The 67199-nt window shown below is 42.1% G+C and overlaps 1 long non-coding RNA gene and 1 pseudogene across 1 annotated transcript; both read left to right on the top strand.

Moving 5' to 3' along the window:
• The first annotated feature begins 7391 nt into the window (after positions 1-7391).
• Positions 7392-22957, top strand: LOC121817531 (pregnancy-associated glycoprotein 1-like; annotated as a pseudogene).
• Positions 22958-32401: 9444 nt separating this feature from the next.
• On the top strand, positions 32402-52019 carry LOC105604093 (uncharacterized). Its single transcript, XR_006057530.2, has 5 exons — positions 32402-32681; positions 33417-33580; positions 40742-41004; positions 42276-42617; positions 49806-52019. It is a non-coding gene; the product is annotated as an uncharacterized LOC105604093 (long non-coding RNA).
• Positions 52020-67199: the final 15180 nt, after the last annotated feature.

Below are 67199 nucleotides of genomic sequence, written 5' to 3'. Positions count from 1 at the left end.
AGTCCAAGCTACCTGCCCTAGGGTTTTATATCCTGAAGGCATTTCCTAGTAAAGAAAGAAGCTGGGAGCCATTAGAGTTCAAGGGTATTCTCTGAATGATGTAACTCAGTTCACATGTACAGCCCTAGATCAGCCATCCTGGCAGGGCCATGTGGTCCTATGATGGGCTTTACGTGGTCATTGGCCCTGACCCAGCAGCACACATGATTGTCAATTTCCTTCAAAACTACATGACGAAGCTGGGGAGAGGCAGCCCCAAGGATAGCGACTGGGGGATGGTCTAGGCCATGGAAGAGTTTGTGATGTCCCACCAACTCTACCACCTCCTCGTTCAGAGGAATTATAAGGGGTAATAAAACAGACTCTCTTCATCCCATCTCAGATGATTTTATCTCTGGACTTCTCTTCCAGGGGATTTTGGGTGAGGTACTTCATGCAGAGCTGGTTCCCTCTTGTTCCCACTCCTCAGTCACAAGCTCTCTGCCAGATATGCCTGCTCTGTCCTTTCTAGGCCTACTTGGTAAGTGGTGACCCCAGTAGATCCCTGAGCCATCTCCCATCTCCAGGGCCCAGAATATCCCTTCCTTGGCTTCCAATGCTGCTGTGAAGAATGAAACGCATGTATTGGGGGACCCAGGGTACACAGAGCCTTCTGCCTTTCTGAGCTTCCTCCATGGGCGGAGCTACAAACTATTTGCTTGGAGCTGCCATGGTCAGGCAATTTTGCAATGGAAGCATCCATTCTTTACACCTGGAGACCCTCAGTAGATGCCTCAGCTAAGACAGCAGTGGTCAGAGGTTGATTTCCTTTCAGATTGACTGGTTTGATCTCCTTGTTGTATAAGGGACTCTCAAGAATCTTCTCAAGCACCAAAGTTCAAAAGCTCAGTTCTTTGGCATTCACCTTTCGTATGGTCCAGATCACACATCTGTACATGATTACTGGAAAACCATAGCTGTGATGCTGCAGACCTCTGTAGCAAAGTGAGTCTCTGCTTTTTAATACACTGTACAGGTTTTTCATAGCCTTTCTTCCTTCCAAGGAGCAAGTGTCTTTTAATTCTGTGGCTGCAGTCAAGGTCCATAATGATTCTGGAGCCCAAGAAAATAAAATCTGCCACTGTTTCCACTTCTCCCTCATCTATAAGTCATGAAGTAGTGGGACTGGATGCCATGAATGTTGAGTATCTTTTGGTAAATATTTTTTTGAATGTTGAGTTTTAAGTAAGCTTTATTCATCTCCTCTCCTTATCAATTGGTCTTTAGTTGTTTGCTTTCTGCTATTAGGGTGGTGTCATCTTCATATCTGTGGATGTTGATATTTCTCCCAGCAGTTTTGATTCCATCTTGGGATTTATGCAGTCCACCATATCGAATGATCTTTCCTACATACAAGTTCAATGATCAGAGTGACAATGTATACCTTGTCATGTTCCTTTCCCAATTTTAAATCTTTTATTTGTTCTATGTCTGATTCTAACTGCCACTTTTTGACCTCCATACAGACTTTCAGGAGACAGGTAAGGTGATCGGCTACTCCCATTCTCTTAAGAATTTTCCACAGTTTGTTGTGGTCCACACAGTGAAAGGCTTTAGGATAGTCAGTGAAGCAGATGCAGATGTTTGCCTGGAATCCACTTGGTTTCTCTATGATCCACTGGATGTTGGTAATTTTATCTCTGGTTCCTTAAACCAGTTTGTACATCTGGAAGTTCTCACTTCATGTATTGTGAAGTTTAGCTTGAAGGATTTTGAGCATTACCTTGTTAGCAAGTGAGATGAGCACAACTGCATGATAGGTTGAACATTCTTGGGAATCGCCTTTCTTTTGGATTGGAATGAAAACTGACCTTTTCCAGAATGGTGGCCACTGCTGCATTTTCCAAATTTGCTGCCACATTGAATGCAACACTGTTACAACCTCATTCTTTAGGATGTTTTAAACAGCTCAGCTGGAATTCCATCACCTCCACTAGCTTTGCTTGTAGTGATACTTCCTAAGATCCAGTTGACGTTGTGCTCTAGTATATCTGGCTTTACATAAGTGACCCCAAAATCATCTATATCCAGGTCATTATGATTGTTTTTGTATAGTTTTTCTATGCATTCTTGCTACCTCTTCTTAATCTCATCTGCTTCTGTTAGGTCTTTGACTTTTCTGTCCTTTACTGTGCCCATCTTGCATGAAGTATTCCTATGGTATCTCCAATTTTCCGGAAGAGATATATAATCTTTACAATTTGTTATTTTCCTCTAATTCTTACACTTTTCACTTATGAAGACTTTCTTATTTCTCCTTGCTATTCTCTGGAAGTCTGCATTTCATTGGGTATATCTTTCCCTTTCTTGTTTGCTGTTCGCTTCTCTTCTTTTCTCAGCTGTTTTCAAGGCCTCTTCAGGCAACCGCTTTGCATTCTCACATTTGTTTTTCTTGGGGATGGTTTTCGCCACCACTTCTCATACAACGTTACACTCCATCCATAGTTCTTCAGGCTACCAGACCTAATCCCTTGAATCTATTTTTCATCTCCACTGTATAATCATAAGGGATTTGATTTAGGTCATAGCTTAATGGTCTAGTGGTTTTCCTTACTTTCTTCAATTGAAGCCTGAATATTGCTTGCTTCTGCGTAAGCAATAGTGCCAGATGACCACCACTCCCTGTTGGTATGGAACAAAAAACACAATTTGAGGACTATACAGTGGAAGTCAGAAATAGATTTAAGGGAGAAATCTGATAGACAGAGTGCCTGATGAACTACGGATGGAAGTTCATGACATTGTGTGCATGTACCACAGCTTTCTTATCCAAATTTTATTTATTTATTTTTTATTATGGGGAAATTAACAATAACACAAGAATTGTGGGAGACTTTAATATCCCACTCACAATTATGGATAGATCAACTAAACAAAAATAACAAGGGAACACAAACTTTAAATGATACAATAGCCCAATTAGACCTAATTGATATGTATAGGACATTTCACCCACAAAACAATGAGTTTCACCATCTTTGCAAGTGCACATAGAACCTTCTCTGGAATAGATCACATCCTGGGCCATAAATCTAGCCTTGGCAAATTCAAAATAACTGAAATAATTCCAAACATCTTTTCTGGTCACAATGCAGTAAGATTAGATGTCAATTACAGGAGAAAAACTATTAAAAATTCCAACATATGGAGGCTGAACAGCACGCTGCTGAATAACCAACAATCCACAGAAGAAATAAAAAAGGAAATTAAAATATGCCTAGAAACAAATAAAAGTGAAAACCTGAAAACTATGGAACACTGTAAAAGCAGTGTTAAGGGGAAAGTTCATATAAATACAGCCTTACCTCAAGAAACAGAAAAAAGTCAAATAAATAACCTAACTCTACACCTAAAGCCACTGGAAAAGGAAGAAATGAAGCCCTCCAGAGTTAGTAGAAAGAAAGAAAACTTAAAAAGTAGGGCATTAATAAAGGCAAAAGAAACAAAGGAGACCATAAGAAAAATCAACAAAGCCAAAACCTGGTTCTTTGAGAGGATAAATAAAATTGACAAACCATTAGTTTGTCATAACGAAACAAAGAGAGAAGAATCAAATCAACAAAATTAGAAATGAAAATGGAGAGATCACAACAGACAACACAGAAATACAAAGGATCATAAAAGACTACTCTCAGCAACTATATGCCAATAAAACGGACAACTTGGAAGAAATGGACAAATTCTTCAAAACATAACTTTCCAAAACGGAACCAGGAAGAAATAGAAAATTTTAACAGACCCATTACAAGCACAGAAATTGAAACTGTAATCAGATCTTCCAGCAAACAAAAGCCCAGGACCAGATGGCTTCACAGCTGAATTCTACCAAAAATTTAGGGAAGAGCTAACACCTATCCTACTCAAACTCTTTCAGAAAATTGCAGATGAAGACAAACTACCAAACTCATTCAATGAGGCCACCATCACCCTAATACCAAAATCAAACAAAGATGCCATATATAGGCCAATATCACTGATGATCATAGATGCAAAAATCCTTAACAAAATTCTAGCAAACAGAATCCAACAACATATTAAAAAGATCATACATCATGACCAAGTGGGCTTTAACCCAGGGATGCAAGGATTCTTCACTATCTGCAAATCAATCAACATAATAATACACCACATTAACAAATTGAAAGATAAGAACCATATGATAATCTCAATAGATGCAGAGAAAGCCTTTGACAAAATTCAACATCCATTTATGATAAAGCCTTCTAATAAGCAGGAATAGAAGGAACATACTTCAACATAACAAAAGCTATATATGACAAACCCACAGCGCACATTATCCTCAATGGTGAAACAATGAAAGCATTTCCCCTAAAGTCAGGAATAAGACAAGGGTGCCCCCTGTCATCGTTACTGTTAAACATAATTTTTGAAGTATTGGCCACAGCAATCAGAGCAGAAAAAAGAAAGAAAACAATCCAGACTGGAAAAGAAGGAAAACTCTCACTGTTTGCAGATGACATGATCCTCTACAAAGAAAACCCTAAAGACTCCACCAGAAAATTACTAGAGCTAATCAACGCATATAGTAAAGTTGCAGGATATAAAATCAACGCGCACAAATCCCTTTCATTCCTGTACACTAATAATGAGAAAATAGAAAAGAAATTAAGAAAACAATTCCATTCACCATTGCAATGAAAAGAATAAAATACATAGGAATATATCTACCTAAAGAAACAAAAGACTTATATATAAAAAACTAGAAATCGCTGGTGAAAGAAATCAAAGAGGACACTAATAGATGGAGAAATATGCCATGTTCATGGATAAGAAGAATCAGTATAGTTGAATTGAGTATATTACTCAAAGGAATCTATAGATTGAATACAATCCCTATCAGGCTACCAATGGTATTTTTCACAGAACTAGAACAAATAATTTCTGAATGTGTATGGAAATACAAAAAACCCTCAAAAAGTCAAAGTAATCTTGAGAAAGAAGCGTGGAACTGGAGGAATCATCCTGCCTGACTTCAGGCTCTACTACAAAGCTACAGTCATCAAGACAGTATGGTACTGGCACAAAGACAGAAATATAGATCAGTGAAACAAAATAGAAAACCCAGAGATAAATCCATGGATCTATGGACACCTTATCTTTGACAAAGGAGGCAAGAATATACAATGGAGAAAAGACAACTCTTTAACAAGTGTTGCTGGGAAAACAGGTCAACCACTTGTAAAAGATTGAGACTAAAACGCACTGTAACACCATACACAAAAATATACTCAAAATGGATTAAATATCTAAACATAAGACCAGAAACTATAAAACTCCTAGAGGAAAATATAGGCAAAACACTCTGTGACATAAATCACAGCAGGATCCTCTGTGACTCAACTTCCAGAGTATTAGAAATAAAAGCAAAAATCAACAAATTGCACCTAATTAAACTTAAAAGCTTTGGCACAATTAAGGAAACTATAAGCTAGGTGAAAAGACAGCCTTCAGAATGGGAGAAAATAATTGCAAATGAAGCAACAGACAAAGAATTAATCTCAAAAATATACAAGCAACTCCTTCAGCTCAATTCCAGAAAAATTAAATGACCCAAACAAAAAATGGGCCAAAGAACTAAATAGATACTTCTCCAAAGAAGACATACAGATGGCTAACAAATACATGAAAAGTTGGTCAAGATCACTCATTATCCGGGAAATGCAAATCAAAAACACAATGAAGTACCATTTCATGCCAGTCAGAATGGCTGCTATCCAAAAGTCTGCAAACAATAAATGCTGGAGAGGATGTGGAGAAAAGCTCTTACACTGTTGGTGGGAACGCAAACTAGTACAGCCACTCTGGAGAACAGCGTGGAGGTTCCTTAAAAACTGGAAATAGAACTGCCAGATGACCCAACAATCCCACTGCTGGGCATAGGAAACCAGAATTGAAAGAGACACATGTATCCTGATGTTCATCACAGTCCTTTTTACAATATCCAGGACATGGAAGCAATCTATATGTCCATCATCAAACACATGGATGAAAAACCTATTGTGCATATACACAATGGAGTATTACTCAGCCATTCAAAAGAATACATTTGAATCAGTTCTAATGAGGTGGGCGAAACTGCAGCCTATTATACAGCGTGAAGTAAGCCAGAAAGTAAAACACCAATACAGTATACTAGCACATATATATGGAATTTAGAAAGATGGTAACGATAACCCTATATGCAAGACAGCAAAAGAGACACAGATGTATAGAACAGTCTTTTGGACTCTGTGGAAGAGAGCGAGGGTGGGAGGATTTTGGAGAATGGCATTGAAACATGTATATTATCATAAGCGAAATGGATCACCAGTCCATGTTTGATCAATGAGGCGGGGTGCTTGGGGACAATGCCCTGGGATGACTGAGAGGGATGTGATGGGGAGGTGGGTGGGAAGAGGGGTTAAGGATGGGGAACAGGTGTATACCTGTGGCAGATTCATGTCAATGTATGGCAAAACCACTAGCATATTGTAAAGTAACTAGCCTCCAATTGAAGTAAATAAATTTATATTAAAAATATTTTCATCGAGAAATCAGTGAAGTCTAAGGGGAAGCACACACATGAAAAAGGATGAATCAATCTGGGTCTGATATCATGCAAGTCTTGGAGAGGAAAGCTACAGCCTGTTTTCATAGGGAACTTGGGACATAAGTTGTGTCTCAAACGTGCCCCAACCCAAGACTAGGGAGCTGGGATTTTACTCTTCCACTAGCACCTCCCTCTCATCCTTCAACTACACCGAACTGGTGTCTCAGAGCCTTTGTATTAGATCCTCCAAAGACAAATCAAAGGTGATACTAGAAGCAAAAATACACCAAAGCTCAGGAAAATGCAGCCTCAGATAATGTCTCGATTTCTGCACCCACGCTGCCATCTCCAGCATCATATCTGGAATCCTGCGAGTCTAAAGAACTCTGAGTCTCTCGACATATGCATTTTTCAAACTTCAGAGTTTAATTTATATAGGAGTATACTTAATTTACAGTGTTGTATTAATATTGGTTATATGGAAAATTGATTCCCTTATACATACACATGTATCCGTTCTTACTTAAGTTTTTTTTTTTTTCCCCATACAGGTTATTACAGACTATTAAGCAGAATTCCTTTGCTGTACAATAGGTCTTTGTTGATTATTTATTAAACAAACTAGTATACAGATATTAATCTCAAACTCTCAATTTATCCCTCTCCCACCTTTCCCCTTTCGTAACTATAATTATTTTTTTGATGGAGGGAAGTGTCTATAGGCAATTTTTGGATCAGGGTCTGTGCATGTGAGAGTGGAGTGGCCAGGGAAAGCAAGCCTGAGAGAAACTCATTTGAGATAATGGTAAAAGTTGAGAAGGACCTAGCCAAGCAAAACCTGGGAGAGAAATATTGTAGATGTGGGAAGTATACACTGCTAAGGACCAAGGTAACCAAGCTTAATACATGGCTACCCTTCCACTACCAACCTTCCTTCCATGTTGGAACTTGGCCTACAGGTCAACCACCATGACCTCATCTTATGCTTCAGTTGTGAGTTAGCAGCAATGAGCCATGTCAGCCTACACAAGAAGGGAGAACCTGGGGCTATCATGAGGCTGAATATGCTCTGGACTCAGGGAAGTGTCCACAAACTGGTTATCCCCAGGAGCATCAGGTGCAAGGTGTACCACCAATGCCTCTGACTATCTCCATATACTTGTTCTCAGGAGTAGGAACACCAAGTAAATGACAGAGCAAAGAAACAAGTAATGACTCTTGTTTCATCTTGCCCTGGGTGATTCCCATGGCTCTTTGAACACACTGCTCTTTGCCCCCAAACCCTTTCCTCTATTCCGTCTTCAAAGGTGGCTTGTGAATAACATCAGCTCCTGACTCTGAAGCCTGGTGGCTGGAACTCAACTCACAATCAGCTGGGACCCAAAGATGTCCAGCCTTGTCCTGTGTTTCTGTCCTTTTTCTCCAACCATTTTCATAAAGTTCTGAAAAAACATAAGTGTGATTGTAACCCTTTCAAGGCCTTTGAATCTCCATAATCTATTTTGAGCATCAAAGAGGGAACAGATATGTTTCATGCAGGCTAGACTCAGATCCATGCCTTTTTTGCCAGGGGTTCCCTGAGGAAACATAAGACACATACCTAAGTTACCAGAAGGCTGAGAAAGGAATGCTTCTCGCTTAAATGCAGGTACATGTTATCCAGTCATTCAGGGTCTGTGTTGTGTGAATGAGGAGCGGGAGCTCTAGAGATTCTGAGTTGGGAGTGAGTCAGTCACCACCTGCAGGACTGCCTACTGGGGTCACTACAGCTGGGGCTCTCCCACTGTGCCTGGAACCCAGAAAAAACAGCCCTGAATATTGCTTTCCTGCTGCTACATGGAGGCAGGTCTGTTGATGAAATCAGAACCAGACTTGAGGGGCAAAGGGAAAGGAACTTCCACTCTGGTCCTTGAAGACATCTGAGAGCTACACAGCAGTGGATGCAATTGAGCTTTCTCTCATCTTTTTCTTCCTGGAAGGCTCCTAGCCTGGGAACCAGAGTTCCTGGGTCCCAAGTCTCCACTAACTTACCTGCAGCCTTAAGGTGAATCATACACCCCAAGGTTCAGTTTCCCATCTCTTAGAGGAGGGAGACTGGACTAGCTCCAGAAAACTTTTTCCAGACTGAAGCTCAGTGCTAATCAGTGGACACGTGGCTCAGAGGTGGGTGTTGATGAGGATTCTGAGGCTGCCTCTGGTGGGCAGAGGTCTGTAACTGTCTGGTGATGTTTATGTGTCCTGGGCTCAGGACTGGGAGTGGTAGACCACTTGGCACAGAGATGCTGTGACACCGAGGGCCTTAGAGGACTTGCCCCCTGGAACCTACCATCATTTGGGCTCTATGGGATGAGATCAGGTAGTTATAAGTCAGAAGTTACCAATGGAGAAGCTTGTAGAATCCTCAGCAGAACTCAAATTAGACTAAGGAATCATCTCTCCTAAAAACACTGGGAACAAGATATGCCAGGACTCTTAGACAAATTGTGTAGTATTTAAAATACTATTTAAAGTAGGTCATCTTTTGGATGACCTGCCATTTGCTCTCTGGCTTGGGATAATACCCACAGTTAGAGTGAAATCAAATCCTTCCCAGGGGGAGGCTGTCCCTCTCCCTGTGACTCATTAGCAGTGAGTATAGCTCTATCCCCTCCACATCTGGAGCAGAAATTAAAGCAGGAAGGAGGCGACCTCCAAGTTTAACAGGAAGACTCAGGTAGGTCTGGGACTCAGGTAGGCACTATTCTTTCCCCAGTGCTTCTTCCTTCCCTCCTGGGTCCTGTGCAAGCTGCCAACCTCCTGGTTATTGGGTTGTGAATTCCTCCTCTCTTCTCTTGCAGATATACATGCAGTCTCACTTGTGGCTTCCTCTCTACCCAGGCCCTATCCCTCACCTGCAGATGGCACTAAAGAAGGGAAAACCAAGAAGGGGTCTGCCCAGATCTTTCTTTCTAAAAATGTCTGCATTCCTTCTCCTTCCAGGCCCTGTCTTGAATCATCAAGATCTCCAACTAGATGACTCAATAGCTTAGCATGGGAGTGGAGGTACAGATAGGGTTGGATGTAAGGTTGTCAGGTATGAGGGGGATGGTTTTCAGATGACAAGAGAAGAGTTGGGGTAAGGAGCGTGTGGCCCTCCAACCAGTCACTCATCGGGGACCTCCCTGAATCTGCTATCTCGGGCCCCTCAGGGTATCACTAAAACAAAAACTTCATTCTATAATCTTCTCACTACAAAATGATTTCAAACATAACAAATATAAGAAAGAAGAGGGTCATGAACCCTATATTTCATCACTTGGCATCAATAACTACAAAACTAACCTCTTAGTCCCACAGGTTGTCATAGACCAGAGATTATGTAACACCAAGGTAGTGGACAATTGAGTTCCCGTTGAAGACATTCTTGACTTGCATCAGGTCTTTCTCTTCTTGCTATGTTCTCATTTGTGGTGGGGAAGGGAAGGAGGAAGAGAGAGAATAAGAGAGAAAAAGAGGGAGAGGCTCCCTCCCATCATGAGGGATCATCATCAAAACCCCATGTCATCTGGCATACCTCCCAAAGGTCCTACTTCCTAATACCATCACATTGGGAGTCAAGGGTGGACACAATTCAATCCACAGAAGCCATGCAGATCTGTTTTTAAATAGAGACAGACCCTCATTTCATTCTATCTTTTATCCCTTGTTCATTTTTTCCTGAAGGGTTTTAGGGATGAGATGAACATTTCACAAAATATACATAATGAGTATTTGGGGTAAAATGATAGGATGTGAAAAAAATGCTCTTTTGTTCCCAATAAAATTAACATGTAACATCCAGTCCATGTACAAATTTCCCTGATTTTCAAAAAGTAGTTTTCATAGTTTATTAAAAGAATGTGTCATATGTTGCACTTGGTTATTCTACTTTAAGACTAAATAAATTTATCCAGAAACTGGCGCAAGCAGGGTGGTTTGTCTTACAAAATGTCCGACTGTTGGGTTTAGAGTAGGAGTCCACAAAACCGGCACAGTGGGTCAGAACCAATACCAGTCCTTGGTCTATTAGGAACCAGACCTCCACAGCAGGAGGTGAGCTGCAGGCCAGTGAGTGAGGCTTCATCTATATTATAGCTGCTCCCCATCACTCTCTCATCATCTCCAGAAGGGATAGTCTAGCTTGTTTTCCTGGAACTGTTTGTAGTTACATAAAATATGCATAATATAAACAAAAATAGCATAAACATTGATGATTATTTTCCTTTCTCAATGCTCAGAATGGTGGAGATAGATAGAAATCTATCACAGTGACAAATTAGATGTTGCCTACTAACATTTGGACACATTCAGCCAGCTTAAAATAAAATCTTAAAAAACTAAGATCATGGGTTCCAGCCCCATCCTTCATGGCAAATAGAAGGAGAAAAGGTGGAAGCAGTGACAGATTTCTTCATCTCAGCCTCTAAGACCACTGTGGATGGTGCCTGCAGCCATGACATCAGAGGATGTTTGCCTCTTTGCAGGAAAGCTGTGAGAAACATAAACAGTGTGTTGAGAAGCAGAAACATCATTCTGCCCAACAAACTGGTAGATGTTTGGACTTTTCATTTGGATTCATAAAATTTCTGTCCAGACCTCATTGGGCTTTGAAGTGTCTTAGCTTTCTGGTCCTTCACGATTCCCGAGATTATTTTGTGCATTTCTTTACCCAGTCCTGAAATCAGCCATCTCTTTAAGAATCCATGCATCGTCTGATGGGAAATGTATTTAGAAGCTCCATGTTAGATCTCAGAATAGTCACTGTTATCAAATTGTCATAGCTGTAGGCTTTACATTGGTGAGAGTAGGAAGTACACATTTTCTTTAAAAAATAAAATAAAAATGAATATAATTAGTTGGTACAAACTTATGCTTTCAGTTCAAGATTTAAGACAGCAGGGTTTGAGTTAAAGTTCTTTATGTTATGTGTGAACTTCTTTTTGTAGCCACTGAAAGGCTTACTTCAGAACATTAGTTTTAATTATTGTCTTGCTTTTACCTGTTAACATGCATATGATTCTGTCACAGTAACAGAAGTTATGAGGGACAATAAGTTGTTGAATATGATTGCCGATTTCTTTCCTGTTTTTCTTTTGATTTTCTTTGTTTTTTTTTTTCAATTTTTTTAATGAATGGGCTGTATTTTTGTTTTTCCCTAGAAGATATTCCACTCTGAATATAGTCATAATTCTGAATTTTAATGTGTTGTTATGGGCAGCTAGCCACTAACTTAATGAAATTAGATTTACCAGTCTCTTTTTTCCAGAGAAGGCAATGGCACCCCACTCCAGTACTCTTGCCTGGAAAATCCCATGGGTGGAGGAGCCTGGTAAGCTGCAGTCCATGGGGTCGCACAGAGTCAGACATGACTGAGTGACTTCACTTTGACTTTTCACTTTCACGCATTGGAGAAGGAAATGGCAACCCACTCCAGAGTTCTTGCCTGGAAAATCCCAGGGATGGGGGAGCCTGGTAGGCTGCCATCTATGGGGCTGCACAGAGTCGGACAAGACTGAAGCGACTTAGCAGCAGCAGCAGCAGCATTCTCTTTGTTCTCAATTTGTTCACTTCACTTCAGTCCTTTCAGTCATGTCCATCTGTTTGCAACGCCATGGACTGCACGATGCCAGTTTTCCCTATCCATCACCAACTTCCAAACCTTACTCAAGCTCATGTGCATCGACTTGGTGATGCCATCTGACCATCTCATCCTGTCTTTCCCTTCTCTTCCTGCCTTGAATCTTTCCTAATATCAGGGTCTTTTCCAATGAGTCAGTTCTTCCCATCAGGTGGGCAAATAATTGGAGCTTCAGCTTCAGCATCAATCCTTCCAGTGAATATTCAGGACTGATTTTTTTTTAGGATGGACTGGTTTGATCTCCTTGCAGTCCAAGGGACTCTCAAGAGTCTTCTCCAACACCATAGTTCAAACGGCATATGTGTATGTCATTTTTCAGTGATGTCATATTTCCCCCGTTGGGATTTAACCACCAGAACTGAATTTAAACAACATACAAAAATGAGAATTAAGTCACAGTGCCCCATCTAAACACATCTGGAAACAAGAGAGGCTCCTGATGTATTCAAGGGACAGGCATGGATAGACCTCATGCAGGAATAGGCCCTGGGAGTCCTGGATGAGTCATTAAACATGATTGTCTTTCCTTTTGCTGCCACAGTTCTTTTTTTTTTTTTTTTTCTTCTTCTTTGAATGGAAAGACATCTCAAAATTATTTTTTTGTATGTTTGGTTTGGCAGACAAAAATTTTCATAGCATAGACCCTATGGGGAAATTATACCAGAAATATATCCATTTCTCTTCAGCAGTTAAATTTTGAGGGTTTGTATGTTCTTGATGATCTTTCTTTATACATAGAAAGGAAACACACATGTTTAGTACACATTCAATCTCTTTTTAAATCAACCAACATGAATTAAATTCCTCTCTTTCCCCACTGCACTCCCAACTCTAGGCAAGAAATAAAAACCTGCTGAGACTGAAGGCAGATGGCAGCACATCGCTGTGGAGATTTCGTTCTCACTGTTTTTTGGGGAAAAAAATTAGTTGCTAACATTAAAATCGGTAGATTGTACAGAAATATCCAAACTTCTGATTCTCTTGAAAACATGGCCAACTGGCCTGCTTCCCAGCATGGGTGAAGTGGAGGAAAGGCCCAGTGGTAAGGCCTGTGTGGCCCAGGGTTCAACATGGCCACCTAGTCCTAGTATCATATCTCCTGCCCCCAGGGTCCATGACTTTGTGAGAACTAGACTGCTAGCTCTCTTAAGATAAAGACTACTTTTGTCTTGATCAACTTTGACTTTGAAGCCTTTAACCCAGAACCTAGCACACAGTTCTTCCTTGAACGTTTGTTGGATGATATAAAATAGCTTGCGGATGCATATGACATTTCTACCAATACTGAAAGCATACAATTGAAGTACTGCTCTGCCCTAAATCTTTGATGCAGCCTGGCATTATAGGTGCCCCTGATGTCTGCCATCAGACCCACTACCTAAAGCCATTTGTATGTCCCTGGGCTGTCCCTGAAGTATTCATTTTGCCTTTTGACAACTTATCTTCCTAGCAATCTCTTCTCCAATGAAGACAGCAATGCATATCTCACGACGTGTCTATGAAACCACGAATGTTGAGCATGGCCCTTAATATCCATTATTATGATGTTCTTAGAGGGTTTTTTCCTCCACATTGGCAAGGTTCTCCATCTTCTTAGAATCCATGCAGATCAATTTGATTTTCCAGCCAAGCTTCAAGGAACAGATTACAGTTCAGTTCTCTGTATTCTGTGAAGCTTTAAAGTCCACTCTCCAAGGACACTGATGAAGGTAAAGACTTTATCGAGAACTTTGTGTTTTTTTCAGACCTATTGTTGGCCTAAAGGGCTAAACTAGGGCATGTCAGGGCATATATAACTAGGGGCTCCCAGTCACCACTATATGCTAAGAACCTGAAATTCACTGAGTCCTTGGAGCCAGGATAGAAACATGAAGTGCCTTGTGCACTTTAGGCTGGTAGCCTTCTCAAATTGCAGAGTCATTCAAGTATGGAGACTGCAAGCCACATCATCTTACTTTCTGTGATTTTTCTTTTCACCTTATTATTCTTCTACTCATCAGGTTTAGAACAGAATGGAATATTTCCCTGACAATCTTAGAGTTCCACCCTTACATATTGATAAGTACCTTGCTATACGAACTGTGGGACCCAAGATTCTTGATGTAGATTTGCATAGTTGCACAACTCTTGGGGTCCAGTCATGTCATGGCCTATTGAAATTGGAATTCCTTGCAATTGTTCAGTGCACAGTCAATGTTGATGTAGGTGTGGTCCTGTTGAATAGCCCTTTCCTACCTTTTATTTAACGTGTCTTCTTTGTTCCCTCTCTACTTCAGTGTGTATATGTCTATGTCTGTATCTCTGTATCACTATCATTTACTTCTCCATCCCTTTGAAAGTCTCTATGAGTGTATTTCTCTTTGTGGTGTTTTCTTTTAACTTTTCTTTTAATTTTCTACATTTTCTGAACTTGTTCCCTGTCTCCTGGATTCCTCTTTCAACTCTCTCTTCTCTTTCCACTTGGTGAAAGATTGGGAGAGCTACTTATACACTCTTTTATATCTGACAGGCAGTGTGATCACAGCCAATTCTCAAGCCTCTTATATTTTGAATTTCTCCCTTATAAAAGAGGAGAGGAATCCCCTCTTACCTCCTTCCCTGAGTTTCTATGAGAAGGATACAGTGGGGTGGCAACAACAATGCTAATGGCTGTCATTATTGAGACTTCCTATTTATCAGGCACCCTCTCCATCACTTCACTTATCCCTAAGATATTTTATTCAGAGGGTTTGAATTGTTACATTCCACCATTTTACCGAAGGGGAGACTGACACCCTACATGGTCATATGGCTTACCCATCATTATACAACAGAATCTTTATTTAAACCTATGTCTTTGCCATGGAATATGCATAAAATTCTTATAATAAGGTGACTCATAAAAATGATTAGAAAATACACAGTGCCATTACAATGACAGTTATCCCTTAACACTGACAGGTAATTGGAGCATCTCTTTGTTTTCTTTGCAAAATATTCGGTGAAAGAATACCTCTAAAGAAAGTGAAGACCACAAGAAATACCTTCAGTGAAGAAAACATGCTGAACAATTTCCTGAAGGAACGTGCTTACAGACTGTCTCAGATTTCTTCTCATGGTTCAAACAAAATTATTCACCCCCTGGGGAACATCATGGATGTGAGTGTTTGGGGAGGATGGTGCTCCACAGAGCCCCCTGGTGCTCTAGCTTAGCACTGGAGCTTATCTGGAGATGCCGTGTGGCATGTTGGGGCAGGAGCTCCTGCAGGAGGCAGAAACACTGGGCAAAAGGGGCCCCATGCAGAGGAGAAGGCACTATCGTCCTCAACTCTTGTCTTGGTGACTGGACTCAGAAATTACCAGGTGGCAGGTAAATATTCATTTCTCTGTCAAACATGTGTCATTAGTTTGACGGTGATTGTTCCTTCTGAACTAAGTGAGCCAGTCAATTACTGATGAAGAATGAGCCATCTCTGATCAAAAGGTAGAACCAACTGCAGAGCAATTGTGAATCCCCAGGCAGAGGAATTCAGTTTCCACAGATGCAAGAATGACAGCAATAAAAAGTTATTGAACCTGTATTCCATGCATGGCCATAGCAATCACTGTGGTTACTGTTTTTGGATTAGACAAAGGGCTTATTTTGTCTTCAAGAATGCCTGTGCCAGCCTGAGAGATAGGCAAAGGGTAAATACATGTCAAATGAAAGTGTCACCTGTATGGTGTTGATTGGATGTGATCTGAGTTTAGAGGGAATGGCTGGGGTTGATCAAGAAGGAGCACCTGGAGAGGGGGCTGCTACAGCTGGGTTTGAAGAGATTACAGAGCTTGCCAAATGAAGGCACCAGGACTTCCCTGGGTGTCCAGCATTCCTGGAGGCCCAGTGGTTATGCCTCTGGGCTTCCCATGCAGGAGGTACCAATTCAATGCTTGGTCATAGAGTCAATATCCTACATACAGTATAGCATAGGAAAAATATATCAAATGCAGATATGTCTGTGACCAAAGCCTGTGAGTTGCACGGTGGTTAGAAAGTGATCTCAAGAGATATGTGACACCCAGAGGGAGGCATCAGTGTGGGAATAGAGGGTAGCCAGTTCTGCACTAACCCACTCCCTCCTTCTCCCTGTAGTTAGTCTACATGAGTAACATCACCAATGGAACACCCCCTCAATAATTCCAGGTTGCCTTTGACACAGCCACTTCTGACTTGTAGGTGTCCTCCACCTTTGGCATCAGTCCAGCCTGTTGTGAGTACAGACACCCCATACCTGGACCATCCTTCTCTTGCCCTGCCACTCTGTTTTCCACCCTTAACACCTGATGACACTCATCTTTTGTGTCTACAGCTACGCATGTTAGGTTCAGACATCTTCAGTTTTCCACCTTCTGGCCTACCAAAAAGACCTTCAGCATCAACTATGGATCTGGGAGAATGAAAGGAGTTGTTGCTTATGACACAGTTTGGGTAACAGTGTAACGAATGCTGAGTCAGATCTGGCTATGGAGTGACCACTGCTTGCAAAACAGATGCAGGATCATCTGGCAGAACCCTTCCTAGCCCAACTCCCATAGATATTGACCATCATATCCATAGGATATGTTTCTGGGGAGGCAGTGCCTGTGGTGACACAGGAGTAAACAAATTAGCTAACCCAGAGAGTGGCTTGAGGTGTGGACTTGCAGCTCCTCTGCCCATGAGCAGTTCAAGGTTCATTTTGCTCGGAGCAAGAAGAAGGGATAAAAGCACCCAGTTTTATATTCCCAGACTGTTCCAGGCACTTTCAGGTGGTAACTGGTTTAATCCTGCAACAACCGCACACAGCAGTTACTCTGATTAGCTCATGAGACATAAGAGGAAACTGAGGTGCACACAGCAAGGGCCTTGCTGAGGGCACACTTGTGGTAAAAGGAGGAGTTAGGTTGGCTTTTCAGGGCTGAAGTTGCTGTGGGGTGTTTGGGGACAGGATAAAACTGATCTGGGGACCTTGGGGGCAGTCAAGGGCTTCAGGTATCTAGAGTGGGAAACTGGTGGCCTGAGAAGTCAAGGGGCCTGATAAATGAGTTCTCACTCTAGAGGACCCTTGAGAGTCTAATAAACCTATTGCCTGCTTCCCCCAAAATACCTGAGTAGTTCCCCTTTCTCTCTTTCTCTCTCATACACACTCACAGAAATATACACGTATCACCAAAAGTGAAATCCTCAGGCAGTAATTTCATAGACACCAGAAGCAAGATTGTGTTTTCAGCTTCTGTCTTCCTGGACAGATGCAGAATCCACAGTACATTACAGAGAATGCAGTCCATTCCTGTCATTAGGTCACAGTGATGCCAAAGAGAAGGCCATCTTGCTCTTGATGGTTATGTCCATAATGTGGCACCAATGGGACCTGGCCTGACTTTTGGTTGCCCCACCTCTACAGAAGCCATGAGGCCAATTTGACGCACTCAGGTGGTGTTTTTCAGAGGGGCAGATGTTTTAAAATTCACAGCCTCTCTCAAGGGGAACCCAGATTCCCCTCCCAGATTGGTCTAACTGTCTGTGGGCCACCAAAGACAGAGCCCAGCCTCAATTCTTCTCTAAGGATCTAATGGCAATGTATCCCAGGACAGTCCTAGCTCCTCTTCACATATCTGTAAGTGTGATCACTCTTCTCTCCCACAGATTGGGGACCTTGTAAGTACTGACCAGCCATTTGGTCTAAGCGTGGCAGAATACGGGTTTGAAGGGAAAACTTATGATGGTGTCTTGGGCTTGAACTATCCCAACAAATCCTTCTTGGAGCCATCCCCATCTTTGACAAGCTGAAGAATCAAGGTGCCATTCCTGAGCCTGTTTTTCCCTTCTACTTGAGCAAGTAAGTCTGAGATGGAAAATCACTTTCTCCAAATAAGCTGTAAGTTGCTTTCAGTTGCATGAAAATTATAGAACACTTGATAAAGAAGTATCCTGAGAGATAATCTAACCCAGAATAACTATGGCCCTCGGGCCCTACCTGGCATCACTACAGGCTTTTATAAATAAAATTTTATTGGAAGCCGACCCTACTCCTGGGCTCAAGACCAGTAACATGGTCTGGGAGGGTGAGTGAGGAGGAAGGCTAATGGAAGGCAACAGGAAACAAGTTGAAGGAAAAGGCATTAGGATTTGCTTATGAATTTGATCAGTAAGGAAGGGGAAGGATGGTGGATTCTTTCCTTCCTTATTAGCATTTCACTGGGAGCCCAGGACCATCTAACCAATTTGTGGAGCCAGTGAGAAATGAAAGTGTGTGACACAAAAGTGTGGGACCCCTTGTTCAAGAAATAGTAGGCATTTCCAGACAGGGAGAGCAGGGGTGGGGTCCCTTCTGAGTGTGGGACCCTTTGGACAGTAGAGGTCACAGGCCAGTGAAGCCAACTCTGGGTGACCTGAACCCATGCCCTTAGAACTCCCAGGCCTTGATTTTCCTGAAAAATGACAAAGTAGACAAGGAGAAAGCCAAAACACTTCAGCACCCTGTCCTCTGAGGGTGTCTGAGCACTCAGGTCACAGGAGATCCAGGGCATTTTCAGAAGACGTAGTGGGTGGAGCCCAGACAAGTGATTTAACTTCTAACCTCTTCTCTGCCACTCATTAGCCAGTAACAGACCTCAGTCTGGATCTCAGTCTCTCCTAGACTCGATTTCTGCATCTGTACATGGGGACCTTATTAGGGCCTTGATGGGTGGACAAGCACAGCTCTCAGACAGTGCTGTTGTTACTGTCCTCCAAGGATCCCACCCTCTCTTCTCTCTACAGAGACAAGCAGGAGGGCAGTGTGGTGATGTTTTGTGGGGTGGACCACCGCTACTACAAGGGAAAGCTCAACTGGGTACCATTGATCGAAGCAGGTGACTGGAGTATACACATAGACCGGTAAGCCTATCCCTCTGAGGGTCAGCCCAAGTGATGCTCCCGCTAATGTACATGGACACAGGCAGACACACACAAGTGCATTCTCAGACACACAGTCACACAGGCATATACACAACCAAAATGACACAGACAGACACACAGACACATGGAAACACACAAGCAGACACATATAAACCTTCACAGAGACATATGAAAACATGCATAGCTAGTCAGAGACACACAAGCACACACAGAGACACATACAAACACACATACAAACAAACACACAAGCACATAAATATGCAAACAACCCATGGGTTCATAGTACCCAGGGCTTCTGAGAAAGGCTCTGAAGAGGGTCCTAAAAGGGTCCAGAGAGGTCTGTGCAGCTGGGAGAGGGCTACAAGCACTGCCCTTTGAGGTGGGGAGCATGGTTAGAGGACTGTACAATGTGGTGAACAGAGAATCAGGGAGAATTTCTCCAGCCTGAAAAGAGTTATGATAAGATGACCGATTGTCCAAGGCTACCTAGGACACAGGAAGTTCTCAGTACAGATAAATGTCATTTTAAAAACAGGGACAGTGAGAAAATGGGGAAAACTGGTCTTAGGGAGCAACTACCCAACAGTGGAGAGAGGTTGGCTGCAGTCTTAAGACGTGAAAGCAACTAATAAAAAAGACATTCCACGTTCTTGGGCACACAGTGGGACAGGGGGTATAAGAGAGAATCAGGAAGGTGGGATCCAGGAGTGACCTGAGGACAAGAGGCATAATTGACAGGATTCTGTGTGATACCCTCAGACAAAAGCTGACCCATCCTTTGAAGTTTCTGTGGGCTAGTCATGTATTTCCTGGTCAGGGTCTCAGGGTCTGAGCTGGTTGTAGGAGCAGTGCTGGCAGACACCCTCTCCCAGAGGAGCCCCTCTCTCCCCCTTCTATGAGAATCTGCTGCCCCTGTGAATCTCCATCTTCACTCTGTGTGCGACCTGTTATTTGTTCCCCACCAGATACAGCTCTCTGAATGTTTCTTATTGTTTTCTCAGTCTTCATTCACTCATTGAACAGATAAGCATTGAGCATTCACTGTGTGCCAGGCACTTTAGGGAGGCAAGGAGAATAAAACTCGCCCTCACATCTAAGAAGGCAGATGTACATGAAGTGACTCATCCACATAGTGAATTGTGACTTTGGTACACGCTAGACATGAGGAGGAGAAAGCAATGGCAACCCACTTCAGTACTCTTGCCTGGAAAATCCCAGGGATGGCAATGCCTGATGGGCTGCCCTCTCTGAGTTCTCCTAGAGTCAGACATGACTGAAGTGAGTTAGCAGCAGCAACAGCAGCAGACATGAGTAAGGATCTACAGAGAGAGACCAAGACAGGGGTCTGATAAACACGGGGGAAAGACTTCCCCAAAACAATACAATTAAGGTGGAATCTGGAAGATGAGAAGAAATTTGCTAGTCAAAGTGGAGTGGCGTCTTCTAGGAAGGAAGACCAGCTTGTGTCAAGGTACAAAATATCCTGGTGTATTCAAGTACTGCATTCGAGGATGTCAAGAAAGGTGCTGTGTAGAGAGCAAAGGAAAAGAGGGCAAGAGACCAAGCGCTGTTTAGAAGACAGTCAGGAAGGGGGCAATTCTGGGGAGAATCTGAGTGACCTTGATGCCCTCTTTCTTCCATTGTCTCTCAGCATCTCTGTGAAAAGAAAGGTTATTGCTTCTGACAGCTGTGAGGCCCTTGTGGACACTGGGACATCATATATCGAAGGCCCAGGAAGACTGGTCAATAACATACAGAAGGCCATCGGTGCCAGGCTATGGGGTTCCAAGGTGAAGGGTCATGCCCCAGGGTCATTCCCAGTCTCCAACCACAACAAGGAACCCCAGAGCTAACCTCTCACCCTCTCTCTCTAACAGCACTACGTTTATTGTTCTGTGGTCAATACCCTTCCCTCTGTTATCTTCACCATCAATGGCATCAAATACCCAGTGCCAGTTTGACCCTACATTCTCAAGGTGAGGGGACAGTATTGAGGGTTGGTTCTCAAACTGGAGCTTGTAGGAACCCTTGGGCTGCTGCTGGGAGGAGGGCGCCCTCTGGAGGCCATGTCACACCATTGCAGATGCTGCTGAGCCCTGTAGCTGGGCCAATGCCTCCCACAAAACCAATCACTTGAAAGTAAAGGGCTCTGTGGGACACTGATCTTCCTGATATAAATGTGGAGATACCACACCATATGGCATGGTGGGAGTCAGGCAGAGGGGAATACTAAGGTCCTCAGTCCTCAAAGAGCTTCAATTCAATCTGAACCCAGAGGTGCATGAACATGACATTCAGCACTAGCAGTCCCTGAAATAGGCCATGTTACAAGGAGAATGGCTGAGGACAGTCCAAGTGTGATGTCCCAGCATAAGTTAACAGTCTCCCTTCCTTTCTCAGAGTTTTCCTGGTTTGGATGATAAATTACATGGTCAGCCTAGTTCTCAGCTGGATCTTCCCCTTGCTCTTGCTAGGTGCCTCCTTTGTGAGTTGGGGTACCTGACCCCTCTGTGGGGAGGTTGGATGGTAATGTGAATAAAGGGTGCCCAGTGACTGCTCAGCCCCGGCACAGGGTGGAGGCTTCATGTCAGCTCCCTGCCAGAGTTCAAAGCAGGCTGATGGGCTCAAAGAAGGATTTGAGGAAGAGAGGGAATTTCAGGGATTCTAAATCCACAAACTCATTGAGCCATATGGGGGGTTGCTTGACTCTAGGCAGAACTGCACTGGATTCCATGAAAATGGCATCTCAAGGTGCTCTGCACTGGGGCACTGGGTACTTACTAGGGTGATGAGGGCTACGGACTGACCAGTGCAGATGGGGAAACAGAGTACCTTACCCACCCAAGCCTAGAGTGGCCAGAGAGGGTGAGTGTGGGCCGAAGGAGGCTTCTCAGATTTGCTGAGTCGTCTTCAAGAACGTGTTGTGGGCACTGCTCTATTTAAGATGGATAACCAACGAGTTACTTTGTAGCACGGGGAACTCCCCTCAGTTATATGACAGCCTGGATGGGAGGGGTGTCTTTGGGACCAGGATACCCAGATACATATGGCTGAACCCCTTTACTAGCCACCTGAAACTCAGAATTTTGTTAATCAGCTATACTCCAATACAAAATAGAGTTTGATAATAAAGTACAGATGGTGGGGACACAGGAGGAGAACCAGCATTCTCTGAGGAGAAAACAAAGAGCAGGAGTCAGAAGGAAAGAAACAGGGAGTGAGGAGAGCTATGGGCACACTTATTCTTTTCTAAATAATTATATTGAAGTGTGGCTAATCTTCATTGTTGCATTAAGTTCTGCTGAACAGCAATGTGACTCACTTATACACACAAAAAGTATACATTTTTCTTATTCTTTTTCATGTGGTTTATCACTGAATATTGAATATAGTTCCTTATGCTCTACAGTAGGACTTTGTGGTTTTTCATTCCTCTGTTTCCTCAACTCCCGGTCCTCCCCTCCCTCACATCCTTCCTCATGGCAACCTCATGTCTTGGACCTATCTGGTTTTGGATAAACTCTCATATCCCCTGCTGCTGAGAAAACCCCTTGATACTTACCAAAAGAGGGAAATAAAACAAAGAATTGAGCTCGGTCTGGATATTGGGAGGAGTCATCAGTAAGGGTTCATGCTGACTGGTGTGTATCCCTGACTCCCCCAGGATTCTAGAGGCCACTGCTATACCACCTTTAAAGAGAGCAAATTGAGTCCATCTACAAATATCTGGATCCTGGGTGATGTCTTCCTGAGGCAGTACTTCTTGGTTTATGATCGAGGAAATGACAGGATTGGCCTGGCACAGGCAGTGTAAATGCTTGGAGTTTTTCAGGAATCAGTAAGGCTGCTCCTAACACACACTCGCACACATTGGGCACTCCTGCCCAGGATGCTGGTGAACTGTATTTGGTGGTCTGTACACCCTATTCTCAGTAAAGAATAAAGGGTTTCACTCTTAATGGTGCTGAAACAAATGTTGCCTCTGTTTGTGTCTAGGAGTGAAGGATCTAGAACCAAGTCTGAATCAAAATTGAGAGGAGCCTTACTCCAACTGGCTTCAGGGAAAGGGGCAACTCATTGAAATGATTCTGTGAATCCAGGATGCAAGAATCAGAGCAAATACAAATATCTCAGTGATTGGACCCAAGAAACCAGAAGTCATCAATTCTCTCTCACCCTCCCTCTTTCCATTCAGTCTTCTTTGATGGTCTTAGCCTGGCAACTTTCTTCCTTAAGGCTTCTACACCTAGTGAGGGAGTTCAAGCTACCTGACCTAGGGTTTTAAATCCTGAAGTCATCACCTAGTAAGGAAAGATGTTTGCAGATATCAGAGTTCAAGGGTGTTCTATGAATGACCCACCTCAGATCACATGTATAGCCCCAGATCAGCCATCCAGGCAGGGACATGAGGTCTTATGACTGGCTTTACATGATCTTTGGCCCTGACCCCTCAGAACATGATTGTCAATTTCCTCCAAAACTACATGACTGAAGCTGGGGAGAGGCAGACCCAAGGATAGCAACTAGCAGATGATCTAGGCCATGGAAGAACTTGTGATGACCCACCAACTCCACCACCTCCTCATTCAGAGGAATTATAAGGGATAATGAAGTAGACTCTCTTTGTGCCATCTCAGATATTCTTATCATGGGAATGTCCTCCAGGGGATTTTGGGTGAGGTACTTCATGGAGAGCTGGTTCCCTTTTGCCCCACACCCAGTCACCAGCTCTCTGCTACATATGCCTGCTCTGTCCTTTCCAGTCCTACTTGATAAGTGGTGGCCCCAGTGGATCCCAGAGCCATCCCATCATCCAGGGCCCAGAATGCCCCTTCCTTGCCTCCAATGCTGCTGGGGAGAATGCAATGCATGTATCGGGGGTCCCAGGGTACACAGAGCCTTCAGCCTTTCTGAGCTTCCTCCAGGGGTGGAGCTACAAACTATTTGCTTGTATCTGCCATGGTTAGGCACTTTTTCAGTGGAAGCGTCTGTTCTTTCCACCTGGAGGCCCTTAGTAGATGCCTCAGCTGAGCCAGAAGGGGTCACATGTTGATTTCCTTTCAGATTGACTGGTTTGATCTCCTTGTTGTATAAGGGACTCTCAAGAATCTTCTCAAGCTCAGTTCTTTGGCATTCACCCTTTTGTATGGTCCAGATTGCACATCTGTACACGATTACTGGAAAATCATAGCTTTGACACTACAGACCTCTGTAGCCAAGTAAGGCTCTGCTTTTTAATACACTGGGCAGGTTTTTCATAGCCTTTCCTTCTTCTAAGGAGCAAGTGTCTTTTAACTTTGCGGCTGCAGTCAAGGTCCACAGTTGTTTTGGAGCCCAAGAAAATAAAATCTGCCACGGCTTCTACTTTTCCCTCATCTATATGCCATGATGGGATGGAACCAGATGCCCTGAATGTTGAATATATTTTTGTGAGTAGTTTTTTTGAATGTTAAGTTTTAAGTCAGTTTTTGCATCTCCTATCCTCATTAAGAGTCTCTTTAGTTCTTTGCTTTCTGCCATTAGGGCAGTGTCATCTTCAGATCTGTGAATGTTGATATTTCTCCCAGCAACCTTCACTCCAGCTTGGGATTTATGCAGTCCTGCATATTGAATGGTGTATCCTATATAGAAGTTAAGTAACCTGAGTGACAATGTAAATGTTGTCACGCTTCTTTCCCACTTTTAAATCTTTCAGTTTTTCTGTGTCTGATTGTAACTGCCTTTTTTTGACATACATACAGACTTTTCAGGAGACAGGTAAGGAGATCTGGTACTCCCATTTCCTTAAGAATTTTCCAGTTTGTTGTGGTCCACAGAGTGTAAGGCTTTAGCATAGTCAGTTCAGTTCAGTTCAGTCGCTCAGTCGTGTCTGACTCTTTGAGACCCCATGAATCGCAGCACTCCAGGCCTCCCTGTCCATCACCATCTCCCGGAGTTCACTCAGACTTAAGTCCATCGCGTCCATGATGCCATCCAGCCATCTCATCCTCGGTCGTCCTCTTCTCCTCCTGCCCCCAATCCCTCCCAAAATCAAAGTATTTTCCAATGAGTCAACTCTTCACATGAGGTGGCCAAAGTACTGGAGCTTCAGCTTTAGCATCATTCCATCCAAAGAAATCCCAGGGCTGATCTCCTTCAGAATGGACTGGTTGGATCTCCTTGTGGTCCAAGGGACTCTCAAGAGTCTTCTCCAACACCACAGTTCAAAAGCATCAATTCTCTGGTGCTCAGCCTTCTTCACAGTCCAACTCTCACATCCATACATGATCACAGGAAAAACCATAGCCTTGACTAGACGGACCTTAGTCTGCAAAGTAATGTCTCTGCTTTTGAATACACTATCTAGGTTGGTCATAACTTTTCTTCCAAGGAGTAAGCGTCTTTTAATTTCATGGCTGCAGTCACCATCTGCAAATAAAGTCTGACACTGTTTCCCCATATATTTGCCATGAAGTGATGGGACCAGATGCCATGATCTTCGTGTTCTGAATGTTGAGCTTTAAGCCAACTTTTTCGCTCTCCTCTTTCACCTTCATCAAGAGGCTTTTAGCTCCTCTTCACTTTCTGCCATAAGGGTGGTGTCATCTGCATATCTGAGGTGATTTATATTTCTCCCAGCAATCTTGATTCCAGCTTGTGTTTCTTCCAGTCCAGTGTTTCTCATGATGTACTCTGCATAGAAGTTAAATAAGCAGGGTGACAATATACCACCTTGACGTGCTCATTTTCCTATTTAGAACCAGTCTGTTGTTTCATGTCCAGTTCTAACTGTTGCTTCCTGACATGCATACAGATTTCTCAAGAGGCAGATTAGGTGGTCTGGTATTCCCATCTCTTTCAGAATTTTTCACAGTTTATTGTGATCCACACAGTCAAAGGCTTTGGCATAGTCAATAAAGCAGAAATAGATGTTTTTCTGGAAACTCTTGCTTTTTTGATGATCCAGTGGATGTTGGCAATTTGATCTCTGGTTCCTCTGTCTTTTCTAAAACCAGCTTGAACATCAGGGAGTTCACGGTTCACGTATAGCTGAAGACTTGCTTGGAGAATTTTGAGCATTACTTTACTAGCATGTGAGATGAGTGCAATTGTGCAGTAGTTTGAGCATTCTTTGGCATTGCCTTTCTTTGGGATTGGAATGAAAACTGACCTTTTCCAGTCCTGTGGCCACTGCTGAGTTTTCCAAATTTGCTGGCATATAGAGTGTAGCACTTTCACAGCATCATCTTTCAGAATTTGAAACAGCTCAATTGGAATTCCATCACCTCCACTAGCTTTGTTCATAGTGATGCTTTCTAAGGCCCACTTGACTTCACATTCCAAGATGTCTGGCACTAGATGAGCGATCACATCATCATGATTATCTGGGTCGTGAAGATCTTTTTTGTACAGTTCTTCCATGTATTCTTGCCACCTCTTCTTAATATCTTCTACTTCTCTTAGGTCCATACCATTTCTTCTTTTTTTTTTTTTTTAGTTTTTTATTTTTTTAATTTTAAAATCTTTAATTCTTACATGCGTTCCCAAACATGAACCCCTCCCACCTCCCTCCCCATAACATCTCTGTGGGTCATCCCCATGCACCAACCCCAAGCATGCTGTATCCTGCGGTTAGACATAGACTGGCGATTGAATTCTTACATGATAGTATACATGTTAGAATGCCATTCTCCCAAATCATCCCACCCTCTCCCTCTCCCTCTCCCTCTGAGTCCAAAAGTCCATTATACACAGCTGTGTCTTTTTTCCTGTCTTGCATACAGGGTCGTCATTGCCATCTTCCTAAATTCCATATATATGTGTTAGTATACTGTATTGGTGTTTTTCTTTCTGGCTTACTTCACTCTGTATAATCGGCTCCAGTTTCATCCATCTCATCAGAACTGATTCAAATGAATTCTTTTTAATGGCTGAGTAATACTCCATAGTGTATATGTACCACAGCTTTCTTATTCATTCATCTGCTGATGGACATCTAGGTTGTTTCCATGTCCTGGCTATTATAAACAGTGCTGCGATGAACATTGGGGTACATGTGTCTCTTTCAATTCTGGTTTCCTTGGTGTGTATGCCCAGCAGTGGGATTGCTGGGTCATAAGGTAGTTCTATTTGCAGTTTTTTTAAGGAATCTCCACACTGTTCTCCATAGTGGCTGTACTAGTTTGCATTCCCACCAACAGTGTAGGAGGGTTCCCTTTTCTCCACACCCTCTCCAGCATTTATTGCTTGCAGATTTTTGGATCGCAGCCATTCTGACTGGTGTGAAGTGGTACCTCATTGTGGTTTTGATTGGCATTTCTCTGATAATGAGTGATGTTGAGCATCTTTTCATGTGTTTGTTAGCCATCCGTATGTCTTCTTTGGAGAAATGTCTATTGAGTTCTTTGGCCCATTTTTTGATTGGGTCATTTATTTTTCTGGAATTGAGCTGCATAAGTTGCTTGTATATTTTTGAGATTAGTTGTTTGTCAGTTGCTTCATTTGCTATTATTTTCTCCCATTCAGAAGGCTGTCTTTTCACCTTGCTTATATTTTCCTTTGTTGTGCAGAAGCTTTTAATTTTAATTAGATCCCATTTGTTTATTTTTGCTTTTATTTCCAGAATTCTGGGAGGTGGATCATAGAGGATCCTGCTGTGATTTATGTCTGAGAGTGTTTTGCCTATGTTCTCCTCTAGGAGTTTTATAGCTTCTGGTCTTACATTTAGATCTTTAATCCATTTTGAGTTTATTTTTGTGTGCGGTGTTAGAAAGTGATCTAGTTTCATTCTTTTACAAGTGGTTGACCAGTTTTCCCAGCACCACTTGTTAAAGAGATTGTCTTTACTCCATTGTATATTCTTGCCTCCTTTGTCAAAGATAAGGTGTCCATATGTGTGTGGATTTATCTCTGGGCTTTCTATTTTGTTCCCTTGATCTATATGTCTGTCTTTGTGCCAGTACCATACTGTTTTGATGACTGTGGCTTTGTAGTAGAGCCTGAAGTCAGGCAAGTTGATTCCTCCAGTTCCATTCTTCTTTCTCAAGATTGCTTTGGCAATTCGAGATTTTTTTGTATTTCCATACAAATCTTGAAATTATTTGTTCTAGTTCTGTGAAAAATACGGCTGGTAGCTTGATAGGGATTGCATTGAATTTGTAAATTGCTTTGGGTAGTATACTCATTTTCACTATGTTGATTCTTCCGATCCATGAACATGGTATATTTCTCCATCTATTAGTGTCCTCTTTGATTTCTTTCATCAGTGTTTTATAGTTTTCTACATATAGGTCTTTAGTTTCTTTAGGTAGATATATTCCTAAGTATTTTATTGTTTTCGTTGCAATGGTGAATGGAATCATTTCCTTAATTTCTTTTTCTACTTTCTCATTATTCGTGTATAGGAATGCAAGGGATTTCTGTGTGTTGATTTTATATCATGCAACTTTACTATATTCATTGATGAGCTCTAGTAATTTTCTGGTGGAGTCTTTAGGATTTTCCATGTAGAGGATCATGTCATCTGCAAACAGTGAGAGTTTTACTTCTTCTTTTCCAATTTGGATTCCTTTTATTTCTTTTTCTGCTCTGATTGCTGTGGCCAAAACTTCCAGAACTATGTTGAATAGTAGCGGTGAAAGTGGACACCCTTGTCTTGTTCCTGACTTTAGGGGAAATGCTTTCAATTTTTCACCATTGAGCATAATGTTTGCTGTGGGTTTGTCATAGATAGGTTTTATGATGTTGAGGTATGTTCCTTCTATTCCTGCTTTCTGGAGAGTTTTTATCATAAATGGATGTTGAATTTTGTCAAAGGCCTTCTCTGCATCTATTGAGATAATCATATGGTTTTTATTTTTCAATTTATTAATGTGGTGAATTACATTGATTGATTTGCAGATATTGAAGAATCCTTGCATCCCTGAGATAAAGCCCACTTGGTCATGGTGCATGATCTTTTTAATGTATTGTTGGATTCTGATTGCTAGAATTTTGTTGAGGATTTTTGCATCTATGTTCACCAGCGATATTGGCATGTAGTTTTCTTTTTTTGTGGCATCTTTGTCAGGTTTTGGTATTAGGGTGATGGTGGACTCAGAATGAGTTTGGAAGTTTACCTTCCTCTGCAATTTTCTGGAAGAGTTTGAGTAGGATAGGTGTTAGCTCTTGTCGAAATTTTTGGTAGAATTCAGCTATGAAGCCGTCAGGACCTGGGATTTTGTTTGCTGGAAGATTTCTGATTACAGTTTCAATTTCTGTGCTTGTGATGGGTGTGTTAAGATTTTCTATTTCTTCCTGGTTCAGTTTTGGAAAACTGTACTTTTCTAAGAATTTGTCCATTTCTTCCACGTTGTCCATTTTATTGGCATACAACTGCTGATAGTAGTCTCTTATGATCCTTTGTAATTCTGTGTTGTCTGTTGTGATCTCTCCATTTTCATTTCTAATTTTATTGATTTGATTTTTCTCTCTTTGTTTCTTGATGAGTCTGGCTAATGGTTTGTCAATTTTATTTATCCTTTCAAAGAACCAGCTTTTGGCTTTGTTGATTTTTGCTATGGTCTCTTTTGTTTCTTTTGCATTTATTTCTGCCCTAATTTTTAAGATTGCTTTCCTTCTACTAACTCTGGGGTTCTCCAATTCTTCCTTTTCTAGTTGCTTTAGGTGTAGAGTTAGGTTATTTATTTGACTTTTTTCTTGTTTCTTGAGGTATGCCTGTATTGCTATGAACTTTCCTCTTAGCACTGCTTTTATAGTGTCCCACAGGTTTTGGTAGGTGTGTTTTCATTTTCATTAGTTTCTATGCATATTTTGATTTCTTTTTTGATTTCATCTGTGAATTGTTGGTTATTCAGAAGTGTGTTGTTCAACCTCCATATGTTGGAATTTTTAATAGTTTTCCTCCTGTAATTGAGATCTAATCTTAATGCATTATGGTCAGAAAAGATGCTTGGAATGATTTCGATTTTTGAATTTGTCAAGTTTAGATTTATGGCCAGGGTGTGATCTATCCTGGAGAATATTCCATGAGCACTTGAGAAAAAGGTGAAATTCATTGTTTTGGGGTGAAATGTCCTATAGATATCAATTAGGTCTAACTGGTCTAATGTATCATTTAAAGTTTGCATTTCTTTGTTGATTTTCTGTTTCGTTGATCTGTCCATAGGTGTGAGTGGGGTATTAAAGTCTCCCACTATTATTGTGTTATTGTTGATTTCCCTTTCATACTTGTTAGCATTTGTCTTACATATTGCGGTGCTCCTATATTGGGTGCATATATATTTATAATTGTTATATCTTCTTCTTGGATTGATCCTTTGATCATTATGTAGTGGCCTTCTTTGTCTCTTTTCACAGCCTTTGTTTTAAAGTCTATTTTATCGGATATGAGTATTGCCACTCCTGCTTTCTTTTGGTCTCTATTTGCATGGTATATCTTTTTCCATCCCTTCACTTTCAGTCTGTATGTGTCCCTTGTTTTAAGGTGGGTCCCTTGTAAGCAGCATATAGAGGGATCTTGTTTTTGTATCCATTGCCACTCTTTGCCTTTTGGTTGGGGCGTTCAACCCATTTATGTTTAAGGTAATTATTGATAAGTATGATCCCGTTACCATTTACTTGATTGTTTTGGGTTCGGGTTTATACACCTTTTTCGTGTTTCCTGTCTAGAGAATATCCTTTAGAATTTGTTGGAGAGCTGGTTTGGTGGTGCTGAATTCTCTCAGCTTTTGCTTGTCTGTAAAGCTTTTGATTTCTCCTTCGTATTTGAATGAGATCCTTGCTAGGTACAGTAATCTGGGCTGGAGCTTATTGTCTTTCATCACTTTAAGTAAGTCTTGCCATTCCATCCTGGCCTGAAGAGTTTCTATTGAAAGATCAGCTGTTATCCTTATGGGAATCCCCTTGTGTGTTATTTGTTGTTTTTCCCTTGCTGCTTTTAATATTTGTTCTTTGTGTTTGATCTTTGTTAATTTGATTAATATGTGTCTTGGGGTGTTTTGCCTGGGGTTTATCCTACTTGGAACTCTCTGTGTTTCTTGGACTTGGGTGATTATTTCCTTCCCCATTTTAGGGAAGTTTTCAACTATTATCTCCTCAAGGATTTTCTCATGATCTTTCTTTCTGTCTTCTTCTTCTGGGACTCCTATAATTCAAATGTTGGAGCATTTCATATTGTCCTGGAGGTCTCTGAGATTGTCCTCATTTCTTTTAATTCGTTTTTCCTGTTTCCTCTCTGATTCATTTATTTCTACCATTCTATCTTCTATTTCACTAATCCTATCTTCTGCCTCCGTTATTCTACTATTTGTTGCTTCCAGAGTGTTTCTGATCTCATTTATTGCGTTATTCATTATATTTTGACTCTTTTTTATTTCTTCTAGGTCCTTGTTAAACCTTTCTTGCATCTTCTCAATCCTGTCTCTAGGCTATTTATCTGTGATTCCATTTTGATTTCAAGATTTTGGATCATTTTCACTATCAGTATTCGGAATTCCTTCTCCGGTAGATTCCCTACCTCTTCCTCTTTTGTTTGGTTTGGTGGGCAACTTTCCTGTTCTTTTACCTGCTGAGTATTCCTCTATCTCTTCATCTTGGTTATATTGCTGCGTTTGGGGTGGCCTTTTTATATTCTGGTAATTTGTGGAGTTCTCTTTATTATGGAGCTTCCTCACTGTGGGTGGGGTTGTATCAGTGGCTTGTCAAGGTTTCCTGGTTAGGGAGGCTTGTGTTGGAGTTCTGGTGGGTGGAGCTGGGTTTCTTCTCTCTGGAGTGCATTGGAGTGACCAGTAATGGGTTATGAGACATCAAAGGTTTTGGGATAATTTTGAGCTGCCTGTATATTGAAGCTCAGGAATGTGTTCCTGTGTTGCTGGAGAATTTGAGTGGTATGTCTTGTTTTGGAACTTGTTGGCCCTTGGGTGGAGCTTGGTTTTGGTGTAGGTATGAAGGCATTTGATGAGCTCCTATTGCTTAATGTTCCCTGAATTCAAGAGTTCTGTAATGTTTTCAGGCTTTGGATTTAAGCCTCCTGCTTCTGGTTTTCAGTTTTATTTTTACAGTAGCCTCTAGACTTCTCCATCTATACAGCACCAATGATAAAACATCTAGGTTAAAGATGAAAAGTTTCTCCACATGGAGGGACACTCAGAGAGGTTCACTGAGTTACAAGGAGAAGAGAAGATGGAGAGGGTAGTTAGAGGTAACTGGAATGAGATGCGGTGAGATCAAAAGAAGAGAGAGCAAGCTAGCCAGTAGTCACTTCCTTATGTGCACTCTATAGTCTGGACCGCTCAGAGGTATTTACAGAGTTATACGGGGAAGAGAAGAGGGAGGAAGTAGACAGAGGTGACCAGGAGGATAAGAGAGAGGAATGAGAAGGAGAGAGACAAATCCTGCCAGTAACCAGTTCCTTAGGTGTTCTCCACCGTCTGGAACACACAGCGATTCACAGAGTTGGATAGAGAAGAGATGGGGGAGAAAAGAGACAGAGGCCACCTGGTGGAGAAAAAGGAGAGTCCAAAGGAGGAGAGAGTGGTCATGCCAGTAAACTCGCTCAGGTAAACTTGGGTAGTGAAGTTTGGGTTTTTAAATGTACAAAATTGACAACAAAAACCTAAGAGGAAAGATTAAAAATCTAGAGTAGATGTTTGATTTTCAAAAATACAATATTAAAGAAAAGAAGCAGAAGGAAAAAGGAAGAAAGAAATAAATAACAAGAATTATTAAAAAAACAAACAACAACAACAACAACAACAACAAAACCACCAACAACCATCCAAAGACTATATATGGTGTTTGCCTTAAAAAAAAAAAGACTTTTTTTTTTAGTAGGTTATAGAAATAAAAATTAGAGGAGAAATAGAAGACTCAACAATTTAAAAAAAAGTTAGAAAAAAAAAGAAAAAGAAAAAAGGAATGATTTTAAAAATAGTAAAAATATTCTGGCCCTTCTCTGATGTTGTGGGCCATGTGGGATCACTTCCAAGGTGGTTCCCTTTGTTTAACTTCTTCTGTTTGCTGGCTTTTTAGGTTCACTAGTTCAGTCACGCTGTGGGGAGGGGGGATGCTACAAACAAATAGCACTGTCGTGTGCACACAGTGTCTCAGCCCCGCTTGACCTGTCCCTTCTCGCGGCGCACAAACTGCTCTGGCTCTACGATGCTCAGCCGGGAACCGTCTGGGGCCGGCCCTAGGCTGCGTGCACTTCCCCGGTCCAAGCCGCTCAGGTTCGGCGCTCAGGCAGCCCTCAGAGGCACAGATTCGGCTGGGACTGTGCTTTGTGCCCTTCCCAGGTCCGAGTAGCTCAGGAGTTTGGCGAGCACGATTGCCGCGGCTTGTCACCTTTTCTGCCGCTGCTGCTCAGCTTTCTGGGTGGACCACTGGCGCCCCCCGTGAGGCAAATTGTGACTGTCCAGCACCCCCAGAAGTCTTAGGAAAGGAGCCTGCTTGTCGTTAGGTAAGTAAAGTCTCTCCAGGTCTGCAATTGCCCCTTTCCAGTCCTTACGGCTCTGGCTGCCTGTCCCCGGCGGGGGATGGTCTGCAGCCGGCTTTTTCCGTTCCATCCTTTGTTCTGTGCTCGGTCCTGGCAGTGTCTTATGTTCGAGCTTTTCGTGCTGTAGCTATCCCACAGTCTGGTTTGCTAGCCCAAGTTAGATCATTCTGGTTGCGCCTGGGGCGTTCCTGCCCGATTCTTACAAAGCACTGCAGCCCGCGCCTCCTGCGCGTCCCTGCCCTGCCCCCACTTCCCAATGGCGGATGCAGGCATCTGTGCTGCTTTTTTGCTGGGGGAGTTACTGGTGGGCTTGTAATCTCTTGGTTTTAATTATTTCTTTATTTTTCCTTCCTGTTATGTTGCCCTCTGTGTTTCCAAGGCTCGCCACAGAGTCGGCAGGGAGAGTGTTTCCTGGTGTTTGGAAACCTCTCTTCTTAAAATTCCCTTCCTGGGACGGGCTTCCCTTCCCCGGATGGAGCTCTCTCCCCACCTCCTTTGTCTCCTTTTTCGTCTTTTATATTTTTTCCTACCTGTTTTTGAAGACAATGGTCTGCTTTTCTGGTTGCCTGATGTCCTCTGCCAGCCTACAGAAGTTGTTTTGTGGAGTTTGCTCGGCGTTGAAATGTTCTTTTGAGGAATTTGTGAGGGAGAAAGTGGTCTTCCCATCCTATTCCTCCACCATCTTTACAGGTCTCTGGTCCATACCATTTCTGTCCTTTATCGAGCCCATCTTTGCATGAAATGTTCCCTTGGTATCTCTAATTTTCTTAAAGAGATGTCTAGTCTTTCCCATTCTGTTGTTTTCCTCTATTTCTTTCCATTGATCGCTGAAGAAGGCTTTCTTATCTCTTGCTATTCTTAGGAACTCTGCATTCAGATCCTTATATCTTTCCTTTTCTCTTTTTCTTTTGGCTTCTCTTCTTTTCACAGCTGTTTGTAAGGCCTCCCCAGACAGCCATTTTGTTTTTTTGCATTTATTTTCCATGGGGATGGTCTTGATCCCTGTCTCCTGTACAATGTCATGAACCTCATTTCATAGTTCATCAGGCACTCTATCTATCAGATCTAGGCTCTTAAATCTATTTCTCACTTCCACTGTAAAATCACAAGGGATTTGATTTAGGTCATACATGAATGGCTTAGCGGTTTTCCCTATTTTCTTCAATTTGAGTCTGAATTTAGTAATAAGGAGTTCATGATCTGAGCCACAGTCAGTTCTTGGTCTTGTTTTTGTTGACTGTATAGAGCTTCTCCATCTTTGACTGCAAAGAATATAATCAATCTGATTTCAGTGTTAACCATCTGGTGATGTCCATGTGTAGAGTCTTCTCTTGTGTTGTTGGAAGAGGGTGTTTGCTATGAGCAGTGCATTTTCTTGGCAAAACTCTATTAGTCTTTGCCCTGATTCATTCCGTATTCCAAGGCCAAATTTGCCTGTTACTCCAGGTGTTTCTTGACTTCCTACTTTTGCATTCCAGTCCCCTATAATGAAAAGGACATCTTTTTTGGGTGTTAGTTCTAAAAGGTCTTGTGGGTCTTCATAAAACCGGTCAGCTTCAGCCTCTTTAGCATTACTGGTTGGGGCATAGACTTGGACAACTGCGATATTGAATGGTTTGCCTTGGAGACGAACAGAGATCATTCTGTCGTTTTAGAGACTGCATCCAAGTACTGCATAGTCAGTTAAGCAGATGGAAATGTTTTCTGGGATTCCCTTGTTTTCTCTATGATCCAATGGATGTTGAAATTTGATCTCAGGTTCCTCAAACCAGTTTGTACATCTCGAAGAGCTCATTTCATGTAGCACTGAAGCTTAATTTGAAGGATTTTGAGCATTACTTGGTTAGCAAGTGAGATGAGAGCAATTGCATGATAGGTTGAACTTTCTTTGGAATTGCCTTTCATTTGGATTGGAATGAAAACTGACCTTTTCCAGCACTGTGGCCACTGCTGAGTTTTCCAAATTTGCTGACATATTGAATGCATTACTTTTACAGCCTCATTCTTTAGGATTTTTAAATAGCTCAGCTGGAATTCCATCACCTCTCCTATCATTGTTTGTAGTGATGCTTCCTAAGGCCCACTTGACTTCATACTCCAGTATATTTGGCTTTACATGAGTGACCCAAGCATCATCCTTATCCCAGTCATAATGACCATTTTTGTACAGTTCTGTGCATTCTTGCTACCTCTTCTTAATCTCATCTGCTTCTGTTATGTCTATGACTTTTCTGTCCTTTATTGTGCCCATTCTTGCATTAAGTGTTCCTCTGGTAGGTCCAATTTTCCTGAAGCGATCTATATTCTTTACAATTCTATTATTTTCCTCTTATTTTTGCCGTGTGCACTTATGAAGCCTTTCTTATCTCTCCTTGCTATTCACTGGAAGTCTGCATTCCATTGAGTATATCTTTCCCTTTCTCCTTTACCTTTTACTTCTCTTATTTTCTCAGCTGTTTTTAAGGCCTCCTCAGGCAACCCCTTTTCCTTCTCTCATTTGTTTTTCCTGGGGATGATTGTGGTAACCACCTCCCGTGTAGTGTAACAAACCTCCATCCTAGTTCTTCAGGCTTCCAGACCTAATCCCTTGAATCTATTTTTCATCTCCACTATAAAATCATAAGGGATTTGATTTAGGTCACGGCTGAATGTTCTATTGGTTTTCCTTACTTACTTCAATTTAAGCCTGAATACTTCTTGCTTCTGCATAAGCATTGGTGCCAGATGACCACCCACCACTCCCAGTGGGTGTGGAGCAAAAACACACAATTTGAGGACTGTTACCTGGGTTTGTGCTTGCCCTTTCATGTACTTGGCTGTGTGAGCTTGATAAAGTCCCTTAACCTCAGTTTTCTCATCTGGAAAATGGGCATCATGATGATAGTTCCACCTTTTAGATTGCATGTGTGCCTGCTAAGAACAAGTGGCCCCAAGAGGGCTTTCTGGGTTCCTGAGTCTGGAACAAATATGAATTATTCTGCCACCTGGGGAGAAGGAAATCTTCTATTTAGAGGTTACGGCTGCCATCCCCAAGGCTAAATACTGATTCAAGCCAAATGACATCTATCTCTGAACCATGACACAGAACTCTGACTGAGCTGATGCTTCTGTTTTCTGGGCTCCCACAAGAGCTAATGATTACTTGCTCAGATTACTCCCATCCTCAACCTTACCAGTCAGCCTTTCTTTGTTAACTACTTCTAGTCTGAAATCACACTGCAAGGCGAGTTGTAAGGCTTTTGGTCTCTTTTCCCTTTCCCACATCTCCAGCATAGGAACAAGTAGCTGTGATGGCTTCTTTTCATAGCAACAGGCATAGTCCAATCTCAGCCTGTTAAATGAAAGTGTCCCCATGAAAGGTTGTTGAACCACGATGCTAGGATTCTTGGCTCCGAAGGAGAAGAATTCAATCTGGGGCCAGAGACGAGGCTTGATGGCTCAGAGCTTTTGTGTAATAAAAAGTTTTATTAAAGCATAAAGGAGATAGAGAAAGCTTCTGACATAGGCATCAGAAGGGGGCATAAAGAGTGCCCGCCTGCTAGTCTTCAGCTGGTTGTTATATAGTCACTAGCAGTCTGTTAATAAAAGAAAAGAATGTCTTAAAACTCAGAATGGCACCAGGCCCCTCACCCATAAGATGCATTCTGTGATAATCTTGGCACCAAATGGTTCATCTTGGCCCATAAAATGATTAACTTGAATCTTGAAGAAGGGCAGATCACCATACAAATAGTTTCATTTACATAGATTAGAGGAACAATATCTGAGTATAACATACTTGTTTGTCAAGTAGGTTCTGAGCCAAAAGGCAGAACTAACAGAGTTTGGAACAAATGCATAGTACATTAGCATAGCTTAAGATAAACATTTCCATAAGAAAAAGGCATTGGTTATCTCTAGGTTTGAGAATAGTTAAATTCAGGTGAAATTAGGTGTCATTATGGCAACAGAGTATTTTAAGAGAAACCCCCTTTTAAATTTGTATAGAGAAGGAAAAAATACGGCTAGTTTGTTTCCTCCTGCTGCTTAAGAGAGACAAAAATGTCTGACACTTGCAGGCTATTTCCTCCATTTGGAGACCCCTGGCCTTCCTGCCTGTTACCCTCTCACCCATTTGTCCCCCCATGTTTAAATTACCTACCGTTGCCTTAGAAACCTTCCTATGATTGCTGTTTAAGGATGAAATATGTGTGGAGCTGATCTAGTTTTCTTTCCCAAGCATGATTTCAACCATGCAATGAAGTAACCAGACATTTAGTCATCTAAATACCAACAGGAAAGGAGAAAAGCTAACCACCCATCCTACATTTCTAGCTTGCCCCAAAACAACATTAAAGTGATCTGCTGAAATAATATGATACATTGGCATGTACACGCCAGAAGGGACACTTTTTCTGGATTCATTTTCCGCTTAGTGCCAAATGTCTACCACAAGCCTCGCCCTCCAGCAGCTGGTCACCTGCTCTTTGCAGTCTCAGCCAGACCCTGATCCTTTTTAAATTCCTCAGTAAAATCCAGAGAAGAAACTCAGTCAAAGCTCTCTCCTGCAGAAAACAGTTTTTTTGTTTTTTGTTTTTTTTAGAAAACAATGTTTGGTAACACATTCAAAATTTTGTGCTCCTTGCCTTGGATTCAAGGACCTGTGCCAGAGGATGGGAAGCCTCCCCTTCCACTTAAATCTTTCTCCACTCCAACCAGGACCAGAGCCTTCAGTGGACTCTGTATCCTCATTCATACTGTTCAGTTGCTAATTCACGTCTGACTCTTTGTGATACATGTTCGGCAACAAAGCAGGCTTCCTTGTCTTTCACTATTTCGTGGAGTTTCTTCAAAGTCATGTCCTTTGAGTCGTTGATGCCATCTCACAATCTCATTCTTTTATTCCCTCTCCTTCTGCCCACAATCTTTCCCAGGATCAGGGTCTCTTCCAATGAGCTGGGTCTTCACATCATTGGCCTAAGTGTTGGAGCTTCATCTTCAGCATCAGTTCTTCCATTGACTATTGCTCTACCACTTCCAAAACAAAAACTCATGTTTCCAAACACCTAACAATATTGACCACTGATAAAGTTTAGTAGAACAGGGATCTTGTCCTCTGGGAAATCCCAGCACTGCCACCCTGCCTTTCTCTTACCATTTTCTCCACCTGGCATAGAATTGCTTCCCTAGAACTTCTACAGCTTCAAATGGCCTGCTGACCCAAAATTGTCAGTTATCCAGGAATTCTTCCTTCCTCCTTCCTTAAAGACTTCTGCCTGATCCCTGATTGTCCTCTGTACATCAGTTCAGTTCAGTCTCTCAGTCATGTCCAACTCTTTGCTATATCATGGGGTGCAGCATGCCATGCTTCCCTGTCCATCACCAACTCCCAGAGCTTGCTCAAACTCATGTTCATCAAGTTGATGATGACACCCAACAATATTGCCTTCATCTTCCCCTTTGCCTCCTGCCTTTAATTTTTCCCAGCATCGGGGTCTTTTATAATGAGTTAGTTCTACACATCAATTGCCCAAAGTAATGGTGGTTGGTTAAGCTCAGTCGTGTCCGTGTTTGAGACCCCATGAATCCCAGCACTCCAGGCCTCCCTGTCCATCACCAGCTTCCGGAGTTCACTCAGACTCACGTCCATCGAGTCAGTAATGCCATCCAGCCATCTCATTCTCTGTCGTCCCATTCTTCTCCTGCCCCCAATCCCTCCCAGTATCAGAGTCTTTTCCAATGAATCAACTCTTCACATGAGGTGGCCAAAGTACTGGAGCTTCAGCTTTAGCATCATTCGTTCCAAAGAAATCCCAGGGCTGATCTCCTTCAGAATGGACTGGTTGGATCTTCTTGCAGTCCAAGGGACTCTCAAGAGTCTTCTCCAATACCACAGTTCAAAAGCATCACTTCTTTGGCACTCAGCCTTCTTCACAGTCCAAGTCTCACATCCATACATGACAACTGGAAAAACCATAGCCTTGACTAGACGGACCTTAGTCGGCAAATATACCTACTTCTGCTTTATTGACCATGCAAAAGCCTTTGACAGTATGGATCACAACAAACTGTGGAAAACTTACTGACATTGGAATACCAGACCATCTTACCTGCCTTCTGAGAAATCTGTATGCCGGTTAAGAAGCAACAGTTAGAACTGAACATGGAACAGCAGACTGGTTCCAAATCAGGACATGAGTAATTAAAGGCTGTATATTGTCACCCTGCTTATTTAAATTATATGCTGAGTACATCATGTGAAATGCCCAACTGGATTAAGCACAAGCTGGAATCATGGTTATTGGGAGAAATATCAATAACCTCAGATATACAGATGATATCACCCTCATGGCAGAAAGTGAAGAGATACTAAAGAGCCTCTTGATGAAAGTGAAAGAAGAGAGTGAAACATCTGGCTTAAACTCCACATTCAGAAAATGAAGATCATGGCATTTGGTCCCATCGCTTCATGGTAAATAGACGGGGAAATAGTGGAAACAGTGAGAGACTTTATTTTGGGGGGCTCCAAAATCATGGCAGATGATGACTTTAGCCATGAAATTAAAAGATGCTTGCTTGTTTGAAGAAAATGTATGAGAAGCCTAGCATCATTTTTAAAAGCAGAGACATTGCTTTGCTGAAAAAGTTCAGTATAATCAAAGCTATGATTTTTCCAGTTGTCATGTATGGATGTGACAGCTGGGACATAAAGAATGGTGAGTAATGAAGAATTGAAGGTTCTGAACTGTGGTGTTGGACAAGACTCTTGAGAGTCCCTTGGACTACAAGGAGATCTAAGTCCATGTTAAAGGAAATCAATCCTGAATACTCATTGGAAGGACTGATGCTGAAGCTGAAACTCCAATATTTGGCCAACTGATATGAAGAACTTATTCATTAGAAAAACCCTATTACTGGGAAAGATTGAAGGCAGGAGGAAAAGAGGATGACAGAGGGTGAGATGGTTGGATGGCATCACCGACTCAATGGCATGTGTTTGAGCAAGATCCAAGAGTTGGTTAAGGACCGAGAAGCCTGGAGTGCTGCAGTCCATGGGGTTGCAAAGAGTGGGCCATGACTGAGCGACTGAACTGAACAGAACATACCCCATAGGAAATGCTAATGGTAATTTTCATGTTTCTCCAGCAAGATGAGGCTCCCCAAAGCCCCAACAAATATCCCTCGTTAGTCTGCACCCATGCACAGGAGTCACTGCCTAGCATTCACAATGCATTCAGAAAGTTCTGATTGCAGGGGTATCTCCATTTTGGTCTACATAGAGGAGCAAAGGACACATTTATCCTCCTGTCTCAAACAACTTGAATGTAGAAGAGATAAATGAAAGAGAAGTTTTTTACATCAAATCTCAGACAGCAGAGAATGGATTCCTGAGACAGGGAGCAAGCAAGGTGAGTTCTACAATTGCCCCAACTCTAGAAATAGAGAAGAAGAACTACTACACAATGGAAAGAACTATAATCACAACTACGTATGTGATCGTTTACAACCTTCCCAACCGTGAGAGGCATGGGAAGCTGAAAACATTCTAGGAATGTAGAGCCTTTCGAGGATAAAAATCATTAGAATAGAACTCATAAAGTGTTTCATTGTTGAGCCAATGCTTGCCGCCAAGTTTTCATATCTTTCGTTGTATACCTAGGAGTGCATTAACTAATATAATTGAAATGTAAGTAGTGGCCTTGATATTAACAACATTAAACTTTGAGTTAATAAATTCTTTCCTTGTTATAGCTCACTACACCTTTGCCCTATAGGAATGTAACTTTATTTAGTGCTTTCTGAGAGTGGTGCCAGACTTTAGAAAGAATAACACTTTTAGGGAAAATAAGTTTTCTGGTTGATGGACCCTTATCAGAAAAGGGTCATAAAATGCTAATAGGCCTCCTGGCCAGAAGATTATGTAAATCACCTAAGACCTGTGTGTACAGATAGGCATACAGAAAGAACGTCTGGTCTCGATAAGGGTCAGGTCTGTTGACCCTGCATGACTTTGTATTTTCCATTATTCTCTATGTACAACTAAGGGTATATAAGTCCCTTTGAAAATAAAGTTGTGGGTCTTGCACCAATGCTTGGCCTCCCCATGTCGTACTTTATTTCTCACTTTATCTCTTTTTCAGGCTAATTCCCTGGAGCGCAGGGGCCCTCTGAGTTCTACCTGCCTGGGCTTCTAAGACCCACTCGAGAAGGTGCCCAAGGTGGGGACACCTTCCACTATTCGAGAGGGCGCCTGCGGCCTATGTGAACAGTGCAAGTCTCTTGTCTGAGGCTTTATTGGCCTTCTGTGTAAACCAAGGAATATCAGCCTCTTTCTCTCCTCTCTCCTCTTAACTGCAAAATTCTTTCTTTATCTCCTTCTATATCTCTAAATAAATAAATTTCACTTGCCTATGCCATCCCCCTGAAGATATCCTGGATCCATCAGGGGCTGGACCCCCGTACTATGTATTTAATGTGATATAGCCTTATTATTTTGTTGGGTTTAGTGAATATATTTATGTTTTACATTTCTCTAATTTTTTATTTTATAAATTGATTCATCAACCATTATACCTAAATTGTGTAAATGCAAAATTATGATTATATGCATATTTCCTTTAGATTTTGAATTTTTATACTTTCTTATCTTCTTTATTCTTGTTTTCTCCATATTTTACAGCCTGGGCCATGTCCGCTCTTATAACCTCATCCGCATCCATATCTGCAGGCAAAAACAGACCGAGAGCTCTGTGGGGAGAAACAAAGAAGAATGAATACAGGGATATGAATGAAGGGACGTGGGCCTTGTTACTTATCATGAATGTTCTGTAGTAGGATCACATTCCTCTGCCTTTCTGTGTACCCACCACTCCCAGATTTGCCATGAACATGGAAGATACTTCAGCTCATGGAATTTGAGTAGAGGTGATATCTCCATTCCAAATGGAAGTATTCTTTTCTGTCCCACTACATGGAATGCAGATGTAATGACAGGAGCTGGAGCAGCCATGTTAGACCAGAGGTAAGTAGCACAAGTGGAGGATGTGACAAGAAAGAAGTGGGCCCTCATCTCTGTCGAGAGACCTGCACTAACATTATATGACAGAGAATTGAAATTGTATTGTATTTAAGATAATGTTATTTAGGGTTTGATTACAGTTGTTGAACCTGTAACCTAATACTCATAATAACTGATCTTTGTATTAGCCTTGTCTTGACATTAGGGTCTGAATGAGATGATATCTACTGACATATACTTAGAAGTGAGCCAAGTGACAGTCCTGCCCTCTGGAAGCTGTGCTCTAGTGTGGGATTTAGAAACTAAAGTGATAACAATGCCACATGGCAGGAGAGCTTCAAGATCCTGTAGGAACCCTGGGGAGGAGAGCCTCAATCAGTCCTGATCTCAGGAGGTTGCTTGAAGCAGGGACAATCCTCTATCTTTCTCCTCATAAATAGGCCATGGTGCCAAGTTTCATGTAAAAGTGATTTATTTCAAATTCCTTCCAGAGTGTTTTCCCTTTTGATCCAGTGCTTAAGATATGTGTTTTAGTCCTGGTTTGGGAAGATTGCAAATGCCCAAATTGCAAATGCCCTGGTTTTGGAAGATTGCAAATGGCCCAACTAAGCTGGTGGGCCACAACTGCTGGGCCTGAGTGCCCTAGAGCCTGTGATCTACATCAAGAGAAGCACAGGATTGAAAAGCCAGTGTACTGAAATTACAGAGTAGCCCCTGCTCGCTGCAAATAGAGAAGTCCAGAGCAGCAATGCTGACCTAGTGCAGCCAAAATTAAACTATGTGTGTGTGTGTATGTGTGTGTGTGTGTGTGTGTGTATAATCTATCTCCCAGAGAATTCTCTCAGGGGAAGCAGGACATGAAAAAGGTTCAGACAGTCTGAGTCTGATATCATGCAAGTCATGGAGAGGAAAGCTACGCCTGTTTTCACAGGGAACTTGGAATATAAGTTGTGCCTCAAACGTGCCCCCACCCAAGGCTAGGGAGCTGGCATTTCACTCTCCCACTAGTGCCTCCCTCTCATCCTTCAACTAACACCCAGCTGGTGTCTCCAAGCCCTTGTGTTAGATCCTCCAAAGACAAATCAAAGGTGATACTAGAAGCAAAAGATACCAAAGCTCAGGAAAATGCAACCCCAGATAATGTCTGGATTTCTGCACTCAGTCAGCCATCTCCAGCATCATATCTGAAATCCTGCGAGTTGAAAGAAATCCATGGGTCTCTACATGTAAGCATTTTTTAAAACAATTTCAGGGTTTAATTTATATAGGAGTTTAGTTGATTTACAGCATAGTATTAATATTAGTTGTATGGGAAATTAATTCCCTTATACATACACATGTACCCATTGTTTCTTAGATTCTTTTCCCATACAGGATATTACAGACTATTGAGCAGAATTCTTGTGCTGTACAGTAGGTCTTTGTTGATTATCTATTAAATAAAGGTGTATACATATATTAGTCTCAAACTCTCAATTTTTATGTCTCCCACTTTTTCACTTTGGTAACTATAATTATTGTTTTGATGGAGGGATGTATCTAGTCACTTTTTGGATCAGGGTCTGTGCTTGTGAGAGTGCAGTGGCCAGGGAAAGCAAGCCTGAGAGAGACTCATTTGAGATGATGGTAAATGTTGAGAAGGACACGGCCATGCAAAAAGCTGGGAGAAAAACATGCTATATGTGGGAAGTAACCGTGCTAAGGACCAAGGTAACCAAGCCTAATAAATGGCTACCCTTCCACTGCTAACCTTCCTTCCATGCTTGGAACTTGGCCTAGGTCAACCACCTCATGGAGGGTAACCACCATGACCTTATCCCATGCTTCAGTTATGAGTTAGAAGCAATGCAGCATGTCAGCATTCCCAAGAAGGGAGAACCTGGGGCTATCACGAGGCTGAATATGCTCTGGACTCAGGGACATGTACACAAACTGGTTATCACCAGGAGCATCAGGTACCAGGGGCACCACCAATGCCTCTGACTATCTCCATGTACTTGTGCCAGGAGTAGAAACACCAAGGAATTGATAGAGCAAAGAAATAAGTAATCACTCTTCTTTCATCTTGCCCCATGTGATTCCAATGGCCCTTTGACCACACTGCTCTCTGCCCAAAAACTCTTTCCTCTTTTGCTTCTTCAAAGGTGGCTTGTGAATAACACCAACACCTGACTGTGAAGCCTGGTGGCTGGAACTCACAGTCAGCTGGGACCCAGAGATGTCCAGCCTTGTCCTTGTTTCTGTCCTTTTTCTCCAACCAGATTCATAAACCAAAGTCCCTACAAAATATAAGGGTGATTGTAATTCTCTCAAGTCCTTTGAATCTCCAAAGTCTATTTGGGGCATCAAAGAGGGCATACATCCGCTGCATCAGTCTTATTGTGGTCAAGAATATACTCAGGGTCGTGTATAGGCACTCAGGTGATGAATGTTTTCCCCAGCGGTCTTAGCTTGGAAGGCATTCTGGAAGGTTACTCTGATTGCACCCCGGGTGGCATCAGAGGCAAGCAAGGTTAATGGCGAAGAGCTGGACGTCAGGTAGGGATCCTATCAGGTCTACCCCTGGTACATCCCCACCCCATCTCTGTGGTAGAACTGGGAGGGATGAGGATGGCACCTGAGTCGGTAAGGGACAGAATAAGTCCGACAAGGAAGGAAAAACTTTTGGTGTAAAGTCTGTCTACACCCCCATCTAGAGCAGGGAGGGACGCCTCCGGTAAAAAATGGCACTGGTCACTTTTTTCTCTCTTGTAGATGGGAGCTAACAATTCCATCTTCACTCCTTTGAACTGTATCCTGAAAAACTGGGCTTAAACTGATCCCCAGGGCTTAAAGAAGACACACCTGGTCTTCCTATATGATACTACATGGCTGCAGTATCCACTGGAGGACAGTGAATGCTGGCCAGTTGGAGGGTCTATTAAGTACAATACTGTTTTACAATTAGACCGGTTCTGTAAGAAACAAGGGAAAAGTGTTCTTAAAGGACAGATTTCTCACTCAGTCGGCTCCAGATATCTGCCGTAAGCTATTAAAACGGGCGTATGGACCAAATCAGTCTTTAGATACTCTGTTACAACTGGCTCAGACAGTCTATTATGGTAGGGAATATGAGGAAAAGAAAGAAAGGCAAAAAAAGACAAAGGAAAAGGCAGAAGCCTTTGCAATGGCTGTGAAAAACTCTCTTAAACAGCCTGAGAAAGATGTCCAGAGGAACCCAGGTGAAAAGGGATGGGCTTGCTATTACTGTGGAAAGGAGGGGCACCTCAAGTGGGATTGCCCTCAGGCATCTAAGCCATCCCCAGCTCCATGTCCAGTCTGAAAGGACCACACTGGAAGAGAGACTGCCCCCTGAGGCATAGGTCTCCGGGATCAGACTCTCAAGACAATCAGGACTGAAGGTGCCTGGGGGTCCCCAAACAAGCTCCCATCCTAATTACACCTGAGGAACTCCTAGTATTAATAATTGTGGGGGCCAATCCGTTGATTTCCTTTTAGATACTGGGGCAACTTACTTTGTGCTTACTGAAACCCCTGGTCCACTTTCTTCCCAATCCACTTCCATAATGGGACTGTCTGGACGAACCAAAAGGTATTGTTTCAATTATTCTTTATCTTGAGACTGGGATTCTGTGCTGTTTTCACACAAGTTTCTGATTGCGCCAGAATCTCCCTCACCCATTTTGGAGAGGGATATACTGAGCAAAGTCCATGCCTCTGTTTTCATGAATATGGAGCCCTCCCTTTCTCTCCCTTTAATTGAACAAAATATAAACCCTAGAGTATGGGCTGATGGAAAAATCTGTGGGTCGAGCACAAAATGCTATTCCTGTAGTTGTCAAGCTCAAAGACCAACACTTATTTCCACATAAGAAGCAGTATCCACTGAAACCTGAGGTTAAGAAAGGGTTAAAACCCATCATCAAAAATTTAAAGGAGCAGGGACTATTAATTCCCTGTAACTGTCCTTGCAACACTCAATCTGGGTATAAAGAAATCAAATGGTAAATGAAGACTAGTTCAAGATTGACGTATGATAAATGAGGCTGTAGTTCCTTTACATCCTGTGGTGCCTAGTCTTATACTATATTGTCTGAGTTCCTGAACGAGCCAAATATTTCTCAGCAATTGATTTGAAAGATACCTTCTATTCAGTGCCTTTGGCAGAAGAAAGTCAATTTCTATTTGCGTTTGAAGAGCCTACGAAGCCAGCTTCTCAGTTAATAGCTCTGAAGCGGTGGTGTTACAATATGTAGATGATATTTTGCTCTGCGGTGAGACAGAGGAAGCTTGTTCCCAAGCTTCAGAAGATTTCTTAAAGTTTCTGGCAGGCTGTGGTTACAAGGCATCAAGAGAAAAGGCTCAGCTTTGTCAACAATCGGTTAGATATCTGGGCTTAATCATATCAGAAGGGACTAGGGCCATAGGCCTTGAGAGAATTAAGCCTATACTAAATCATCTCCTACCTATGACTTTAAGACAATTGAGAGGATTTTGGGGAGTCACAGTTTACTGTTGCATTTGGATTCCAGGTTATGGGGAACATGCCCGGCCTTTATATAGACTTATAGCTGAAACTGAGCAGGCCCAAACTGACAAATTGGTTTGGTCTCCAGAAACTGAAAAGGCTTTTAAGGTTCTTCAGACTGCTCTCCTGCAACCCCCAGCTCTGAGCTTGCCCACGTGGTCAGAATTTAATTTGTTTGTCACTGAAAGAAAAGGTATGGCCTTGGGAGTTTTGACACAACCCTGAGGGCCTCACCAGCAACCTATTGCCTATCTAAGCAGAGAATTAGATGTAATTTCACTTGTGTGGCCCCACTGCCTAAGAGTAATTGGGGCAGTGGCTTTATTAGCACCTGAAGCTTTAAAAATTATTAATGGATGAAACCTTACTGTATTGACTTCTCATGATGTGAGTGGAATCTTAAATTCTAAGGTTAATATTTGGATGACAGACTTCTTAAATATCAGTCATTGTTGTTAGAAAGACCTGTAACTAAGCTTAAAGTTGGTGGAAATTTAAATCCTGCCACTTTCCTTCCTGAGAAGGAAAATGAAACACCTGATCACGATTGTTCTCAATTCCTAACTTTAAACAATGCAGCTTGGGAACATCTAATGGATACCCCATTAGACAATCCTGACATGGAAATATTTACAGATGGCCGTTCTCTCGTTCGGGATGGAAAGCATAAAGCAGGTTACACTGTGGTGACTGCAAAACAGGTTTTGGAAGCAAAATCTCTCCCCCAGGGAACCAGTGCTCAGTTGGCAGAGCTTGTGGCTCTGACCTGAGCTCTAGAGTTAAGGAAAGGGCAGCGGGTAAATATCTACACGGATTCTAAGTATGCTTATTTGACTTTACATGCTCATGCTGCAATATGAAAAGAACAACAGCAACAGGAGAACCTATTAAGCTTTTCAGAGAGATTGAGAGACTTTTAACTGCTGTATATTGTCCTAAAGAAGTAGCTGTTATGCATTGCAAGGGGCACAGCAGGGATGGGAGTAAAGTAGCTGAAGGTAATCAGCTGGCTGACTGTCAAGACAGAAAAGCAGCACTTTATGAAACACCTGAAGTGTAGATGTCTTTGATGTGGACAGGTCCTGTGGAACAGGAAACACCACAATATACTGAGGAAGAATTAGAAAGATATGAGAAACGAGGAGCAAAGATTACTGATAAAGAATGGTTACAGTCCGAGGGTGGACGATTAACAATTGCTGAAAATGCTCAGTGGAAAATTTATACATCAGAGTTTTTCATTTGGGTGCAGAGAGTACTTACCAAATGGCTTCTCGTTTATTTGAAGGTAAAAATGTAATGAAAACTTTAAAGAATATTATCAAAAGGTGTGAAGTTTGTCAGAAAAATAACCCAAAGACTGAAAAGCTAGCAAAATCTGGATTACAACAAAGTGGGAAGTATCCTGGAGAGGACTGGGAAATTGATTTTACTCATATGCTAAAAGCTAATGGATACTCTTGCTTACAAGTTTGGGTAGATACTTTTACTGGATGGATTGAGGCTTTCCCCTGTCATAGTGAACAGGGTAAGGAGGTTATAAAGATTTTAATCCATGAAATTATCCCCAGGTTTGGGCTGCCACGGAGCCTTCAGAGTGACAATGGCTCCGCCTTTAAAGCTGCTGTAACTCAGGGGTATCTAAAGCTCTAGGAATAGAATATCACTTACACTGTTCCTGGAGACACCAATCCTCAGGAAAGGTCAAAAAAGCTATGACATTATCAAAAGACATTTGCGCAAATTAACTCAAGAGATGCAGGACAATTGGATTAATGTCCTACCCATAACTTTAATGAGGGCTCGAAATGCCCCCCCAAAAGGAGGGACTGTCCCCCTTTGAATGTATTTATGGAAGGCCTTTCTTATGCACAGAGATTGTTATAGACCCTGAAGCCTTGGAATTAACTAGTTATGTAACTCAGCTCTCAGCTTTTCAACAGGCATTAACAGAACTCCGGGAGATGGCTCCTGACCCTGCCTCTGAGTCAAGCAAGCCTCTATTTGAGCCAGGAACTGAGCTCCTCATAAAAACACTGGGATCTGGGGGCCCATCCCTCGAGTGTAGGGAACAAGGTATAAAAAAGGTTGAGAAGTGCTTGCAAACGAGACTCTCAACCAGGGCTGAACATTCTTGCAAACGAGATGTTCAGCTAAAAAGCCTGTTTGTTCCCATGGGAAAAAAACATTCCTTGCACACAAAGATGTTTCTCTGATTCCTCAAAAGGAACAGACCCAGGGACAAAACGGATTCTAAGTTGATAAAGAAGTTCCCCAAAACAAAGTCTTAGCTGCAATAAATAAGTCAAGGTAAAGGTTATCTCGCCCTGCGCCTGCTCACTGTATAGTCACTAAATCATAGTGCTCGGCAACTTGCCCTGTAGATTGTTGTGCAAAGGATATAAAATAAAGCAACTGCAAAAAGCAAGGAGTTAAAATACAAAGATTCAAACCACTCTGCAGTGTTGGTGTTTCATTCCTTCGCCAGCACTCGAGCCCCTCTGGGAAGGCCCTTACCAGGTTATTCTTTCTTCTCCCACAGCTGTCAAAGTGCCAGGAATTGATTCGTGGGTACATCACACTCAAGAGGTGGCACCCTGACCAAAACTAAGTGACATCTTTTTATGTCTTTACTTTCTATGCTCTGACTTTGTACTTTTCAGATGGGCCTGATAACCTATGTGAGCTTACTTCTGCTGACTCCAAATATCCTGAGTCTGCCATTGGATCCTCAAGACAATGCCTTCCTGTCCTGGGCTCACTCCTATGCTGCATTCCACAATCGGTCTAACCGCTGGGTCTGTGGAACACGCCCCTCTTCATCAGTGGAAGACTTCCATGGTGGACATCTCCACTTCAAAGAAAAGATTTTCTCCAAGTCAGTGAATACCTTCGACGACAATCACATGTGATGCCTTTTCTTCATCTGATGATATCTACCAAACCTAAAATGGACTGGTGCAACACTCTGCACTTTAACTATGGACATAATATGACTTTTAATTTTGATGATACATTGTCTCAGTTCAATGACTATTTTGCTATGCATAAGACAAATAAGTCTGGATCTAATGGTTTTTTACCTGACGTTTATCAAATATGGGATGAGGTTATATGGCTAACTCCTGAAAAAGAATGCTTAATATCTACTGCCCTTATATGCAGGGAACAAACAGAGCCATCTCCAAAAGTTAGCCAACAACATAATTACAATGATTGGAAACAATTGGGATTTTTGCCTCAGGAAATATGCAAGATAATCATTCCCATGTTTTCCAACCCCAGTTCAGGTCCTCCCTTTGTCTGGCCAGGCACTAATTGGGACTGGATATCTCAGCCACACTGGCTTGCTCCAAACGGGACTTATTGGATATGCGGCTCTTACCTATGGGCCTGGCTTCCCCCTGGTTGGATAGGAGGATGACCTTGGGTCTAGCCTTTACTCACGGCATTATATTTTCAGAGCTTCCAGAAAAGCCTGCTAATTTACCCCACCTTAAGACTCAGTGGGCAAGGTCTGTATTTCACTGGTACGATTATTTGGCTGCAGTCTGTGTTCCCTCTTTGGGAACTGCAGATGTTATGCTACGAGTGGATGCTTCGACTAATTTTACTCAACAGGCATTACAAGATTCTCAAAAGGCTATTTCAGCTCTTAATGCTGAACAAGCACAAATTAGAAAGGTGGTTTTACAAAACAGATTGGCTTTAGATATTCTGACAGCTGTGCAAGGAGGAACGTGTGCCATTATCCATAACCAATGCTGTACATATATAACTGACATGAGCACAAATGTTACTCATTTTACTAAACACATGAACAAGATGACTGGGGCCATGGTTACTCCTGAAACCTCAATTGCCTCACTTTGGGAGATGTTAACTAGTTCCCCATGGTGGACAACTATCTTAATTACAATACTTCTGATTGTTTTGTTTGCTCCCTGCATCTGTAACTGTATAACTGGATTTGTTTCTAGCCGCATCAAAGCTTTTAAGTTACAAACAGTTGCTCAAACTCCTGCTACTGCTGCAGCTGTCTCCAACTACTATTTGGGGACCCTGGATCAGATATCCTCCATATGAGGATTAGGAGAATATGTTGCCTCACCAATTTAGGGACAATGCCCCTTCTCACCTCGGAAGCAGTTATGGAACAAGAACGATGCCACTTTTCCCTAGACAACATAATTCTCCTAAAAGAAAAGGGGGGAATGAGAGGGTAACAGGCAGGAAGGCCAGGGGTCTCCAAATGGAGGAAATGGCCTGCAAGTGTCAGACATTTTTATCTCTCTTAAGCAGCAGGAGGAAACAGACTAGTGATATTTTTTCCTTCTCTATACAAATTTAAAAGGAGGTTTGTTTCTCTTAAAATAGTTTGTTGCCATAATGACACCTGATTTCACCTGAAGTTAACTATTCTCAAACCTAGAGATAACCAATGCCTTTTTTTTATGGAAATGTTTATCTTAAGCTATGCTAATATACTATGCATTTACTCCAAACTTTGTCAGTTCTGCCTCTTGGCTCAGAAACTACTTGACAAACCAGTATGTTATCCTCAACTATCGTTCCCCTAATCAATGTAAATGAAACTATTTGAACGATGATTGTCCTTCAAGATTCAAGTTAATCATTTTATGGCCCAGGATGAACCATTTGGTGCCAAGATTATCCCAAAATGCATCTTATGGGTGAGGGGCCTGGTGCCATTCTAAGTTTTGAGACATTCCTTTCTTTCATTAACAGACTGCTAATGACTCTATAACATCCAGCTGAAGACTAGCAGGGGGGTACTCTTTCTGCCCCCTTCTGATGCCTATGTCAGAAGCGTTCTCTATCTCCTTTATACTTAAATAAAACTTTATTACACAAAAGCTCTGAGCCATCAAGCCTCTTCTCTGGCCCCGGATTGAATTCTTCTCCTCTGGGGGCCAAGAACCCCAGCATCTTTGCATGATTCAACAACAACCTTTCACACGCAGGCGACTGGAGTGTACACATGGACCGGTAAGCCTCTCCCTCTGAGGGTCAGCCCAAGTGATGCTCCAGCTACTGTACATGGACACAGGCAGACACACACAAATACATTCTCAGACATACAGTCACACAGACATATACACCACCTTCAATGACACAGACAGACACACAGACACATAGAAACACACAAGCAGACACATATAAACATACACAGGGACACATATAAACATGCATAGCTAGTCAGAGACACACAAGCACTCACAGAGACACATGCAAACACACGTACAAACACATATACAAACAAACACAGAAGCAGATAGATATGCAAACAACTACTGTGTTCATAATCCCTAGACCTTCTGACCAGGGCTCTGACCAGAGTACGGAAAGGATCCAGAGGGGTCTGTGCAGCTGGGAGAGGATTGCACCCACTGCCCTGTGAGGTGTGGAGCACGGTTAGAGGACTCTACAGTGTGGTGAACAGAGATTCAGGGAGAATTTCTCCAGCCTGAACAGAGGTATAAGATGACCAACTGTCCAGGGCTACCGGGGACATAGGAAGATCTCAGTACAGATAAATGTCAGTTTAAAAACACGGAGAGTCCTGAGCAAATGGGAAGATCTGGTCTCCTAAGGGAACGACTACTGAGCAGTGAAGAGAGATTTACTGAAATCTTAAGATGTGAAAGCAACTAATAAAAAAGACACCCCACGTTCATGGGCTCACAATGGGGCAGGGGCTATAACAGAGAATCAGGAAGGTGGGATCCAGGAGTGACCTGAGGACAAGATACATAATTGATAGGATACTGTGTGATACCCTCAGACAAAAGCTGACCTGTCCTTTGGAGTTTCTGTGGGCTAGTCATGTATTTCCTGGCCAGGGTCTCAGGGTCTGAGCTGGTTGTAGGAGCAGTGCTGGCAGACATCCTCTCCAAAAGGAGCCCCTCTCTCCCACCACTATGAGAATCTGCTGCCCTTGTGAATCTCCATCTTCATTCTGCGATCGACCCATTATTTGTTCCCGACACGATACAGCTCTCTGGATGTTTCTCATTCATTATTTTCACAGTTTTCATTCACTCACTAAACAGACAAGCTTTGGGCATCCACTGTGTTTCAGGCACTTTAAGGAGGCATTGAGAATAAAACTTGCCCTCACATCTAAGAAGGCAGATGCACAGGAAATGAGACACACACATAGTGAATTGTGACTTTGGTACATGCTAGACATGAGGAAGTGTCTACAGAGACTGTCAAGAAAGGAGACTGTTAAGCAGCAGGAGAAAGACTTCCCTGAAACCATGAAACCATGAAAATTAATCTGGAATCTGGAAGATGAGAAGAAATTTGCTAGTCAAAAGGGAGAGGCCTCCTCTAGGAAGGAAGACCAGCTTGTGTCAAGGTGCAAAAGAGCCTGGTATATTCAAGTACCGCATTCAAGAATGTCAAGGAAGGTGCCATGTCGGGAGCAAAGGAAAGGAGGGCAAGAGACAAAGGGCTGTTTAGAAGACAGTCGGGAAGGGGGCATCTGTGGGGAGACCTTGATGCCTGCTTTGTCACAATGTCTCTCAGCATCTCCATGAAAAGAAAGGTTCTTGTTTGTTCTGGTGGCTGTGAGGCCCTTATGGATACCGGGACATTACTGATCTTTGGCCCAAGAAGACTGGTCAATAACATCCAGAAGCTCATTGGCGCCATGCCACGGGGTTCTGAGGTGAAGGGTCATGCCCCAGGGTCACTCCCAGTCTCCACACACAAGAAGAATCTCCAGGGCCAACCTCTCTCTCTCTCTCTCTCTCTAACAGCACTACGTTTCATGTTTTGCAGTCAATACCCTGTCCTCTATTATCTTCACCATAATGACATCAACTACTCAGTCCCAGCTCAAGCCTACATGCTCAAGATGAGGGGAGAACCCTGAGGGGTTGTTTTAAATAGGAACTTGCAGGAACCCTTGGGCTGCTGCTGGGAGGAGGCAGCCCTCTGCAGGCCATCTCGCACTATTGCAGAAGCTGCTGAGCCCTGAGCCTGGCCAGAGCCTCCCACAAGAGGAACCATTTGAGAGTAAAGGGCTGTCTGAGACACTGATCATCCTGAAATAAATGTGGAGACACCACGCCATGCTGGCATGGTGGGAGTCACAAGGAGAGGGGAACACTCAGGTCCTCAGTGTTCAAAGAGCTTCAGTTCAATCTGAACCCTCAGATAGATGAACATGGAAAGTCAGCTCTAGTGGTCCTTGAAATAAGTCATGTGACATGGAGAATGGCTGGGGACACTCCCAGTGTGCTCTCCTACCACAGGAGTTAACAGTCTCCCTTCCCTTCTTGCAGTTTTCCTTGTTTGGATCATAAATTACATGGTCACCCTAGTTTTCAGATGCATCTTCCCCTAACTCTGGCTGGCTGCACCCTTTGTGAGTTGAGATACCTGACCCCTCTGTGGGGAGGCTGGATGCTAATGTGACTGGGTGCACAGTGACTGCCTAGCCCCAGCACAGGGTGGAGACTTCATGTCAGCTCCCTGTGGGATTTCAGAGCTGGCTGATGGGTTCAAAGAATACTTTGAGGAAGGGAGGGAATTTCAGGAATTCTAAAACTGTAAAATCGTGGAACCATATGGAGGGTTGCTTGGTTCTAGGCAAAACTGCACTGGATTCCATGCAGAAGGCATCCCAAGGTGCTTTTCATTGGGGCATGGGACTTACTCGGGATGATGAGCGCTACGGACTGACAGGTGGGGATGGGGATCCAGAGTACATTAACCACCCAAGCCTGGAGTGGCCAAAGAGGGTGAGTGCAGGCCAGAGGAGGCTTCCCAGAGTTCCTAAGTTAAGTCTTTAAGAACGTGTTGTGGGCACTGCTCTATTTAATATGGACAACCAACCATGAGAGTTACTGTGTAGCATGGGGAACTCCACTCAATTATATGACAACCTGGATGGGAGGAGTAGTTTTGGGACCAGGATACATTTATACATATGGTTGAGTCCATTTACTGTCCACCTGTAACTCACAATATTGTTAATCAGCTATACTCCAATACAACAAAAAGTTTTTTTAAAAAATAAAGTATGGATTGTGGGAATGCAGGAGAACCAGCATTCTCTGCAGAGAAAACAAGAGCAGGAGTCAGAAGGAAAGAAACAGGTATAGAGGAGAACAACGGACACTCTTTTTCTTTTCTAAAAATTTTATTGAAGTATGGCTAATCTTCAGTGTTGCTTTAAGTTCTGCTGCACAGGAATGTGACTCAGTTATACACATACAGAAATATATATTCTTTTTCTTATTCTTTTTCATGTGGTTTATGACTGGATATTTAATGTATATCCTTATGCTCTTCAGTAGGACTTTGTTGTTTATCATTCCTCTGTATCGCCAACTCCCAGTCTTTCCCTCCCCCACACCCTTCCTTATGGCAACCTCATGTCTTGGACTTTTTTGGTTGTGGATGAACTCTCATATCCCCTGCTAAGGAGAAAATCCCTTGATACTTACCAAAAGAGGGAAATAAAACCAGGAAATGTGCTGGTTCCTGATATTTGTGGGAGTTGCACATAAGGCCTCAGGCTGACTGGTGTGTGTCTCTGACTCCCCCAGGATTTTAGAGGCCACTGCTATACCACCTTTAAAGAGAACACAGTGAGGACATCTAGAGAGACCTGGATCCTGGGTGACGTCTTCCTGAGGTTGTATTTCTCAGTCTTCAGTCGAGGAAATGACAGGATTGGCCTGGTACAGGCAGTATAAATGCTTGGAGTGGTTAAGGATCACTAAGGCCGCTCCGAGCAAACACTAAATCACACTTAGGGTACTCCTGCCCAGGCTGCTGGTGAACTGTATTTGGTGGTCTGCACACCCTGTTCTCAATAAAGAATGGTGCTGAAACAAATGGGTGCCTCTGTTTGTGTCTGGGAGGTGTACAATGATCGGGAAGGATTTAGAACAAAGTCTGAATCACAGTTGAGAGAAGCCCGCCTCCAACTGGCTTCAAGGAAAGGGGCAACTCATTGAAATGATTCTGGGAATCCAGGACACAAGACTCAGAGCAAATACAAAGATCTCTGTGACTGGACCCAAGAAATCAGAAATCATCAGTTCTCTATTTCACACACTCCCTCTTTCCCTTCCCTCTTCTTTGATGGTCTTAGCCTCACAACTTTCTTCCTTAAGGCTTCTACACCTAGTGAGGGAGTCCAAGCTATCTGCCCTAGGGTTTTATATCCTGAAGGCATCTCCAATAACAAAAGAAAAAATTGAAGACATCAGAGTTTGAGGGTGTTCTCTGAATGATCCATCTCAGATCACATGTGCAGTCCCTAGATCAGCCATCCTGGCAGGGCCATGGGATCCTATGATTGGCTTTACATGGTCTTGTGGCCCTGACCCAGCAGAACACATGATTGTCAATTCCCTCCAGAACTACATGACTGAAGCTCGGGAGAGGCAACACCAAAGAAAGCGACTGGGAGATAGTCTAGGCCATGGAAGAGTTTGTGATGACCCACCAACTCCGGCACCTCCTCATTCAGAGGAATTATTAGGGGTAATGAAATAGACTCTCTTCATCCCATCTCAGATAATCTTATCACTGGGCATGTCCTCCAGGGGATTTTGGGTGACGTACTTCATGGAGAGCTGGTTCCCTTTTGTTCCCACACCCAGTCACCAGGTCTCTACCGAATATGCCTGCTCTGTCCTTTCCAGTCCTACTGGCTAAGTGATGGCCCCAGTGGATATCTGAGCCATCCCTCTCCTCCATAGTACAGAATGCCCCTTCCATGGCCTCCAATGCTGCTGGGGAGAATGCAATGCATGTATTGGAAGACCCAGGGTACACAGACCTTCAGCCTTTCTGAGCTTCCTCCATGGGTGGGGCTACAAACTGTTTGCTTGGAGCTGCCATGGTTAGGCAGTTTTGCAGTATAAGCATCCATTCTTTCCACCTGGAGGCCCTCAGTAGATGCCTCAGCTGAGACAGCAGTGGTCAGAGGTTGATTTCTTTTCAGATTGACTGGTTTGATCTCCTTGTTGTATAAGGGACTCTCAAGAATCTTCTCAAGAACCACAGTGTGAGAGCTCAATTCTTTGGCATTCCCCATTTCTTATGGTCTAGATATCACATCTGTACCTGATTACTGGAAAAACCATAGCTGTGACACTACAGACCTCTGTAGCAAAATGAGTCTCTGCTTTTTAATACACTGTACAGGTTTTTCATAGCCTTTCTTCCTTCCAAGGAGCACGTGTTTTAATTTTGTGGCTGCAGTCAAGGTCCATAGTGATTTTGGAGCCCAAGGAAATAAAATCTGCCACTGTTTCCACTTTTCCCTCATCTATATGCCATGAAGTGGTGGTACTGGATGCCATGAATGTTGAGTGTCTTTTTGTGAATAGTTTTTTGAATGTTGAGTTTTAAGCCAGCTTTTTTCATCTCCTCTGCTTATCAATTGGTCTTTAGTTCTTTGCTTTCTGCTATTAGAGTGGCGTCTTCTTCATATCTGTGAATGTTGATACTTCTTCCAGCAGTCTTGATTCCAGCTTGGGATTTATCCAGACCAGCATGTTGAATGATGTATCCTATAAATAAGTTAAATAACCAGAGTGATAATGTATACCTTGTTATTCTCCTTTCCCAGTTTTATATCTTTCAGCTTTTCCATGTCTAACTGCTGCTTTTTGATCTACATAGAGACTTGTTAGGAGAAAGGTGAGGTGATCTGGTACTCCCATTTCCTTAAGAATTTTCCACAGTTTGTTGTGGTCCACACAGTGAAAGGCATTAGTATAGTCAGTGAAGCAGATGGAAATGTGTTTCTGGGATTCCCTTGCTTTCTCTATGATCCAATGGATGTTGGCAATTTGATCTCAGTTTCTTCAAACCAGTTTGTATATCTGGAAGTTCTCAGTTCATGTAATGTTGAAACTTAGCTTGAAGGATTTTGAGCATTACCTTGCTAGCAAGTGAGATGAGCACAATGGCATGATAGGTTGAACATTCTTTGGAATTGCCTTTCGTTTGGATTGGAATGAAAATTGACCTTTTCCAGCACTGTAGCCACTGCTGAGTTTTCCAAATTTGCTGACATATTGAATGCAGCACTTGTACAGCCTTCAGTTCAGTTCAGTTGCTCAGTCGTGTCTGACTCTTTGCGACCCCATGAATCGCAGCACGCCAGGCATCCCTGTCCATCACTAACTCCCGGAGTTCACTCAGACTTATTCTTCAGGAGTTTTAAACAGCTCAGCTGGAATTTCATTACCTTCCCTAGCTTTTCTTGTAGTGATGCTTCCTAAAGCCAACTTGACTTCATACTCCAGTATACCTGGCTTTATGTGAGTGACCCCAGCATCATCCCTATCCTGGTCATTATGAAGATTTTTGTCTAGTTCTTCTGTGCATTCTTGCCACCTCTTCTTAATCTCATCTGCTTCTGTTAGGTCTTTGACTTTATGTCCTTTATTGTACCCATCTTCACATGAATTGTTCCTCTAGTATCTCCACTTTTCTTGAAGAGATCTATACTCTTTACAATTCTGTTGTTTTCCTCTAATTCTTGCACTATTCAGCTCTGAAGACTTTCTTATCTCTCCTTGCTATTCTCTGGAAGTTTGCATTCCATTAGGTATATCTTTCCCTTTCTCATTTGCCTTTCACTTCTCTTATTTTCTCAGCTATTTTTAAGGGCTCCTCAGGCAACCGCTTTGCCTTCTCACATTTGTTTTTCTTGAGGATGGCTTTGATGACTACCTCCCATACAATGTTATAAATCTCCAACCATAGTTCTTCAGGCTAACAGACCTAATCTCTTCAATTTATTTTTCATTTCCACTACATAATCATAAGGGATTTGATTTAGATCATAGCTGAATGTTCTAGTGGTTTTCTTTACTTTCTTCAATTTAAACGTGAATATTGTTTGCTTCTGCCTAAGCATTGTTTCCAGATCACCACTCACCACTCCCAGTAGGTGTGGAGCAAAAACACACAATTAGAGGACTGTTACCTGGGGTTGTGCTTGGCTTTTCACATGCTTAGTTGTGTGAGCTTGATCAAGTCTCTTAACCTCAGTTTTCTCATCTGGAAAATGGGCACCATGATGATAATTCCACTTTCTAGATTGCATGTGTGCCTGCAAAGAGCAAGTGGCCCTGAGAGGGCTTTTTGGGTTCCTCAGTCTGGAACAAATATGAATTATTCTGCCACCTGGGGAGAAGGAAGTCTTCTGTGTAGAGGTTATGTCTGCCATCCCCAAGGCTAAATATTGATTCAAGCCAAATGACATCTATTTCGGAACCCTGACCCAGAACTCTGACTGAGCTGATGCTTCTGTTGTCTAGGCTCCCACCAGAGCTAATGATTACTGGCTCAGATTACTCCCTTCCTCAGCCTTACCAGTCAGCCTTTCCTTGTCAACTACTTCTCCCAAGAAGTCACACTGTAAGGAAAGTCCTAAAGGCTCTTGATCTCTTTACAACTGCCCACATCTCCAGCGTAGCAACAAGTAGCTCTTATGGCTACTTGTCATAGTAACAAAAATGGCCACCTGTAAAGTCCAATCTCAGCCTGTTAAATGAATCTTTCCCCATTTGGCCCTTCATGTTTAAATTACCTATAGTTGCCTTAGTAACTTCCTATGCTTGCTGTTTAATGATGAAATATGTTGGACTTCATCTAGTGTTTTTCCCAAGCATAATTCCAACATGAAATTAAATAACCAAACATTTAGTCATCTAACCACCCACAAGAATTGATAAAAGCAAACCACAGATCATGCATTTCTTGCTTGGTCCAAAACACCATTGAAGTGATCTGCTGATACAATGTGATACATTGGCACTTTTTCCTCTGTATTTGTTTTTCATCTAGTGCAGAATGTCTACCATAAGCCTGGCCCTCCAGCAGCTGGTCACCTAATTTTTGCAGACTTAGCCCACTCCAGATCTCTTCCACATCCCTCAGTAAAATCTAGAGAACAGACTCAGTCAAATTCTCACTCCTGCAGAAAACAGTTTTTTTGTTTTATTAAGAAAACAATATTTGGTAACACATTCAAAATCTTGTGCTCCTTGCCTTGGATTCAAGGACCTGCACCAGAGAATGGGAAGCCTCCCCTTCCAACTAAATCTTTCTCCACTCCAACCAGGACCAGAGCCTTCACTGGCCCCTGTGTCCTCATTGGTATCATTCAGTTGCTAAGTCATTTCTGACTCTTTGTGCTTACATGTTCGGCAACAAAACAGGCCTCCCTGTCTTTCACTATTTCATATAGTTTCCTCAAACTCATGTTCTCTGAGTAGGTGATGACATCTTACAATCTCATCCTTTTATTCCCTCTCCTGTTCACAATCCTTCCCAGCATCAGGGTCTCTTCCAATGAGCTGGGTCTTCACATCATTGGCCTAAGTGTTGGAACTTCATCTTCATCATCAGTCCTTTCATTGAATATTGCTCTACCACTTCCAAAACAAAACTCATGTTTCCAATCACCTAACAACTTTGAGCATTGATAAAGTTTAGTAGAACAAGGATCTTGTTCTCTGGGAAATCCCAGCACTGCCGCCCAGCCTTTCTCCTACCATTCTCTCCACGTGGCATAGAATTGCTTCAGTACAGCTTCTCCAGCTTCAAATGGCTTGCTGACCCAAAATTGTCAGCTATCCAGGAAATGTTCCTTCCTCCTTCCTTGAAGACATCTGCCTGCTCCCTGATTGTCCTCTGTACATCAGTTCAGTTCAGTCTCTCAGTCATGTCCAACTCTTTGCTATAACATGGGGTGCAGCATGCCATGCTTCCCTGTCCATCACCAATTCCCAGAGCTTGCTCAAACTCATGTTCATCAAGTTGATGATTCCACCCAACAGCTTCGTCTTCTGTCTTCCTCTTTGCTTCCTGCCTTTAATCTTTCCCAGCATTGGGGTATTTTATAATAAGTCAGTTCTACCCATCAATTGGCCAAATTAATGGAGGTTCAGTTTTAGCATCTGTCCTTCCAATGAATATTCAGGACTGAATTCTTCTAGGATGAACTGGTTGGATCTCCTTGCAGTCCAAGGGACTCTCAAGAGTCTTTTCCAACACTGCAGTTCAAAAGCATCAGCTGTTTGGTACTCAACTTTCTTTATAGTCCAACTCTCACATCCACTCATGACTTCTGGAAAAACCATAGCTTTTACTATACAGATATTTACTGGTAAAGTAATGTTTACTTTAGTATGCTGTCAAGGTTTTTCACAGCTTTTCTTCCAAGGACCAAGTGTCTTTTTTTTCACAGCTGCAGTCACTATCTGCAGTGATTTTGGAGCCCAAGGAAACAAAGTCTGTCACTGCTTTCATTGTTTCTCCATGTATTTGCCATGAAATAATGGAACTGGATGCAGTGATCTTTGTTTTTTGATCTGTACATACCTCATCAAGACCATCCCCAAGAAAATGAAATGCAAAAAGGAAAAATGGTTGTCTGAGAATGCCTTAGAAATAACTTAGGTAAGGAGAGAAGAAAAAGGAAAAAAAGAAAATAAACACCTACCAATCTGAATGCAGAGTTCCAAAGATAGCAAGAAGGGATTTTAAAAAAGCCTTCCTAAGTGACCAGTGCAAAGATATAGAGGAACACAATAGAATGGGAAAGACCAGAGATCTGCTCAAGAAAATTAGAGATAGGGAAAGATTATTTCATGCAAAGATGGGCCAATAAAAGATAGAAATGAAATGGACCTAAGAGAAGCAGAATATATCAAGAAAGGTTGAAAGAATATATAGAAGAACTATACAAAAATGATATTAATGACCCAGATAACCACGATTGTGTGATCACTCACCTAGAGCTAGACATCCTGAAATGTGAAATCAAGGGGGCCTTAAGAAGCATCACTAAGAGTAAAGCTAGTGGAGGTGATGGAATTGCTGTTGAGCTATTTCAAATCCTAGTTGATGCTGTTAAAGTGCTGCACTAAATATACTAGCCAATTTGGAAAACTCAGCCATGGCAAGGCCAAAGAAGGGCGATTTCAAAGAATGTTCAACTACCACACAGTTGCACTCATCTCACATACTACCAGAGTAATTTCTCCAAGCAAGTCTTCAACAGTACATGAACTGTGAAATACCATATGTTCAAGCTGGAATTAGAAAAGGCAGAGGAACCAGAGGTCAAATTGCCATCATTTGTTGAATCATAGAAAAAGCAACAGAATTCCAGAAATATACCTATTTCTGCTTTACTGACCATGCAAAAGCCTTTGACAGTATGGATCACAAAAAACTGTGAAAAACTTACTGAGATTGGAATACCAGACCATCTTACCTGCCTTCTGAGAAATCTGTATGCAGGTCGGGAAGCAACAGAACTGAACATGGAACAGCAGACTGGTTCCAAATCAGGAAAGGAGCAATTAAAGGCTGTATATTGTCACCCTGCTTATTTAAATTATATGCTGAGTACATCCTGCGAAATGCCCAATTGGATGAAGCACAAAGTGGAATCATTGTTGCTGGGAGAAATATAAACAACCTCAGATATGCAGATGATGCCACCCTCATGGCAGAACGTGAAGAGATACTAAAGAGCCTCTTGATGAAAGTGAAAGAGGAGAGCGAAACATCTGGCTTAAACTCCACATTCAGAAAATGAAGATCATGGCATTTGGTCCCATCACTTCATGGCAAATAGACAGGGAAACAATGGAAACAGTGAGAGACTTCATTTTTGGGAGCTCCAAAATCACCACAGATGATGACTTTAGCCATGAAATTAAAAGATGCTTGCTTGTTTGAAGAAAATCTATGAGAAGCCTAGCAGCATTTTTTAAAGCAGAGACATTACTTTGTAGAAAAAATTCAGCATAAACAAAGCTATGATTTTTTCCAGTTTTCATATATGGATGTGACAGTTGGAGCATAAAGAATGGTGAGAAATGAAGCATTGAAGGTTTTGAACTGTGGTGTTGGACAAGAATCTTGAGTGTCCCTTGGACTACAAGGAGATCCACCCCATCATGCTAAAGTAAATCAATCCTGAATATTCATTGGAAGGACTGATGCTGAAACTGAAACTCCAATATTTGGCCAACTGATGTGAAGAACTTACTCATCAGAAAAGACCCTATTACTGGGAAAGATTGAAGGCAGGAGGAGAAGAGGATGAGAGTGAGAGAGTGAGATGGTTGGATGGCATCACTGACTCGATGACATGAGTTTGAGCAAGATCCAGGAGTTGGTGAAGGACAGAGAAGCCTGGCATGCAGCAGTCCATGGGGTTGCAAAGAGTCAGACATGACTGAGTGACTGAACTGAACTGAACATACCCCATAGCAAATACTAGTTGTAATTGTCAAGTTTCTCTAGCAAGATGGGGCTTCCCAAAGCCCCAACACATATCCCTAGTTAGTCTGCACCTATGCACAGTAATCACTGCCTAGCATTCACAAGGCATTCAGTGAGTTCTGATTGCAGGGTGACCTCCATTTTGGTAGACATAAAGGAGCAAAGGACACATTTGTCCTCCTGTCTCAAACAACTTGACAGCAGAAGAGATAAATGAAAGAGCAGTTTTCTACATAAAATGTCAGGCAGCAGAAGATGGATTCCTAAGGCATGGAGCAAGCAAGGTGAGTTCTGCAATTGCCCCAACTCTAGAAATAGTTTCCAACACATACATGGAAGGACTATCTAGGCAGAGACAAATGGTCTTCCCAAGAAGAGAGACTTGAGACTCTAGATAGTTAGAGTTCACAGGAGAGAGCTAAACACAGAGAACTCTGAGATTGTACAGGTGATACCTTTCCAGTTTTCAGCAGAGAGTTGATAGTACTGGTCAGGATTATAGGGAACGATCCTTGAGTCTCAAATTGCACCAAGTCTAATGGTATTCCCACCCACCAGCATGGAAATTACTCATAATTCCCATGACATCAGTATGGTCCTGAAGACAATATTGCCTAACTAGTGGGGAATAGTAAACCTGGTCTGAAGGTTGGTCATATATCAGCTAAAAAACCTGAATAGCAAGCCTTCAAAAAATACAATTGTTCCCAAGAATATAACAGTGTTTGCAAACAGTGCCAGGAATAGTTTATAAAAATTAAGACTATCCAGCATCCAAAGGGTCAAAATTGACATATCCAATGTCCAATTTAAGATTTCTATATGAATTGCGAAAATACTTGTCCTAGGTAAATCATAATATTATAAAGTAATTATCCTCTAGTTAAGGTAAATACATAAATTTCAAAAGAAAAAAAATTCCAATGTGTAAAGAAGCAAGAAAATATCCATAATGAGGGAAAAATCAGTTAGTAAAAACACAGTTAAAATATACATTGCATAATTAGCAGGAAGGACATGAAAATGCTTCCTAGAATAATAATCTTTATATTCATGAAGCTGAAGAATATTGAGTATGTTAAATAGAGACATGGAAAATAGGAATGAAAAGACTGTGGGAAAAATTAATTGTGCATCAGAGAGATTTGAAACAACTTTAAGAATACTGAAATATATGTAAATGGAATCCCACAGGAAATGAAAGAAGGAGAATAGAGAAAAGAACTTCATAATTACTGGCTGAAAATTTTCCAGATATGATGAAAGCTTTAAACCCATTAACACAGAAGTTAAATTAATTCAAGGACAAGAAATATGACAACTATTCAAAGGTGCATGATAATTCATTGTTTAAAACAATCAACCAAAGAAATGTAACCAGAAGGAAAACCAGACATAGTGGAATAAAAAATGGAAAGACAGAAGATTAGGCATATGAAACAATGTTAGCTAGAGGACACTGGCACCACATCTTAAAATGCTGAGAGAAATATAATTGACTCAGAATTCTATACCCAAGAAAAATACATACCAAAAACAAGATAAAATACTTTCTCAGACTTGAACAACTGAGACTGCATCACCACCAACAGACCAATGTAACAAGAAATGATTTTTAAAAGGTCTCAAATGTGAGATCTCGATAATTCTAGCCATATCGGTCCTTCAAAAGACTTTGATCAGGAGAAACTAATATTAAAGTACAAATAGTCATTGTGTTTGTACCCACTTCTATAAAGTATTGCTAACTCCTCAGTACTGGATCTTGCAATGTTGGTGGACTAGATGGGGAAGTGATGTGAACAGAAATAAGGAAGGTGAGACAGGTAGGTCAGAATGTGAGGTAACAAAGACAAGGTATTTAGAAGCTGAAGAATTGAGAGATTTGGGACCTGATGGAAAAGCAGTTTCCAACCGAATTGCATCATGTGGTATGTATAATCCTCACTTCAGTCCTTAGAAGATCTCTACTGAGCAGTCTGCCTCTTTTTTCTTGAGCACAGTTCAGGTCCATGTAGCTGTTTCTCATTGCTGTTCCTTCCACACTGTGCCCAGCCGTTCAGTCTAATCCATTCAGAAAAGGTTTGTTCTTTAAGGCAGGCGCTGCAGGCTACCTACAAAATGATCTATTCTCTGCTTCTCTTTCAAAACTAAAAATAGTTTGTTATATAGCCCTGAGCCCAGTAGCTGCTGCTGCTGCTGCTAAGTCATTTCAGTCGTGTCTGACTCTGTGCAACCCCATAGAAGGCAGTCCACCAGGCTCCCCTGTCCCTGAGATTCTCCAGGCAAGAACTCTGGAATGGGTTGTCATTTCCTTCTCCAATTCATGAAAGTGAAGTCACTCAGTCGTGTCCGATTCTTAGCAAACCCATGGACTACAACCCACCAGGCTCCTCCATCCATTGGATTTTCCAGGCAAGAGTGCTGGAATAGGGTGCCATTGCTGCAGGACTGCATTTCCTGCACACCTGTGCTCTTAGTCATGACTGGTGACTGAGATGCAAGCAGATATGTGAGAGGGATTTCTTGGAAGACTGCTTTCAAGGAGCTGATTTAGCTGAGAGATGGGACTCTTCCTTTCCCTACTTTCTTCCTAACGGTTGTCTGGATTTTAGTTGTGATGGTGGAACTCCTGCAGTTGTATCTGACAATCATGTAACTTTGGAGATGGATATCACCCAAGCTCTGGCTGGCCCACCTCCAGCTTTGTTCCAGTGGGAGAAAAAAAATCAAGTTTGTCTTGAGAATATTATAGTTGTTTTAGATTTTTGCAATGTGCATCCAAACTTAATCCTGATACTGCTATGTGTTTAATATGATATAGCCTTATTATTTTGTTGAGTTTGGTGAATGTATTTATGTTTTACATTTCTCTAATTTTTTTATTTTATAAATTGACTCATCAACCATTATACCTAAATTGTATAAATGCAAAATTATGATAATAAGCATGCTTTCCTTTAGATTTTGAATTTTATACTTTCTTGTCTTCTTTCCTGTCTTGTTTTCTCCATATTTTACAGCCTGGACCATGTTCTCTCTTATAACCTCATCCATATCCATATCTGCAGGCAAAAACAGACCGAGAGCTGGGGAGAACCAAAGAAGAATGAATACAGGGATATGAATGAAGGGTGGTGGCCCTTGTTGCTTATCATGAATGTTCTGAAGTGGGATCACATTCTCCTGCCCTTCTGTGTGCCTACCACCCCCAGGTTTGCCATGAACATGGAAGATACTTCAGCTCATGGAATTTGAGTAGAGGTGATACCTCACTTTCAAATGGAACTATTATTTTCTGTCCCACTACATGGAATGCAGATGTAATGACAGGAGCTGGAGCAGCCGTGTTAGACCAGAGGTAGTTAGCACAAGTGGAAGATGTGACAAGAAAGAAGTGGGCCCTCATCTCTGTGGAGAGACCTGCACTAACATTATATGACAGAGAATTGAAATTGAATTGCATTTAAGATAATGTTATTTAAGGTTTGATTACAGTTGTTGAACCTGTAACCTAAGACTCATAATAGAATAACTGATCTTTGTGTTAGCCTTGTCTTGACATTAGGGTCTGCATGAGACAATACCTACTGACGAATACTTAGAAGTGAGTCAAGTGACAGTCCTGCCCTCTGGAAGCTGTGCTCTAGTGTGGGATTCAGAAACTAAAGCAAGAACAAAGCCACATGGCAGGACAACTTCAAAATCCTGTAGGAACCCTTGGAGGGGAACCTCAATCAGTCCTG

Source organism: Ovis aries, chromosome 21 (genome assembly GCF_016772045.2).
Source record: "Ovis aries strain OAR_USU_Benz2616 breed Rambouillet chromosome 21, ARS-UI_Ramb_v3.0, whole genome shotgun sequence".
NCBI lineage: Eukaryota > Metazoa > Chordata > Mammalia > Artiodactyla > Bovidae > Ovis > Ovis aries.
This window is presented reverse-complemented; position numbering and strand designations above follow the sequence as displayed.